The 72,089-nt window shown below is 28.6% G+C and overlaps 6 protein-coding genes across 6 annotated transcripts; 4 read left to right on the forward strand and 2 right to left on the reverse strand.

Moving 5' to 3' along the window:
* Positions 1-428: 428 nt before the first annotated feature.
* Positions 429-4,582, forward strand: LOC113864868 (SUN domain-containing protein 1). The gene is made up of 2 exons (XM_027499060.1): positions 429-1,755; positions 4,073-4,582. Exons 1-2 carry the CDS (start codon positions 646-648, stop codon positions 4,376-4,378), a joined length of 1,416 nt encoding a protein of 471 aa, XP_027354861.1. The 5' UTR covers positions 429-645; the 3' UTR covers positions 4,379-4,582.
* Positions 4,583-12,960: 8,378 nt separating this feature from the next.
* LOC113864869 (type I inositol polyphosphate 5-phosphatase 10) lies at positions 12,961-17,625 on the forward strand. The gene is made up of 8 exons (XM_027499061.1): positions 12,961-12,992; positions 13,099-13,203; positions 13,955-14,474; positions 14,731-14,924; positions 15,042-15,150; positions 15,870-16,021; positions 16,327-16,540; positions 17,488-17,625. The coding sequence occupies exons 1-7, from the start codon at positions 12,961-12,963 to the stop codon at positions 16,532-16,534; spliced, it is 1,320 nt and encodes a 439-aa protein (XP_027354862.1). The 3' UTR covers positions 16,535-16,540; positions 17,488-17,625.
* Positions 17,626-30,285: 12,660 nt separating this feature from the next.
* Positions 30,286-34,936, forward strand: LOC113866138 (probable pectinesterase/pectinesterase inhibitor 47). Its single transcript, XM_027501027.1, has 3 exons — positions 30,286-30,945; positions 33,044-33,398; positions 34,248-34,936. Exons 1-3 carry the CDS (start codon positions 30,286-30,288, stop codon positions 34,934-34,936), a joined length of 1,704 nt encoding a protein of 567 aa, XP_027356828.1.
* Positions 34,937-45,353: 10,417 nt separating this feature from the next.
* Positions 45,354-49,062, reverse strand: LOC113865981 (putative pectinesterase/pectinesterase inhibitor 24). Its single transcript, XM_027500827.1, has 3 exons — positions 48,525-49,062; positions 46,405-46,908; positions 45,354-46,030 (listed from the first exon to the last, which is right to left on the reverse strand). Exons 1-3 carry the CDS (start codon positions 49,060-49,062, stop codon positions 45,354-45,356), a joined length of 1,719 nt encoding a protein of 572 aa, XP_027356628.1.
* Positions 49,063-63,967: 14,905 nt separating this feature from the next.
* Positions 63,968-65,266, forward strand: LOC113866139 (aspartic proteinase CDR1-like). The gene has a single exon (XM_027501029.1). The coding sequence runs from the start codon at positions 63,968-63,970 to the stop codon at positions 65,264-65,266; it is 1,299 nt and encodes a 432-aa protein (XP_027356830.1).
* Positions 65,267-67,820: 2,554 nt separating this feature from the next.
* On the reverse strand, positions 67,821-70,437 carry LOC113864959 (putative 12-oxophytodienoate reductase 11). The gene is made up of 5 exons (XM_027499229.1): positions 70,287-70,437; positions 69,243-69,383; positions 69,016-69,146; positions 68,753-68,905; positions 67,821-68,452 (listed from the first exon to the last, which is right to left on the reverse strand). Exons 1-5 carry the CDS (start codon positions 70,355-70,357, stop codon positions 67,860-67,862), a joined length of 1,089 nt encoding a protein of 362 aa, XP_027355030.1. The 5' UTR covers positions 70,358-70,437; the 3' UTR covers positions 67,821-67,859.
* Positions 70,438-72,089: the final 1,652 nt, after the last annotated feature.

A 72,089-nucleotide genomic window follows, 5' to 3' on the forward strand; every position in this document is an offset into this window, starting at 1 on the left:
AATTAGTTTGATAATTTAGTTTTTAAAACTGTTTTTAGTTATACTTTTATTAGTTCTAGAAATAAAAACAAAAAAATAAAAATAAAAATATTTGAATAGTAATTCTGTTTTTCATTTTTAAAAACTGAAAATAAAAAATTGTTTTTATATTTTTTGTTTTTAAAAATAAAAAACTAAATTTAAAGAGAGAAAAAACAAGTCCTACGAAACTTGTTTTTGTCAACAGTGGAGATGAATTTTAGTTAAAAATTTGTAAGGATGAGTTAACAGAGAGAAGCTTTAAGCCCAGTGAAAGTGAAAGCCCAAAAAGCCCATTCCACGCTCTGTGAAGGCACGTCGTTTATCCCGCTTCAAATTTCTCCCTCCCCAGCAAATGTAAAAAAGGAAAAAAAAAAAAAATTCAAATAATTCAAATCCCTTCATCTTCATTTGGTTTCTCTTCAGATCTCATAAAACCACGAATCACTGAAAAACACACACACACACTCTCTCTCTATTTTTGCTCTTTTATTCTTCATTCACCGCCAAACATTATTAGGGTTTTCGACAATTTCATCATTTTCTTTTCACTTAATTTTTCTTTTTTCATTTTTTTTAATTTCTAAATTCGGTGTTTGAATTGAGAAGCGGTTTTCGACGATTCCGATGTCGGCTTCCATGGTGTCCATCACGGCGGCGAACCCGGGGGCGCGTCGGAGACCTGTCATCGCCGCCGAGAAAAAAACCGCCACCAACATCGAGCTCCTCGCCAACGACGTTGCTCTTTCTCCGGCTGTCGCAACCTCTGGCGCCGGCGACCCCGGCGCACCATCCGCCGGAAACGCCCGAGATCTCAGCCACCATTCAATCCGCGGCGAGGCACTCCTCGAGAGAACCTCTCGAGAATTGGTTCCGGCAAAGAAGATCACCGGTGCCGGTGGAAACTCGGCGTCGATTCCGCCACGGCGATCGCGGAAGCCAGTTCCGAAGGCTGAGAAGCCACGGTGGGTCACGGTGCTGAGCATTTTGGGGAAGAATTTGGTGCTCTTGGTGGTGCTCGCTGGGTTGGTTCATCTGATTCGGAGGCTGGCGTTGAAATCCGGCGACGCCGCGGCAGGGGGATTTGCTGGGTTGTCCGAATTTGAGGGCCGGATTTCAGACGTGGAGGGTCTGTTGAAGAAGACGGCGAAGATGATTCAGGTGCAAGTTGATGTGGTGGATAAGAAGATTGAGGGTGAGGTTAGAGGGTTGAGGAAGGAACTGAACGAAAGAATTGATGAGAAAGGTGCAATCTTGGAAAATGAGTTGAAGAAATTGGAGGCAAGGAATGAGGAATTGGAGAGGTATATGGATGAGTTGAAGGGAGAGGATTGGTTGACAAAGGAAGAGTTTGAGAAGTTCGTTGAGAAATTGAGGAATGTGAAGGGGAGTGGGTTTGAGGGTGGTGGATTGGATGAGATAAGGGAATTTGCGAGAGGGGTGATTGAGAAGGAGATTGAGAAGCATGCTGCTGATGGGCTTGGGAGGGTGGATTATGCTCTTGGCAGTGGCGGTGCCACGGTTGTGAAGCATTCAGAGGTTTATGATGTGGGGAGGGGCAATTGGTTCTTGAAGTCTGCTAGAAATGGTGTCCACCCCAGTGCTGATAAGATGTTGAAACCGAGTTTTGGTGAGCCGGGGCAGTGTTTCCCCTTGAAGGATACTAGCGGGTTTGTTCAGATTAGGTTGCGCACTGCCATCATTCCTGAGGCTGTCACCTTGGAGCATGTAGCAAAGGTGATGAATTTTCATTTTGACCCTAAATATTGTTGTGCTCACTGCTCATGCCAATCAGTTAGTATGTTGTACTGATGTGTTCTTTACTTCCATAAGTGGTTGAGATTTTGTTGTTGGCCATTTGATTGTGCATATTTGTGATAATCTTCCTTGAATTAAGTTTATACTACCTCTGGTCCTATTTATATGAAACAAATACCTAATTCACCAAGACAAATAAAAATTAGTTAAATGTCATAAAATTATGTTCTGTTCCATGTATGTCATATATTAAATGAATGAATGTATCCACTTTCATAGATAAAGGTGGAAACCTTGTTAACACAAATTTGACAATATATAAAGATATAAAAAAGAACTTATGATTAATATATTTGATAAAGGGTCTTTGTTTTTTGTATTTACGACCAAAAAAATATTGGTGTCATTTCTTATAAATAGGACTGGAGGAAGTATTATGTAGGATCCTAATATATCAAATAGATACTAATGGTTTATTGATATGTTTTGGCTTTTGAGTGGCTAACAATGTTGTTTGTATAAGATACAGTTTTTTGTTTTCAATATTGGGCTACTAAATTTGATGAATTCTGATTCTTAGTGGTTGATGTTCATATGCTGGAATTTCAAATCACACATATGACGAGAAACAATTAAAGTGCCATTTCTTTTCATGAGAGCATGAAGTCTATTGTTTTTATCTCTCAGTTGAAAGAATTATGCATGTCAAGGGATAGATCATGATTAATTTTACTTGTGTAGTTTTTCCTTTGATAGTATAGTGTGGTGGTTGTTTGGTCTTCTTGCTATATTTTGCTGTATGTTCATGATATTGAGCCACTATATGTTGTATGTCAGTCCTGTATATTTTTGCGTAGAAGGTATTCACTTTATGATGTATTTTTTTAATTGTTTGTGGTCAAGTGGATTCAACTGTCTAAATTTAATTTTGTGGCTCATATCTCCTATATAGTGTTGTAAATATACGTTGTACTTGATATGCCATCTTGACCTTTTCTTTGATTGGATTTATCAAATGAGACTTTTTTAATCACTCAGTGATACATATAACAGAGTTTGGAGTCCATTGAATCTAATTCATATTGACATGTGTCACTAGAAATTAAAATAATTTGAAGATCAAACTATAATATTTCCTATGTTTATATGAACAATAATTTTTTCTTATGAAATACAAAGATAAGAGAGGACTCCTCACTTATTAGAGATGTGTGACTTGTTTTCAAACCTTTTCTCTGATTATCTGGAGAGGGTGGCTTATGTTGATAAATATGTGAACTTTTGTCTTCTAAGATAAATATAAATGCTTCCATGTAGCGTGATTAACGAAATCCATTGATACCTATATGTATCAGCGAGGTCATGGTTAAGTTTAGTAGTATTTGCTCATGCTTTCAAATGTTCGTAAGTTTACTAGAATCATATTGTGTAATGCATATATAATATATTTCCTTGGTGAATTAGTCAGTGTTGGATGTTAAGTTATTATATTTTCAAAGAGGCTTAGATGAGCAATTATTGTGTTAAATTGCTAGAGGGGTTTTTGTCTTGAATGGGGTCCATAGGGATGAATTTCATTATCATAGAATTATTATGGAAGCTATGACTTGATGCCCTGATATGCTGAGATGGCTCTATATCTAATGTATGTTTAACTGATAGTGGTATTTGTATGATATGGTTGCTTATGTATTTTGGCATATTTTCTCATTGCTTCAATACAAGTGTTCTCTACAGTTTTTCTGTGTATATATTGTTTTTATTTAATCATTTCATAATTATCTTTATGCTTTGTTTACAGTTTCCTTTATGCTTTTGTAGATATATGATTGAGCTACTTTTTTTGTCTTTTTTAATTACTTTGAGAAGTTGATTAAAGAAATATTTGTGTATTATGATTCTTATTTTTGATCTTTTGCTTTTATTTGGCCTATTAATATTTTAAGATTGATCAATAGATGGTAGTGTAGCATACCTTGTCATTTCTTAACTGTACTAATTGGATCAAGGGGGGAATAGAATTACACATAAAAGTTGAGAAACTTCGCCGCTTTCAAGGTGGATAATATAACACAGCATTTGAGAAACTTCCCATTATTAAATGATTTGAACTTGTCATTTCTTGCCGAATTCCACTTTGTACTTTCTTTGCGATGGACTTCTTTTTACATATAAGCATGATTTTATCGTGATGCCTCTGGTCCAAGTGTTTTCTGTCACGTTCTCTTTATTCATTCTTTCACCATTTCTTTTAAGATTGTTAGTTTTTAGTACTGATATTTTTCCTTGTCAACAGAGTGTTGCATATGATAGATCAAGTGCTCCCAAAGACTGCAGGATCTCTGGTTGGCTACAGGGGCGTAATACTGATTCTCTAATTGATACTGAGAAGATGTATCTTCTAACAGAATTTACGTATGACCTTGAGAAGAGCAATGCTCAAACATTCAACGTGATGAATTCGGCGGCTGCTGGTGTTATCGACACAGTAAGGTTCGATTTTACATCCAACCATGGAAGCCCTTCACACACATGTATATATCGCTTGAGAGTTCATGGTCATGAGCCTGACTCAGTGTCTATGATGGCAGTGGAGTCATAGTGCATGTATTATTTGCTTTGGAATTTTGTCAATGTCTGTAATTGTTCAGTATATTTTGTTTAGTCCTAGGATAGGAAGTCATGGACAACGTTGTTACAAGATGCAGTCACTAATGTTCATTGTTAGAGTATTTAACTTCTTGCTGCTTCAAATGGATTTTGTATCTAGTGTATGATTCTGTGTTAGGCAGTTGATAGATCTTGGGTATTGCACGTGTTGAGTTCCTCTGGTTAGGAGGGTTCTAGCAAGTGGATATTAATTAAAGTTATTTCTCTTAAAACTTTTAAATGGTTAATATATTAAAATTCCAACCATAGACATAAACTTGTTATATTTTCTACAACCTTATTTTTGCCTTCTAGATTAAATTATATCATTTGAACATCAAAAGATTTATAGATGACATTATATATAATTATCTTTATTTTATTTCTTTTGGTACATATACAAAATAGAATCATGGAAATTTTAGCTTTTAGAATTGAGTTTTAGTAACTCATAATAGTAATATTTTATTAAAAATATTTGATATGTTTCTAGTGGAATAACTATTTTAAATTTTTGTATTTAAATTTTTTTTAATTAAGTACTAGAATCAGTCCCTTATATTTCTCATAAAAAACAAAAAAAATTGCTCAAATCAAAATATCTATGACTATATCTCGTAAAAGAATTACATGAATGTCTTTGGCGGGAAAATACAATCACATGGCAACTACGTGTGGCAAAGCTGGACATTTTATGTAGATAAATACATTACCTTTTAGAGTAATGATATCATAGTGTTTCATTTTAACAAATTTAATGCTTTAGTTAAAGTGTCATGCGTTAAGTAATATAAGGTCAAAAATTTTTCTTTAAAAGTACCTTAAATAAATCGAGTTGTCAATTCTTTTATTTTTAAAAATTCTAATAATTTTTTTCAACCTATCAAGTGTTATAATTTAGTTTATTATAGTGTAAATAAATTTCTTAAAGATAGTGAAATTAAAATTAATTTTTTAAGTTTAATTCGAGAGTTAATTTTTGGAAGAAAAATAAATAAATAAATAAAAATACTTATTTGATAATAATATTTGTTCAAAAATATTTAAATGAGAAAAAATTGTTTATAAATTTTCTAAAATTTTCATAAGTTCATATTTTTAATTTTGTTTAAATTGAGAGTTTTTTTTAACCATGTTCTTTTTTTTTTTTCTATCTTTCCTCGTCTTTTAAACATTTTTTTTCCTCTTTCCTTCTCATCTTTTCTCTTACCTTTTTAACATTTTTGTTCTCGTGTCTTTTTCTAAATTTACAAACAATGCCTTAAAATATTTCTTTTACTTGATAACTTATGTGTATATTTAATAAACATGAGTGATAGCTTGTAATTTGTACGAATTTATAAATTATATTTTAAATTTAATTATATTATTTTTTATCATTTTGATATATATTATTTATAATTATAAAGTTAGGTTAAAACATTTTTTAAAATTTATTGTTTAAAATGATTTTTTTATATATAATTAATTTTCAAAATATAAATTTTGTTATGTAATTATTAGATTATATGTATATTTATTTTAAAATAGAACATCTATGTATTGTACAAGTTACTAAACAAATTTTGAATAAAATTTTTGCTGGTTAGTATCCTAAATCCATTTGTTAACAGATTAAAAGTAGAAGGCTTTTATAAAAATCACAGTAAGATACGTTAAAAATCATGCAGATATGCATATTAATAAGATTTTATGACAAAAGTTTTTAATTTTTGAAAGTGTAAAATCTTAATTTTAAAAATAAATTTATGAAAGTATGAAAAACTAATTTTGGAAACTAATTTTCAGACGTGTAAAATATTAATTTCGGAAACTTTATTCCAAAAATATTTAACAATTCCATATTAATTTTTGGAAATATGAAACATTAATTTTGGAAACAATTTTCAGAAGTGTAAAATCTTAATTCTGGAAAGTTTTTTTGAAAATATAAAACCTTAATTCCAGAAACTTATTTCTAAAAATAGTTAATAAATCCAAAAATTAATTTCCAAAATTATAATTTTTAATTAATTTAAATTTTTTAAAAGTGTGAAAATATAATTTTTAAAACCAATTTAATTTTAAAAATATTTTTTCAGAATTTTCATTAAAAATAAATTTAAAAAATTGTAAGAAAAATTATAGTGATGTAAAAATGAAAAAAAAAAAAACAAAAATCAACTTCCATTTGGCTTAACCTATAACAAAGTACAAATAGGTTAATTAGTCTCAATTGTCATCCCTAAATAATGATAATTTGGATTTTACCTGACACACTTTCTAAACTAGTCAATATTTTGGCCGCAGTATATGTGTGGTGACATGTTGAGTTTGGTCCTAAAAGGTAAAGATGTTGATGAAAGCCAATGTTATAAAAATTAACTACTGTGATCATATTTTATAGAATAATATTTTGACCATTATCATAATCAACATGCTAACCAGCTTTGTTACTCTTCGGCTGAAAAAGGAAAATCTGTTCTGAAACATGAAGATTCAGCAAAGTTGGCAGAGGGAGAAAAATAATGGGAATTGAAATAATGAATTTACAGTGGCACATATTACTGAAACCTGTAGGGTACATGAGATTTTGACAAATGACAACTTTATATTATTTGAATAATGAGATGGTGGTGTGGCAAGCATATGGCAAATGAATGGATAGTGCTGAGAATCTTGAGAGAGTGCTGCACACCAACCACACAGTGGCTAAGAAAATAGCAGTTTATAATATGATAATTGAGATGTAATGCTGAAACATATGCCACTGTTACTGTTCTATGTTTCAATTAATCTTCATAACATGATCCGCATGTCAAGCCAAAACCCACACAACTTGTCTATAGTTTCGTCATTATCATCAAACTAGTTTTGTTAACTCATCATTCTCTCAATTTTTAAATGCTTCTAATTATTTATAAACCTTAATATTATATGTCATTTGTATTTTTTTATAAAACTTGACATAGTATTTTATACTTTTTTTAGTTTAATGGTTGAGATTTTTCTAATATCTTTTAAACTAAACTACTAATTTTATTATCTATTAATCTAATACTTTACAAAGACTATAAAACTTTTTCAATTATAAAGAGTATCATAAATTTTATCTAATAATAATTTATGACGAATACTATTAATTAAAATCATAATTATAATTAAAAGAATTACATATTTTTTTAAATGGTAAAATCAATTTTTAGAATAGTTTTAAGCATTTAAAAGTGCTAAGTTTTTGTTAGAAAAGTAAATATTCATTATATTAGAAAATAAAAATCAACATAATATAAAATTTTTATATTTCAAATTATTCTTAGAAACTGACCTTAAAAAAAATCAATATTTTCTGGGTCTTGTGAAATCATTATATTTATTAAAAGTTACTTTGAAAGTATATTAAAAATTACGGTAAGAGTATACTAAAATTATTAAATCACTAAACTTTTGTCTTATTTCTTCGATAAATATTCGATTTGACATTTGCCTTTTCTTCTTTAATGAATAGGTACTCAAATCTTCGTATCCATACTGTTACCTGTGGATTGTTAACTGAAATATATATTTTTTTATCAACTAATAAAATAAAAATATTGTTATAATAATAAAAAATTATATCTGTGTGCGCGCACTAAAAAATATGCTTTTCATAAAAAAGATATTTTTTTAAATAAGAACTATAATTTACTTTCTTCAATCTTATTTATAAAAAATAACTATTAATATTTTGTTTGTTCTAATTATAAGATTTATAGATCCATTTTTGTGTACATTGCTTATTAAAAAATTTTATACTTTTATTTATATTGAGATTTATTTTAATGAAATATTCACTTTTTATCTAATATAAATAGATGTATTCATTCATCTTATGTAAAATATTAATTTGACCATTTAATGTTAAGAGCATATGTTAATGAACAGAAAAGTGGAATATTTTTTACCAAAATAAATATATAATTAATACACCTTCCCTGTTATTCTAATGCCATTAAACACAATTTTTAATAAAAAAATTTACTTCTTATTCTTTAATTAATATTCTTAGAGTAATAAAGCATAAATTTAAGACACATAACTATAATTCAATTGTTGATAATACAAAACTATATTACTTTTAAACTTGTTGTAATAGCATTTGTTTATTTTACTCTTAGGTCTCTTAATAATTAGTAGTAATTGAAAATTATTGAGAATGAGGTAGCATTAAAAAGATGGGACAGAGGATCATTGAGCAGTGGAGCATTGATTGTCCTCATTCCTTAGAGGAAGGTAGATGACTTGAAAATTGGTGATGATAACTTGAAATTGGGGTGGAATGGTTTGGGTTAAGAAGCATGAAAGCAGGGATACCAAGGAGTGTGTCTGTGGAGTGGGAGTGAAGCAGCCCCACAATGCCATTTCAAAAGCAAATGGTCATCCTTCATTTTGGGGAGAATGATCTCCTTTTTCAAAGACCAAACTGCCGCCATTTTGGTGTTTTTCTAGGCTCCCTTAGTACCACAAAAGTTTGAGACTTTGTAATTCAATAATTTATCACCAAAATCATCTTTTGGGACCATTCTACTCTACCCTTCACCTTTATAACTTGTTTCAATTTTCAGTCTTTCCTTTAGATTCCATTATCATGGCTCAGATTCAGCTACCTTGAGATTGGCCCATTTCATGACCAGGGCCTTGACTTTGACTGCCCATTCATCCATTTGGAAGAGCCTCTTTGTTTGCCTATGCTTTTGAGCTTATTAACAATTTCTTAATTAAATCATCTATTTCATTCATTTCGTGGAATTAGATTATAGGACCACTTTTCCACTCTTTTCCTAACTAGTTTTTATTTTCTCTGATTTTGTTTACAAGACTCTTTTGATCAATTAAATCATAAAGATTAAAACACATTGTTAAAATTAGTTAATTTTTTAATTATAGCATTTTAAGTTTAGTTTTATTTAAAGTCAATCTCTATTATTATATTAATTTTCAAGAAATTGGAAAATTTTAATATTTATGAAGATCAAACATACAAAAATAATAAATTTTTTAATAATCTTTCATCAAAATATCATAAAAAACTTTGAACAAGTTTAGTAAAATTATGTGATTAAGTATTGCATTCCTAGTTAATCAAATTTAAACTGTTAAATTCTAATTAAAAACAAACCTTTTCATAAATATTCAAATGGATATCTGAATCCATGCACGATGGTGCGCTTGATTATCTTCTTAGAAATCATTATTGGTTTCACGAAGGTTATGATGAAGTTTCCCGAAAATGACCATTTCTCTTTCTTAAAGAATAATGCATTTTTCTATTCTCATGATTGTTGAGAGTAAAAAGAATGCTTTTCAGGCAAAATCTATCCACTACGTAAACATAATTACTTTATCTTTTTCCCCCTTTGGAAAATACACTTCATCATCGTTTAGGAATGAAAATGGTGACGCATTTGATCAGACTAGACAAAAAATAAAGTGAAATAGAAGTTAAATCAACGCATAGAATATGTTCAGATGTATGCAAGCCTTCCATTTGATTTTAAAATAATTATTCTAAAGACCAAATCAATGTTTTTCTTAATATCAAGAATTGAATTGACCAATAATAACAAATTCAAAGACAATTTGATGTTTACTAAAAAATTATTGCACAAAATTTGAAAACAAAACAACCAAAAAAACTGGTACAATGTCTTATAATTATAAAAGCATTGCATGATTGTTCAGACAAGCTTGTAAGGAAAAATATACAGAAAAGAAATAGGTGAAGTATTTCTTATCTTTTGATATCATGTATCAAAAATTTGATTGCGTTATTAAAAATTTATTACATGCAAAACTTTTTAGAATCATTGGAAATATAATTGTTATGCTTTATGTGATTATCTTATTATAAAACAATTATTTAAAGAAAAATACACACACACAAGAAAATAATAACATCAACAAACACATTTTCTAGGAAATTATTATGAAAAAGCTTACATTTTGTATAATAAATTGTAATATAATAGAAAATCCATGGAAATGGGTAAAGGGCATTCCATAGCACAAGGCAGAGGATACCTTTTGGTGTCACATTCATAGGAAACAGAGAACAGGAAACTATTGTGATTTTATTTGCAGGCACACACGTGGGGTTGGTTACTTTCTCTCTCTATAGACTAAGATCACACAAGAAAGTAACCTCTTTTCTTTCCACCCTTAACGTTCAAACTAGTACAAAGGACGAGGTTCAAACTTCAAAGACAATTCTCAGCATTGAAGCTCGAAGAAATGCTTTTTCTTGTTGGCTCTTGAAAAGGACCCTTTTTTGTTTTCCAATAGAGTAAAAACAAAGAACAAACGGACGAATCAAAGCCTTTGCCACACACCTCAAATATATTATATATATATATATATATATATATATATATATATGAATGAAGGGGCACATGAGATTCTATTCCATTCTCCCTTTTGACTGTTTCCCTTTTATCTCCTTTTCTATTTCTTTTTTTTCTTCTGAATTTTCATTCCAATTTATTGAGTAAGGAGGACCCTACCCCCTACATGCACCTATTCCTATTTCTCTGTCTCCTCTTCTATCCTTTTGGAAATCATCAAATACTTGTTTGGTATATATGTTGAGTTTTGTGACTCTTTGCAAGAGAAAGTTCGGACCCTTCTGTTTTTGCACACCAAAGTGAGAGTTCTCAGTTCTATAACAAGGATTATTCAGGTTCCTTTCTTTTTTCCTTTATCAGTTTATACTCTGAAATTACCCTGTATGATAATTGATGCTGGAAGGGCATTGCATGGGGAGTTGACTTTTGTAAGAATCACATTTGGGATTTAAACCCATTTTCAACGGTAGCAATGCTGTTTTTAAACGACTGAGATTTGCACCTTCATGAATGCCATTTTTGTGTTGAAATTGTTGTGATTTTGAAACATTGGATTTGGATTCATAGCTAAGAATTGATATTTGGTGCATTGTTTAGCACTTATTAACAGTTTTTGGGCATTTGTGAATTCTTCCTTTTCCAATTTGGGTCATTTTCAAGTAATCTGAATATGTGAAGTTTTCTTTGGGTTTGAATGCTTTAAGATGCTTATTTTCTAAATTCGATTAATGTACATTAATTAATTTCCTGCGATCTAATATTTTGAATGCACTAATGTATAAACAAGTCTTCTCTCCCCTACCCTTTTATTGGGAATTTAGATGGACAACGAATTTGAGGATATACAAGTAGAACCAGTTTCAGATATGATACCAAGCAATCAGCAGAGAAAAAAGCAGGTTTTTTCCTCATTAAATATGTTGTTTAGCTTGTCTTCATTTTAACACTGTGTGACTTATTTTATTTTATTTTATTGTGTTTGTGTGTGTCTTTTATTCACTGTCAATGAACTCTGAAATCTCTGAAAGTCATGTGTCTGACTTTGTACTGGTTGTGTCATGTTTATTGCACAAACTTGATTAAAGGCTGATTTTTCTATCTTTTTGTAATTATTCTTCTGAATATGATTTCAGTCTTTTCTGTGGAAAGTTTTGGCCATGGGAGAGAGAAATGGAAGGGCAATGGAAAGAGGTTGTGTTGATTCCCTTGGTGAGTTCCTTGAAATTCATACTGGTTCAACAAAGTAGAGGTAGAGGTTAGACAATATTCTGACTATGTATCTAAAAAGAAGTGTAATGTTAGAATAATCTTTTTCCATCATGGGTGATCAGCATGTGTGACATTGTTAATTTCTTTTGGTTATTATTTTTTTGATATCAATCACCATTTCAATATGCTTTCCTGAAAAGGTGGAATCACTACTATCCTACTGAAGAGAGAATATTTATTAGAATCACTACTTTTTTTAATGGAATATTTATTCTTTGTTTTCCTCTGACTTAACCTTTTTTCCTTCTATCTTCTGTATAAGCACGACGTTTTTAAAATCCCATTTGAACTGTAAAGATAAGGAGATGAGCTGGCCAAACTGATAACTGGAAGTTCAGATTGGTTGGGTTGAACATCCAATGTTTTTTTTTTAATGTAATTCATAAGAATATATTCATGCTTGTGTTTTCAGCTTGTGAAATAAATGAAGCAAGTATATACCTTTAGTTCGTAGTGATAAGTTCCTATGTGTTACCAGTGGTAGGGAAAAATTTATCTTTCTTTTTTCCCTTTTGGCAAGAATTTTTTGAGAATTGGTAAAAACTAGAGATTAGATGTTGATATGGCTTCATTGGCTTGTAAACAGTGAGATAAGGTGGAGCATCTAGTGGTTTGTTCCAAAGTTATGAGAATATATTCAAGTTTAATCTTTTAGCTGATGCGAAGTAATGAATTGTATCTCTCTTCTATTTATTATCCACAGTGTACCCTTAACTTTTACTGTGTATGCAAGTTGCCTCATTACCAGAGAATGTTAAGAACAAAAGAAACTCACATAAAATGTTTCAGCTACACCTTCATTCTGAAACAAAGTTCCTATTGGCATGATCACTTTGATCAATCTCTCATTTTACTTGTAGATGCACTTTCTGAATCATCCATTGAAAACCGAGGTTCAGAACCTTCCATGTCTTCTAGTGAAGAAATCCAAAATTTCAGGTATTTATTGGAATAATTGATGGTTTTCTTAAAAGATAACTTCATGCTATACTATGTTTATGGCCAGATTAATAGATCATAGTTATTTGCTTGTTTCTGTTGATAGAGTTTTTGCAGCAACATGGAATGTAGGAGGGCAATGCCCCACTGGGAACCTTGATCTGAATGATTTTCTTCAGGTTCGAAATGAGCCAGATATGTATGTTTTGGGGTATACACACACTCTCTTTCTCTCTCTTATGCTTCTGATTTTAATCCATGGATAAGTTTAGTCAAGAATATCCTTCTTTTAATGGGAGTTTTACCAACTGTCCTTCCTTACCTCATTTTGTCAAGGAGATGGCCCTTTATCATTTTGGATTCACAAAACTTTGACTTTTCTGACCTGTCACTTGAAATAAATTTACTCGCTGACTTTGTCAATGTAGTCTGGTGCATGTGCTGTTGTCTGCTTGAATCATTAAAGAACTTTGAATCTGGTTTGTTAAAAAAGAAAGCAGAGAAAACAGTCTATTTGGAGATTTTTTCTTTAATTTTGGGCCTATTTGTTTAAGCTATAAAAAATGTGATTTTGTTCATAAGCTGTTCATTCTAACTTTTTGAAAAAATGATTTGAAATCTGATATTTCTGTTTCAGGTTCTAATTTTTAAAAAGTTTATATAAAGATGTTAACATATTTCAAAAAAGATATTTTTAATGAAAAGTTTTTTTTATTTTTTTTTTAAACTTGAACAATCACACTCTAATTCTCAATGGAGATATCATATTCATACAACAAAACTATACGACACATTTTTTCTCTTTTTCTCTTTTCATCACTTCACCTATGACTCCTGTCCTATCTCACATCTCTCTTTGTTTTCTTCCTCCTATTTCTCTCTTATCTGGATGGATTGTTGTATTTTTCTTTTTTATAAATATAGTTTCTCTTCTCAACATTAATCTTTCACCACTTTTTCAGATTTCAAGAGATTGTCCCTTTAAATGCTGGGAATGTGCTGGTATTAGAGGATAATGAGCCTGCTGCAAAATGGCTTGCCTTAATCAACCAATCACTTAATGGTCCTTCAGATTTGGCTCCTAAAGAACTAAAACCGACTGCATCCTTTGGCGGCTCACTGTTCTTCCAAAAGCCTTCTTTAAAGAAGATTAAGAAAACTTTCAAGAAAGTAAATGGAAAGAGGCTAAAAAGTTGTAACTGTGTTCTTGAAATGGAAAGAAAAGCTGCTAATAAAGATTTTTGTTTTCGCTGCCAAGAATCGAACTTCAATTCAGATGATTCTTCCACTGAAGAGGAGGATGACAGTTTCCCAATTCCTGTTGCATTGGCTACTAACCAGATGAAATACAGTCTTGTTGCAAGTAAGCAAATGGTTGGAATTTTTGTATGTGTCTGGATGAGAAAGGAGCTTGTTCAGTATGTAGGCCATTTGAGAATTTGTTGCACTAGCCGCGGGATCATGGGTTGCCTAGGGAACAAGGTATCCTTAACAAGCTTCATTTTATTTCATTTATATCATGTTTGGTTCAGCTCAAATTTTAAAACTAATCGCTTTTTTTTTAAAAACCTCCTCAGAAAGCAGAATGAAATGAGCGATTATTTCTCCAATATATATTGAACCAAACATGCACTAAATGGACGTGCATAGATATACAAAGTATAAATGGCAAACGATTTTTCATTTGAAGAAGTTTTTAGTTACTATCTACATCATCATGTTTGTTTTGTGGCTGCAGGGATGCATATCTGTGAGCATGTCATTTCATCAGACAAGCTTTTGCTTTATCTGCAGTCATTTGGCATCTGGAGAGAAAGAGGGTGACGAGCTGCGCAGGAATCTTGATGTCATAGAGATTCTAAAGAACACTCAGTTTCCAAGGATTTGCAAGACATCATATAGTAGGATGCCTGACAAAATTTTAGACCACGAGTGAGCATCATTTGAAACTACTTATAATGCAGAGATTTCTCAATTGCTTATAACTTTTTGTAGAATTTAATATCTATGATCCCAAAATTCTGATTATGTAAGAAAAATTTTCTCCAGCCGAATCATATGGTTTGGGGACTTGAATTACAGAATTTCTTTGAGCTATGATGATGCAAAAAGGCTAGTTGAAAAGAAGGACTGGCCTGCTCTATTTAACAAGGATCAGGTTGGTATCTTTGCCAAAGAATGTTACATTTATGTTGAGTATCCTAGTTTTCATAATGGTCAACCAAGAGACAATATGCATCTATAATGTTTTGCTAATTTTGGTGTTTAATTTTCTTAGTTTCAAGTTAAACCAAGAAAATTATGAACCATGAAATGGAAGATATTCATATTTATACTGCTATGTTCATAATTGATAACAATCGTGGGAAACCACATCATAAAAGCCCAGCCGTTGTAATTGAAGAGTCCAAGGCCTCATAAACCTCATACTAGAATCCCATACTTCCAATGTGGAACTCAAGTCCCATACCTTGCAATTGGGATCATAACATCCCACCACACTTTGCAGCCCTAGTGCCAATGCAGTCTTGCTGTGCACTAGTCACTTTGACTAGTCGTAGGGGAATACTGCAATGCGGGTTTCACATCTTGTATTGCTCATTTTTAGGTGGGAGACATGGTAGAAGACTTTTATACCAATAGATAAGAATCTTAGAAGAACCACAACACAAAAGCTAGCTATCGTAGTTGGAGCTAGAGCTTAAGGCCTTATTACCACAATAGAATCTCATACTTCTAATGTTGGACTCAAGTCTCATACCTTACAATTGGGATCCTAACAATAATCATATGATAGTTTAACGGTTGCTCAACTGAGTTGTTCTGAATTTTTGTTGCTTTTCTGATTATTCATTGTGTATTTTCTTATTTTCATAGCTTAAAATGGAGAGGGAAGCAGGTCGTGTATTTAAGGGGTGGAAAGAGGGGAAGATCTCCTTTGCACCTACTTATAAATATGCCTTCAACTCAGACACTTACTATGTTGAAGGTGTCAAAGTTTCAAAGAACAAAAGGAGAACTCCAGCTTGGTATGCATCGGTTTGAAGAATTTAAGACATTTTCCCCGAGTAAAAATATATAATTTGGTCCCTGAACAATGTTACTTCAATTTCTTTGGTCTTTCCATCAAATTCAAATTGTTCTTTGAAGTTATTAACTTGCTAACAAGTCATCCTACCAAAATTGTTAACTTGCTAACAAGTTCATTTCTTTATAGACAAATTTATATAAAACAGAAACTTTTGGGAACTAAAGCAACGCAAGTAACATCTTTTTGGGACCAAATTTTGTACTTACATTCTTTCATTAAAGTCTGAATGATTAAGGATTGTAGGTGTGATAGAATCTTGTGGCATGGAAGAGGAATAAATCAAATTTCATACGTCCGTAAAGAATTTAAGTTTTCCGACCATCGACCTGTGTGTGCAACATTTATGGTAGATGTTGAGGTTCTGTGCAGGGGACAAAAGAAGAAGGTTTCCAATTACAACTTTCAGAATATTGATGATCTTGTATCCACAAGAAGTTCATATTTTTCTTGAAAATTCGTAAGTAATCACAGCCAAATTTTTATTATGATATCATAACAAAGAAGCATGAATCTTGGCAATATTACATGGTATAGCAAGAGAAATTGTTTGACCATTGTAAAGTGCTTCTTTTCAGCTTAGATAATTAAATTGCTAAGGAATTCAAATCAACAATGATATTCATGTGCTTGCACAATATTTTCACCTTTCTTCCATCTAATCCTTTTTCTTGTCTCTCTCTCTTTTTTTTTATTTGAATGCGTGTCAAGGGTACACAATAAGAACTCGTGTTAGTAAGTTCTTACTGGAAATAGCAAGATAATGCAAAATAAATGCGTAGTGATAAGAACCTTGAGAGAACCACATCACAAAAGTTAGTCCTTGTAGTTGAAGAGCCCAGGGCCTTCTTATAAACCCCACAATAGAATCTCATATTTCCAATGTGAGCTCGTCCCATGCCATGCAATTAGTATTCTAATACATTGATAATAATATTAAATGCTACAATTTCTAATAAAAACTTTTTGTTTATTGATTTTTTATTATGTCCTTGTGCGAATGGTAGAAAAACTTACATTACATCACTTATCAGATCTCTTTCTGTTGTTTTCTTTCATTTTATTTTTTTTCCCTCTACCTTCCACCTTCTACACCCCAAAATGGAGGAGAACAATGTTTTTCTATTCAAATTCTGATTTTTATGAAATATAAGACATTGGATAATGATTCATAAATCAAGGCAAATTCACATTACTAACTTAATTTAATCAAGTTTATCATGGTACATATATCTCTTAACTGCTTATGAGAAATGAGGTCTAAATTAAAAGAATGTAGGCAAGTTCCCCCCCTCTTAATATATATTAGCTTCTAATTTCATCTGTTTATGGGTTTCTTTTCCTTTTCTCGTTAATCAAAGCAAAAAGAGAAGAGCAATACTAACTGCTCTTTTAATGCACAAACAGGTCATGCACTAACCAGTAACCAGAAAGTCCACATATTGCAAGAGTGAAAAAATTTAGAAATTTTGCAATTGAGGTGAAGAAAAGTGTGAAGTTTTTGGACAGTGTCAATCTACAAAATGTTGCATTCAGAATTGAGGAAGCTATGAAGATGTAATATAAGAAAATGTGATTAGAATTAACTTAAAAAAAAACTCTACCAGCATTCACTAAGAACTGTATCTCGGTGCTTTATTTTTTGGCCTAAAGGAGCTAGGCAATGCTGGCTTGAGGGAAGGGAAGGGAAAATAGCACCATTTCTTCATGTAAGTGAAGAGCCTGGGTTATATGAGATGAGTCCATATATTTTCTTAATGTTGATTACAGTGCCGTTAAGTGTTAACCAAAATATGTTAAAAGTATTTTTTTTTCTCTTAAGAAAAAGATATATCAAAGTTTTTTGTTCTTCTATTTTGCTTGATATCTCTATTCCCTTTGTATTAGAGATTAATTCTCAATAAGGATACTGGTCCCTTCCTACTAGTTAACACTATTGGGAATGCTTATGTGCTATAATAAGTAGCACATAAGGTGCCACTAAATATAGAAATGGGGTAGGCTAGGTTATGTTTTATAGGACATGACCCTGATAACAAAATAATTGAAGGTTCAAGTTTATCATTTTTATTATGATATAGATCTTTAGCTTGTAACAGCCTAATTTTATTTATTCTGAAAGCCTATATTGTATAATGTCCACTTTATAATAAGAACTATTAAAGAAGATTAAAAACAAAAGGCCTTTAAAGAAATTAATAATATAATAATAATATTACAATTATCATTATACTACTATCTATATATATTGAAATAACATAATTTACTACGTTTAAAAGACTTTTCTCTTAATGTTGACCAAAATCATGTTTAAATGTATAATCTGTTCAAATCATATGGTCTCATCCACAACCATCATCAAGAATTCCTATCTTATAAACATGTCATTGATAAATACGAAGAAGATAATAACCAAAAAAATGATCAAGACTCTATGAATGAATACATAACAAAAAATTGAAATCAATCAGATTACTTTTTTTTTTCTGTAGATATTACAGGTGATATATCAATAGCATTCACTAATGACAGAGACCTTTACCAGGAGAACAAATAAGGGGTAGATTTTCAAATCCTAAGACCTACAACCAGTGAATCTGTAAGAAAAATAATAGTTGAGTCATCGAGTGAGGACATAATAACTTAAGTGAACAAGAAAAAATAGATGACTGTGTGGAGTTAATTCATTGTTGGGGTCCTTTCACCTCATAAGCACATACAAATTTTAAGGGCTCCTTTTTATCCAATAGCACAGTTATATTTCTTTGCAAACAGTGACAGTGTTCTATCATAAAAATCATCATGGATATTTAAAATATAAATTGAATAAAAACAATAATTGAAATTCAATTTCATCAAAATTTATAAATACTCTTTTTTAAATTTCATCAATATATCATCCAAGATATCATAAACAAATTTCTCACAATTTTTCTATTTGAACTATAAATTTATGATATAATTAATTTATTGTAGCAAATATTTTCAGCCCTTTATAAATAAATAGGAATCATGAAGAATTTGGATTCATAAGCAAATATAAAACAATATTATTAATAATGAATTTTTTACGTTAACAATTATTTACCTTTTGTGCTATTTTGTAGTTCTATTTTTATTAGTGCTCCTCGTTAAATTTTATAAATTTGAGAGAATTTTATTTTATTGTTTGTTGCTTTCCTATTGTGTTTGTAGCTCCGTGGTAACATTTCTCCATCAATCAAATCTCGAAATATCTTATCGTAAATATTTTTTTTATCCTAAACCCCAAAAATTAATACTTATATAAATTTTGTTTCTCTCATAAAAATAATTAAATTAATAAATTATCCTCTTACATCAATGGAGGAAAAAACTTAATTAAGGGCATTTGGTGGTAGACAGGTTAATCTATAGGGGCTTTGAACAATATCAATCAGTAATAAAGTTATTAAATAAAATTTCCAAGTAGAAGATTTAGGGCTTTTCAAGAAACTCATGAGATAATTAGCTTGATTTATTTTACCTTTTATTTTTGAGATTGCTTGGTATTCGATTCAGAGGGAATAATGATAAAAGAATAGAAAGTTACCTTGATATTCTATTACTTTAATATTATTTTAATCTCCGTAGATATGGTTAAATTTAGTTTTATTTATTTTATTAGTTTTGATGATTATAAATTTTATTTTTCTAACATAATCCCCGTTAATTATCCCTTTATGATGAGGTACTATTAAAGCAATATTCTGATTATTTTCTCAACTTGCACAGAACCACAAAAACATTGGCTTACCATTTCTAGACTCTTCTTAAACAGAAACATGGAAGGAACAAGATTAAGATACATAAAACTTCACTAAATAATTGGTTCTAGTCACGTGTTCACTAAAAGCATACACACAAAGCACACACCTTCCTGTCCCCTCTTTTGTTATCTTTTATTATTATTATCATTATTATTAGTGACTTAATTTAAGCTTTTTACTATAATATCAAAAATGTATGTCACAAATAATTTATTATCAATATCAATGATAAATGTTAATTTTTTATTTTAAGTTTTGTCACTGATATTAATTTTATTAAACATTTAAAGTATAGTTTAAATAAAAAGTTAAGGTTTGCACAATTAAGTTAATTAACTCCTAATTTATATGAGTTTTAACAGTAAAACTCAAAATAATTAAAGTATGTGAATGTAAGGGATATACATATTATATGTTTACTATAAGAAATGTGAATTCGTTATTTATAAGAAATTATTACAATTGAAAATAATTATAAGCGAAAAAACTATTAAACTACTCTAATTAGTTTCACATATGTAGTTTTTATGGAGCATTTCTTCTTTTGTTGTGTTCAATCCTGTTAATTTGTAAATCTTTAATTTATCAATAGATTATTTCTTTAATGTAGCATAGATGCTAATATTACATTGTTTTATATTGAATCATGTTAAATTCCTGTATTGTTTCTTTTTCTTTTTTGTTCTCTTATTACTCTCAACGAATAATTTTAAAATCACTTATTCTTTATTACATTATAAATAGAAATATATTTTGTTAGACAGTTAGTTTTTAATCAAGATTCCTGGTTCACTATAGTTTTTTTTTTTTTTTTTCTGTTTCTGTAGTTATATGTTTTTTTTAAGTCTTTGATAATATACTGTGTGTTAGAAATTTCTCTGTTATTTAAAAGTTTTACGGCTTTCTGTTTTAAGTTGTATTGTGCTTTTGATTTAGAAATTTTCTTTCTTTTGTAAGTTGTACTTGACTTCATATTAAGAAATTTATAAGTCAAACTTATACTTACATCTTTTCATAGAGATTAATCAATTTAAATATTAATTTGAAAAAACTTATTAAATAAATTACTTTTCATATAAAAACAAAACTAATAAATATTTTATTGTTGTTGCTTTATTTTAACATGTATGATATTTTTAAAATATGATTAAATAAATTTTTTACAACATATTTATAAATATTTAAATCATGTGAAAATTTAATATACATAATTACAAAGATAATATAAGATAATTTAATTAGATATTTTAATTTTATATTTTATGAAAAATTCTTTAAAAAAATGTAAATGTCCAATAGGTCTTCTTGTCCTTCATTTGTTATTAGCTTACTTTTCTATATAATTTTGTATTCACTTTAGCTAGTATTGACTGAAACTTGAGTTGAATTGGTGTCTATTAAATGAATTGATTTTTTTTTCACAAAACATTTAGAACAAGTGTGACAAGAATAAAGAGTACGATTTAGTTGATTCAGCCAACAACAATCACTTTTTTATAATCAGAACAACTTAAAAATGATAAATATTACCTAAGAATGAGACATTAAATTATATTTGGGGTACTATGATATGTTTTCTAAATATAATCTTTGAAGTATATATATAAACTCCTGAGAAGTCACGAATCCACTTTATAATTCAAATTTGTAGTGGTTTAACTAATTTGTCCTACTAATCTCTTGAGCTTAACGACTATAAATTTAATCAAGCGCAATCAATTTTTTTTAACTAAGACATTAGTTTCGCTCTTCAAATTAGTATTATCAATTATATTACAGATACGAAAATCTAGTCATTGACAATCATTGATAAATTTATTGTTAAAATTCACATTACTAGATCAATTGATTTAGTTTCTAAATGTGACAAATATTAGTCCATTGTTAACTACCAAAATATTTTTCTTATAGTTTCAGATACTGAAATAATAGCTAATTACTTAATTATAATGTTAAGAACTAGTTTTACATTTTATTACTTTACTTTTACATGATCAATATTATTTAATACTTATTTATTTATTATACATATTTTCTTCCTTTACGTACATATTTTAATTGGATAGAATAATATGTAAGTTAAAATCTGAATTTGTGCCTTGGCTGTGATAAGAGACGAAAAAATCGATATAAGTAAGCCCTTGGTGGTTAACCATATGCATGTTCTTCTAGAGACAAGTGTTAGAAGTTCTTACAAAGTATGCATTTTCTTATCATTCCATTTTACGAGGCAAATATTTTAAGAGCTTTTAATCAGTCTTTTAAAACCAAAGTCATTTGCATCACCTTGGTTTGAGCAACAATGATCAGTTGAATGCAATTGTAAACCTCTGAAATAGTAGAATCCAAAGCTGCCAACCCACCAACTGTAAATAAATCACGTTCCAAATCACGTGACATACCAGAAAGATAAAATCAATGTAAACCTAATCTTATGCTGATTTAGCTTTGGGACTTGTTTGTTGAATTAGTCAAAGATTTGTCACATGACACGCCTGCATACCCTATTGAATTTTCAAATTTAGTCTAAGCTTACAATAAAATCATATATAAAAAATAACCAACAAGATATTTACAACATGAACATTTAAAATGCATATTCCAAAAGTTGATATACACGTATAAATGTCCATAACTCATCATTGCAAGAAGCATAGGGCAAGTGAAAGACATCCTCCAAGTAAGCACAAAGACCATGAAATCCTTCTACAGTACAATGATTGTTGTTGTCTTTGCCATAGCATTGATCCTTTCACTTGGGGTGAATATGTCCCAAGCTAGGACTTACCCATCTTCATCCTTAGATTCAAAAATCTCACAATCCTCCCAATCTCATTCACATTCACTTTTGCACAAAGAAGGGAAAAAATCAATTCAAGAGCCTGTGGTAGCTGCTAGCCTTAGAAGGATACCACCTAGCAGACCAAATCCTACACAGAACAAGTAACACTCTCCTTTTCCTTCATGAGTGTCTGTATGATCATTGTGTTTTCCATACTATCAAGAAATTTATAGGGTATGCATGTGTACCAGGTTAAAGCCTAAGATAAGGGGCTAAGCGGAGGAACCGGTGGCATGGAACTATGAAGATTCAAATCAAAGTATAAGCTGCAGCATGAACTCTGTTGCTTTAGTTTTGGTTTGTTTTGTTTTTTTCTGTCTCCCAGCTTCAAATCTTAGGTATATTGGTGAGAGTGGTATAGTTCATGAATTTAGATCGCTCTTTATTTTATCTTACCTTTGATGTTTTTTTTAGATTATAGAGAATATAGGAATGTAAAGGAGGAAAATCATAGCCATCAAAATATGAAGACTTTTTTTTGTCACAGGATTGAAACTGTTTGGTTTTTTTGTTTTTCTTTTATTTTTTTTAAGAATATAATTTGCCTGCACTAATCGGTTGTGTATTCTCATCTTCAGTGTAGTATCTTGAACTTGCTTCTTCTGTTTTCCCTGTAAAGGTGTTTGATAAATTATTTACATTTTTTTCTTTATGAAATGAAATATACATTGGATACTTTTAAAGTGTGATTAATGCTAACTAGTGTTCTTAGAATACCAATTAAACAAATAAATAAGTAATAATTTTTATTAAAAAGTACAATTATATTTTCTAATAAAAAAATCATTTTTAATATTTTAACTAGTGCTTGGGACATTGGTTAATATTTGTCTAAAGCATATGTATATATAATATGGGTTATGCCCTATGCAGTGTAGTTCTTGGGACATTGGTTAATATTTGTCTAAAGCATATGTATATATAATATGGGTTATGCCCTATGCAGTGTAGTTCTTGGGTGGCGAATTTCGATCTTGCAGCTCACAGAACTGCAGTGTGCCAAAAGTTCCCTTGATAGTTTTTGTTCCCTTGATTGGTCGAAACCACCGTGATTCTGAACTATACAAAAATTCTTTCATGTTGAGGCTTAAGTTCGTAGCTTAAAATTTATGTTCATCTCACACGCATTGTTTCATAAACTGTACACAATAGTACTCCAAAGCTAAAGGAATTTTTCTTTTTATGATAAAACGAGACTACTAAAAGTTGTTTTTATTTAATTATATATATATATATATATATATGTATATATATATGAAAAGACAAAAATAAAAGTAATTATATTCAATATATTACACTTGCTGCAAGTTATAATTAACGTGAGATAACAATAAAGATTATTTTATTTTTCTTTTTTGCGTTTATAAACTTGTTTATAACTGTTTTAATATAAGAACTAAATTTAAAAAGTCGCACAAGAAACAAAAAATATTTAAGCCGTTAATTAAAAATATCAATCTTAACTAAATCACAACTTTGGTTTGGCTTACCAAAACAAGGAATTTATTTTATTTGATCATTTGAAGATAATTTATTCGATTATAGATTAGATAAATAATAAGATACGAACAAGGTGTAAGTAAATAAAATATCTAGTCCTTGACATTTTTACATTAATGATCAATGAGTTAGAAATTATTATTGTTGTTATGAGCATTTTTAAAAACCAACATAAAAGCCCAAGAAGGATGTAATGTAATAGATCCGTTCTTGTGTCTAATATATACATAAATAAAAGACACCTTAAGAACAATATAATCTAAATGAATAGAATGTCAAGAAAAAAACAAAGGCCACATAAACATTAATTAATGTGGACCATGTAGCATGAGGGATGAGACATGAGAGATTTGGGTGACTGCGTTTGATTTTGATGTTTGGAGGAGAAAGGCAACGACTAGATTAGATTTGGGTGTGTTGAAGTTCGTTGATTACAAACGGTCGTAAGCTGAATCTTTTGATCGACAACTTCTTTAAAAACTCATGTTGGATTTAGATGGTTTGACTCTGTAAATAAGTTCTTTTACAAAAATAATATAAAAATAATAAATAAATAAATAAATAATTTTTTTATAAGCTAAAAATATTTTTTTTTTTGAGTTTTAAAGAAGTTATATGAAAAACTTAAGAAATAATTTTTTTTTAATTTAACTTATAAATTTAATTCATTTTACTAAATATATTTTACTTCTATAAGTAATTATAAAAAAATATATCTAAATTATGCCGTCGACAATAACATTTTTATATCTTAGTTCTCTTTTATTTTTTAATTGAATGTTAATTTAAAGTTACATTTTATTTTTTCATATAATAAAATATTTACTTAATGATTAAAATATTTATTTAATATAAATTTAAAAAATTTGTTAAATTTCAAAGAGAAATATCAACCTAAATTCTTAAAGTTAGGATAATCAACCTAAATAAATATTATATTTTTTTAATAAAATATGTTATTTACGAATTCTTAAACTCATCTTTAAGAACAAAATTTAACAAAATGAATTAAAATATTTATAAAATTTATTTTAAAATTTTATTTCAATTTTTGAATTTATTAATCTCTATATTTGAATGATAAAATATTTAGTGAAATTATTCTCTTTCACGATTTGTCATATATATTTTTATTTATATTTTTAATTAATATTATTATAAATTTTAGAGATACAAGTTGTTAATTTAATTACTTTATATAAATTTTTAGATTTTATGTGAATCACTATATTTATATTTATAAATTTTTTCTTATTACTTTTTATAAATTTTAAATTTTATGTAAATATTTTTATTTATATAAAATTTATAATACCTAATATATAATTTTTATTATTTAAAATAAATTATATTTGAAAATTATTATAATTTTATTAAATCTTTATATTTTGATATAAACAATTTGTTTTTATAGAATTAAATTAAAATATATTTTAGAGAAAATTAATGATTCAAATAGTTTTATTATATATTGTATATATTTATTTTGTAACAAAAATACTTGCACGTGTTACTAATTAATTATAATAATAATCATGCACAAAAATTTACTAGTTTATATAAAAATCATTTAGCAATGGATCAAATCGGTCATCTCAAATAAAGAAATAAACACAGTAGTAATTTCAAAGTTGGTAGCTAAAATTTTTCAACCTTCAAATTAGCAACCATAATTCTTATTTATTTTTTTTCGATCAAATAATTTATTATTAATCCAGCCATTAAAATATTTATTTGTCTTTATTTGATATTACTAAACTTACTTAATTTATCTTTATGCAATTACTAAATCTGGTCTAATAAAAACTTAAAAATTTTAAATTTAATAATTTAAATACAAATTATTTAACAATCAAATTAATGACTGAATTATTATTTTTGTTATTACCAAAATAAATAATAGCTAATTTAGTCATGATTTTTTTAGTTTCTTTTTGTTATAATAATCATTAGCTACTAAATCAATCGCTAATAATCAATTTTTTCCTGGTAGTGATTCCAACTATTTAAAAGAGCTTTATATCCCAAAAGTTTTTTATTACAAAACAAAAAACTTAGAACATATTTGTTTCACTTTTTAACAATAGTTTTCGGTTTTTTAAGAATAAAATAAAATATAAAATTATATTATATTTTTAAAAATAGAAAATTATTTAAAAAACATACTCTTATTCACTTGAAAAGAAATTAAACTTTTCATAATCATAATATTATTAAATAATTATAATCATAATTAATCTAAGTATTTAATATAAGTTAATTGAGTAAAATGTTTAAAATTAATATTATAAGACTAAACAAATCGATAAATAAATAAATAAAATACGAGCAACCATGCTAGTTCATGCAACTTGTAACATGCGTAAGGGTAGGCACTAAGCCAAAAAAAAAAAAAAAAAAGTTGACCAAAATAAATAAATAAAAACCTAATAATATATGAACTCGAACGATATATTCTATTGTCGGCCAACTGGCAAAGTAACGTTGACCACGTTGACTCAAACATGCCATGCTAAGTTACTAACCCCATTGATTTTAAAGCTAATAATGTTTCTTATTATTAAGTGGTGAAAAGGGCTATTTAAAATAGGAAATTTAAAAAAAATTAAAATCAATAAAAATATTAGAAAACTAAACTTAAACATAACTATATTTATAAAAATTGAAAATATATTTGATTCATTCTTCTTCTATTAGAAGACTCATCTTATCACATACTTTTGTAATCAACAATGGCGTAGAATTATGAGAGTATATATTGAAATAAACAATTTGGGAAGCAGCCAAAATATACTGAAGAAAGAAAATTTGAAAGCATGACTAATTAACAATTAGGAGTTCCCTTTTGGGATCATTGAACTTAATTAATCAATAAGCATATGAGTTATGGGCACATGGGTTTGCTAAGCCTCTTCTCAGTTTACTGCTCTAAAACCTTCCAAAACAATTTAGCCATGAAAAGCACTTTTAGCATATGACTTAGTTGGCAAACGCGGTTTGTGAAATTATAATGCTATTTATAAAATGTGTACGAATATTAAAGTAATGTAAATAGATATATGCATGCAAATTCGCGTATATGATTAGTGAAATTGTGTTAGATTTAACTACATTTACATGTATGGAGCTAATCTATTTAATATAAAGTCTTTGTACTTGAATTTTACGATGTGAAAATATTCTCGAGTAGAAAAATATAAACGAAATATGTAAGAATAAGAAAACTAAATATAAAAGAATAGAAAAACATGATTTAATAGGACTCTTTTTATAATCATAAATATTACTTTAAGCTTTGACATTGGGAAGTGATATTTCAAAATGAGCAATATTAATAGTGATCATGATTCATGCATGGAGTGAGGGCATGTGAATTTACGAAGCTTCTTTGTAATTTAGACGTGGAAGAAGATATTATTAGTGGCCAAATGCAATAAAAGAGTACATTAATAATATATATTCATTTAGAGCAATTTTATTTTGTTACTGTAATAACTTTTTCTAGTCCAATTCTTAAAATTTCAATAATTATATATATTATTTATTTATTTTTTATATCTGTTATTAAAAATTCATTTTAATTTTATTTCAAGTAATATTGTACATTGTCATCGATGTTTTTGAATGATTATTAATAATTTTAGATGTGTTAGACAAAACTAATGGACAAAGGCTGAGTTAAAACTTGAAAATTTAGTTAACTGAATTGAAAGTATTTGGTAAAATTAGTTCTTAAACTAACTGGTAAAATGATGAGTAAGGACATCATAACTAAATAGACAAAAATTTAAAATTAATAAATTTTTAATTTAACTCTTATTTATGAATATTTTATCATAAAAAATAAAATTATTGACTTTGTTAAATTCTTCTCAAGACATTAACAATTTATTATTTTTAGAAATAATAAATATTGTAACATATAATTATTATTATTTTTTATTATTTGTGAGATATTTCCTTTATTTTAAATATAATAAAAGTAAAGAAAGTATAGTTTAAAAAATTGAATGGGTAAGAAAACATTACTTAAAACTAATAACAAAATAGTAAGTTTACTTTTAGCTAGTAGTTGAAAATTGAAAATAGAAAAACACTTATGAGTAGGAAATTCCAAACGACTAAACGATTAAATTTTAATAAATAAAAACAAATTATCTGAGATGAAATGTTTGATATATCTTCTATTTTTAGCTCATAATACTTATACCTATACTTGTTGTTTGGTGTTCACAATATTGCTTTTACTAATTTTACAATGATTTTGAACATTCTCATATCTCTAATAAATATTTGTCTTCGAAGTATATCAACGTTGATAATTATTATAAAATGTTTTGTCTGCTCTAACATACATCATCTATTTAATAAAAAGAACTTATGATGATGCAAAAACATTCATTTCACTTTCTTTTCTGAATAGAAAGATATTCGCCTGAAATAGTATAAATCTTAGTTGAAGTCATGGATTAGTCATAATGTATTGTTTTAGGTTGTCTTCGGATAATAAATTTTAAAATTAATACAATTTATGTATTTAGAGAGTAAAAAAAATAATTTTAAAGTATTATAAAATTTTAATTAGACAAATTTTATGTTAAATAAAACAAATATCAAATGGTTTTGTTTTTAGAGACAATCTAAAATCTTCTCAATTATTCTTAACTTTTTATATTTATCATTCATAATTTTTTATATACTTCACTCACACTTTAAACATCTCTCATTATTATTTTCATATTTTCTAAAAATTTAAAATCTCCCATCCAAACACAAATTTAAGGATAAATCGGTATAAATTAATATTCTTTATTTGTCTTTCTAACCTTACTTTCATTATTTTTATTCAGTATCATTATAAAAGATTTTCAAATTACAAAATAAACTTTTAACCAGCTAAAATACTTTGTAGAAGGCCCTCTATCTATTATATTAGTGTTTCATTTTTGGTATTGAATGGAGAGAAGTTATATTGGTATTTATTACTATATTTTTATTTAACAACATTTAAACTACTATTATATAGGCATTGCATATTTAAATTAACATTATACATCAGAATAATAATTTTTTTAATATAAAAAATAAACATATATTATTAATATATTTCATGTTAGTATAATGTATAAAATTGAAGGTATGGACCTAGAATATTTATATTAATAATTTGTTGTTTAATAAATAAAATTAATGTTAATAATTTTTTTTAAATAGACTTAATTTATTTTATAAATGAAGATAGTTGGTTTGACCAAACTTGTTAAGTTGAACAAAACTGTAACAATTTCGAGTGATTCACAAGTGACAAAACAGTATTTAAAAAAATAAATTATTACAAAAATACCAATCCGCACGATACTCCGTAGAAATTACCTTAGATTTGGTTCGAAGCCACGTTCCCACCGTCTACAATGCATTAATTCTCGCCCTTTTTGCATGCTCAAACCGACACTCCCATGCACCCACACTCTCTTATTCTCTTCATAACATTTTTTTTTTTTTTTAGTTTTAATTTTCATAAATTTTAAAAGTATCCTTAGTCATCACACATTAATATTATAATATAAATTGATTAATAAATATGTTATACCACATATTTTTAAAATATTATTGACATTAAATAATTAGGTATATATTATTTAACAAGAATTGTTTGAAATCTTTTTAAAATTTCAATAAAATAAAAACTAAATTTATCAATATTTAAAGAAATTAAAAATACGTTTAGACACACGGCTTAGTTAAATACTCAATAATTTTTTAGAAAATAATTATGTCATAAATTTTCATTAATAAAATTTATAATTAGGATAAACTAAAAATAACTTATTTTAATAATTTTTTAAATAAAGAAAAAAATCATAAATTGTTTTTATCTTATAAGCTCTTCAAAATAAATTCTAACAACATATTTAAACTTCTTAAACACTCCCCACTTCCATTTTTGGTTGCTTTGACTCAATCTCCATGTGCCTATATATAAATCCCTGCGATTCCAAGACCAACACACAATCCAAATTAAACATCACATCGATCTCCAAGCAAAACCTGAAGCTTCATTTTTAACCCTTCAACATGGCAACCCCATCAATGTCCTTCTTTCCCTTATTCCTTCTCTCTCTCTTTCTCCTTCTACCATTACTCATAGCTCAAGCTCCATCTCCTCCTTCATCCTCTTCAGCATGCAAATCCACATTATATCCAAAACTATGCCGTTCCATTCTCTCATCCATACGTTCATCTCCTTCTGATCCCTACCACTTGGGAAAATTCTCTATCAAACAAAGCCTCAAAGAAGCCAAGAAACTAGACAAAGTGTTTGATAAATTCCTTAATAAACACCACTCTTCTTCCCCTTCTCTCAACAATGCTGAGTTTGCAGCACTAGAAGACTGCAGTGAGCTCAACAAGCTTAACGTGTACTACTTGGACACAGTTTCAGAAGAGCTGAAATCTGCTGACTCATCGAACACTGAGTTGGTGGAAAATATTGAAACCTATCTGAGTGCTGTGGCCACTAACCACTACACTTGTTATGATGGATTGGTGTTGACAAAGAGCAACATTGCCAATGCTCTTGCGGTGCCTCTAAACAATGTCACACAACTTTACAGTGTGTCACTTGGTTTGGTCACGCAGGCTTTGAATAAAAACCTTGAGAAACATAAGACCCGCAAACATGGTCTTCCCACCAAGGATTACAAGGTCAGGCAGCCACTTGAAAAACTCATTAAGGTAACTAATTTCTTTGTCTCTGAGCTTCAGCTCAAATTTTTGTGTTGTGAGAATGTGTGTTGGTTTATTTCAATTTTAGTTTTTTTTTTTTTTTATCATCCTTCTTTCTTTTTTACCTTTTTACATTTATTTTTTGTTTCATGTTGATTACTATTATGCTTTGCTGACAACTTTCATCGTGATCATCATTCACAAAAAAAGGTTGTCACTCGTTGATAGATGCAAAATATAATTGTTTAAAACTGTGTCTGTTAATATAACTTATTTACAAATAAAAATGTAAATGTAAGTATAATATTATAGAGTTATATTAATAGTATAGTAATACTTAATATTTTAATAATATTTATCAAATTTTATACCAATAAATTTGTCTAATAATATAACATGTATCAGGTTAGGTTAATTAATTATATAGGTTTGTAACTAACGTTTAAATTAACAATTTTATGTTTTATAAACAAATAATTTATTATTAATATATGATAATTTTAGTAAATTTAATTTATTATTTTTTAGCGACTTAAAATTCATATACTAATATTGCTGACTCTGAATTTTCCCACCCTTAGTTGTTACACATCATATACTAATATGTCAACTGTCACGTTTATTATTATTTTTATCTTTTTTTTCTCTATTTTCGAAAAGTAAAAGTGTAACCTCATAAGGTGTGAAAAAAATAAACGTTTTCGTATATTGTGATGTATGTGACTGTAAAGATTTGATTAATGCAATAACTATACAAATTTGTTTATAATGATGATACCACATGATTAAAATAGAACTTAAAAAAAAATACAATGCTTTAAATTAAGCTCTTCCCATAATTTGTCTCATGTACATCTTAATTTCGTTTTTTTTTTTTGGTATCTAACTATATATACTTGAGGGAGAACAGTTCTATGACTTGATATATATTGTATAGCTATATTATACAAATTCATTATGTTTACATGCGAATGGAACTTTTAATTTATTTCAAAATATCCAGAGATAATGTTACACGTGTTTAAATTTAATCAAGGATAAAACCCTCTCTTTATCTATGTTATAATGACCTATACTTTTTATTATACATAAATTTATGTGTGTGCTTATGACTAGCAAGTAAAATTTTAAGAACAGAAACAATTTTTACTCAAATACAATAAAATTCCATTTGAACATGCTTCACGTGGCGGTTGTGTCGAAAGATGAATTCAAGGTCAGACAATAAATTTAATTTTAAATATATTTTGTTTGTATATTTTAGTTTTATATTTATATTTTTGTGAGTATTTAATTTTTGTTTCATTCATTCACGTAACTCAACAAAAAAAAATGGTAATTAATTTCTTTGTCAGTCATATCATTATTTAAGAATTACTTAGAATTAAAAGTGTTAAATTTAAACAAAGTAAAAAGTAAAATAAAAAAAGCTTAAAAAAATAAAAATTCACACAAATATAATAATTAAAAACATGTATGTAATTTAAGCTTCGAAGATCATTTAGTGTGATTCAAAATGTAACAATAAGACAAGCCAACCAGATCCAAGGATGGTCGGTTGCAGGTCAACCAGGTTGTTTTTGAACCGTGAGATATTAATCTGACAACCTGATGATAAGTCACGTGCTGGGTTCTTTGCATTGCTTAATTATTCTGCGATTAGAATGAAAAAAAGAAAAAAGAAAAACAAAAAACCATCATATTACCTTGTAGTATTCAAGTCTTTGCTATTTCTTATTGACCAAGAATTTTAATTTGCACATGTTTGATACATTAGTAAAACCATGTTGGTAAGAAGTTTATCCAATTTGTTTAAATAAAATATTTATACTGTTTGGATAGTTTGAGTAAAACATTGTTGATAAAAGATAAATTAATAAATTAAAAAAAAATATTTAGAAGAAAGTATTCTTACACTATTATAAATCTACACTTAATTTAATTTTTTTATTTAATTTATATTTAACGAATTATAATTTATTACTGTTGGCTATATTAAATTTTTTTATCCACAAATTCTTTTCCCTCGAGACATATAATTAAAAAATAGAGGCATGCACTGTATAACTGAGAGGCTGAAAATAATTGAAACATTATTTTGCTACAGCTTCTTCGCACAAAGTATAGTTGCAACAAATCATCAAATTGTACAAGAAGTGAAAGGATTCTTAAAGAAAGCCATAGCGAAGGAATTCTAGTGAAGGGGTTTGTGACTGTGAGCATTGATGGCACAGACAACTTCACTTCCATTGTAGAGGCAATTACAGCTGCACCCGATAATCTAAAGCCAGAAGATGGCTATTTTCTTATCTATGCCAGAGAAGGATACTATGAGGAATATGTCACTGTTCCCAATCAAAAGAAGAATATATTGCTTGTTGGTGATGGTATCAACAAAACTTGCATCACAGGAAATCATAGTGTCATGGATGGTTGGACCACTTTCAATTCTTCAACCTTTGGTAAGTTAATATGTATTCCTATTTTTTGTTTGAATTTGAGTATTCAATGCAATGCTATCTTCCAAAGCATATGAACACATATTTTTAATAGAGAAATGATAATTTAACAGAATGTTATCTCACCTAACCCTCACATTAAGAGGGATATATTGTATGAAATTTTCTTGCATACATATTTATCAGTTGTCTATTCCCTATGCATTATACGTATTAATAGAAATTAAACTCTTCTTCAAGCTCTTTTCATTGGCAAAAAAGTCTACATACAAAAATAATAATACACTTTTTTAAAAAATTGTACTGCTAGCATTATTCAATATTTTATATTATGATTTTTTTAATGTTTTTCTAAAGACATATGTTAAGAAATTAAAAATAACATTACTTCTAAAATTAAAATATTTATCATCTCAAAATCATTAAAAAATTCATTGCATAATTTTTTATAATACTCTAAAGTATTTGACATGTTGCATTTAATATTTCTTAGTACATGCAATAAGACATGCCTTAGAAAAACATTTACATTGTTGCATATATTGACAAACAATTATATGCAATTGACTAAGTCAATACATCGACAAATTTTCATGTTACATCAAGAGTCACCAAAATTAAACCTTTTCTCTTAACTATATTAGAAAATTTTCAACCAAAATTTTCTTATCTGCTATAAATAAAACAAAATCAATTCTTTGCGTCCACTCCTTGACAGACTTTATTTACCTGTTTGTTAAAATAACGTAAGACCTTCATTATATCACTATGTTAATCATTGATTTATCTTTCACAGTGATTATTCTCCATGAATCAAATCATGAGGTGCTATAATTTATATGTTTAATGCAGCTGTCTCTGGAGAAAGATTCATTGCAGTGGATGTTACATTCAGAAACACAGCTGGCCCACAGAAGCACCAAGCAGTTGCTGTGAGGAACAATGCAGATCTCTCCACATTCTACCGTTGCAGCTTTGAAGGATACCAAGACACTCTCTATGTTCACTCACTCAGGCAATTCTACAGGGAATGTGACATTTATGGCACTGTGGATTTCATTTTTGGCAATGCTGCAGTGGTGTTCCAGAATTGCAACATATATGCTAGAAAACCATTGCCAAACCAAAAGAATGCTGTGACAGCACAAGGGAGAACTGATCCAAATCAAAACACTGGAATTTCAATACAAAATTGTAGGATTGATGCTGCACCTGACTTGGGTGAAGACTTGACTTCCATTCAAAATTACTTAGGTAGGCCTTGGAAAGTTTATTCAAGGACTGTGTATATGCAGTCATATATTGGAGGGCTAATTCAATCTGATGGATGGTTAGAGTGGAATGGCACAGTAGGATTAGACACCCTTTTTTATGGTGAGTTCAATAACTATGGACCTGGTGCTGATACCAGCAAGAGGGTACAATGGCATGGTTATAATCTGTTGAATGCTACTCAAGCTTGGAACTTTACTGTGCTTAATTTTACCTTGGGGAATACTTGGCTTCCGGAGACAGATATACCCTACTCTGAAGGACTCTAGAAGATTAGATAACTATATTTAATTATACAGAAGTAATAATAAATTTGATTCTCTATATGTTAGATGCAATGTGACAAAATCATTTTTTGATTTTAGAGATAGCTTTCAAAAGGGGTAAGTGTCGTGTCGTGAATCATTGGATGAAATTCAAAACTCTATATGTCAGGATAAAATTATCATTGTTGATTGTGTAGAGGCATTTGAATAAATTGTTCTATGCAAAGGCTATTATTATATCTGGTTAATGTGGCATGATTTCTGTTAACATGGATCAGCAAATTCTAGACTCTATTGATTCGTTAAATGCTTGGTGGTTAAAATTTAAGGCCTAAGTTCTGTTTCATTCTATTTCCATGCTTTTATCATCAAATTCAAAACAAATATAATATACTGAAGTTATAGAAATAATCTATTTTAATGTACTCAATATTCAACCTACCTACTTTAATACGTGCATATGGAAACACATTAAAAAAAAATAGGTCATGTTTGAGGGAACTAATAAATAAGTCTATATAAAAAAAATAATATAAAAGATTATACTTTTCATTATTTAAAAATTATTCTCATTTAATTTATCTAAAACTTGAAAAAACAAATTATTTTTAATTTATGAAAGAAATTTTATTTATTTTTTATATTATTTTTTCTCTCTTATAAAGACTTATTTATAAGTTTATCCAAACAACATCATAATATACTTTAATGTACTAAATATTGGTTATCTCAATACAACTTAGCTACTTTAATACATTTATATATAAAAAAAGGAGACTAAACATATTAACTAGGGGATTCAAGGAAGAACATGAAGAAAAATCTCAAGTTCCAAAGGAAAACATTTATAAAATATGCAGAAGAAAACATCTTGTTTAGAAACACGTGAAAAAGTCTATAAACATGGATTCAATGCACAAACTATAACTACTAGAGTTAAAATAAACATGGATTCATCTACTTTCTAACGTGATACCAACATGCTACTAAAATGTAGTCAATCTACATTGATGGATTACATGTTGATATTGATTAGAGAAAAGGAAGAGAAATTTTTTAGCTAGGTACATTAAAAATAATAGTAAAAAATTGAGTGGTACATGAGTTACAAAATTGAAAAGTTATGAGTAAATGTGCATTAGTGTGAGTTAAAGATTATATTTTTTTTAATAAGGACAATGACATTTTGGTTTGTAATCACAAGAGCAATGACTTTTAGTTTGTAATGACTTGACATTTAGTAACATGATGAGACAATTATTTGATATAAAGAAATGGTCATTATACCATTGTTATAAATAGTAGAAAATACTTACATATTTTGTGTGACAAATAATAAAATTCTCTTATTATTTTCATTATTCTCTTCCCAATTCTAATAAAGTGTACCAAGAACTTGAGTTTAATTTTGAGAGTTGAGAAAAACACATTGAGAGTTCAGAGATAAAAAATAATGGCTTAAATATATTTCAACTTTCACGTCTCACTAAAAAATACTGATAATTTATGTTAATGCATGAAAGCCTTAATAGGGTCTTAAGATGCTTGAAAGATTATGAAAAAAAATCTATGTTAAACTTTAAAATGAGTCTATTTTGTAACAAAATGAGAAAGAAGCTTTGATGAAGTAAAAGAACAAAGATCAACAAACGACGCCTTTATCTATCTAGGCTTAAATGAAGCTTTGACGTAGTGTTTAATGCAACTACCTCTAAAAAAGCTTGAGAGATTGTAAGGACCAACCTTAAAGGGGTTGATAAGGTAAAAAAAATGTAGGTCTACAAACTTTACCAAGGAAGTTTAAATCTTTGACTACAAAAAAATCTGAACCTATTTCAAATTTTAGATAATAAAATAATGATTGTTGTAAACCAAATGAAATGATATGAAGAAAAGGTGGAAGATGTTTGCATAGTATAAAAGACCATTCATTTTTTAACCACAAAAGTTGGCTATGTTGTCTGAAAAATCAAAAGCTTTAGGTGTAACATCCTTAATTTCTCAATCAATATAGATAATAATTTATAATAAAAAGTGAAAATAAAGTGTGTTTCTTTATATTTATAGCTTAAAGAATTAAATAAAAAGTAAAACTTACATTTTATTTTATTCAATTTATGAAAAAATCAAAGGTATTAAAAAATATTACAAGAAATAGTTTCAAAATTTAAAATTTATAAATATGGTAAAAACAAAAATTTGCATCTTGATAATTTACTTACTCCATATCACATACATATAAGTTTAAAACATAGACAACACTGCCTTTTAACAGAGTACATTTCTATCAAAAACTGAATGTAAACTACAATTAAAATAACTAACTACCAAATATTACATATACACTTCAAATTATTAATTACAATAAAACTTATCAAATTATTATACATTCAGAATAAATAATATGAAAATGATTACATATCTTTATCAACTTTAAATGAAAAATTTAATCAAAATTATTACAATCTTCAAAATCAATTTAAATCCTAACAGAATAATTCTTCCTTACAATCTCATTGTGAATATGATTCTAGATCGAATCAACTTTCTTTTATTTCTTTAATTTCACTTTCTGAAAAATAATTTATAAGAATGAGTATTCACTGCCTAACTAAATCCTTTATTTTATAAATGAAACAAGTCATACAGAAACATCATTAGATACAATATACACCAAAGTAATGCTAGCTCATATACTATACTAAAGAACTTTCAGCAGATTAAATATCATAATAATCACATCATTAATATTTTAAAAGTATACTAAGATCATGTCATTTCATATATTTTTACATAAATCAGCATGTCATAATACGTGCGTTATGATCATATTAATCGATGTATTACATTACATATATTATATCTACAACCGTCGATATACTACAATACTTGTACTATAATTACATCAATCAATATACTCACATATTATAATTATACATCTCACAAATTCACAATGATTATCCTTGAGATCCCTTGAAGTCTTCTATAAGTATAAATAGTCACTGATTAGCCCTTGCACACGAATGTCATTTACCACCCTACATATTTTCTAGATTTTCCTAATCGTCTCCATTATTTATACTTCCGTTGTATTTCTGTAACTGTCCATATATATTTTAGTCAATTTTTCATGACACATATTTGCTTAATACTTCTCAAATATTCATGTCCATTTCCTTTCATCATTTTTCACTAATAATGCATTTTTCTTCATTTCTTTTTCATCATTTGATTAAATAAAATATGTCTAAGATTTTACACGTCAAGACTTAGTCTAATTCACATATACATAATAAAATACATTTTATCCTTCAAAGAAAGTCAAACATTCTTCATCAATCATTTACATCAATTCTCTTTCTATATTTTTCTTTTATCATAACATGAATTCAGCCTTTTAAAACAAGCATCAATTTTTAAATAAGGATCCAAAATCACTATAGTATATCATTTAATACTACACATTTTGATATCTCTCATACTAGTCTCTCAAAATATAAAATGTCGTGCAATTAATTTCACACCATACAAATCAATATAATGTGCCGAATCTCAGACACTTTCAGACTCAGACCAATCATATAGTTCAGAAATATATTATTAGAGATTACATTCTCGGTCTTAGTAAAATCATGTAACCTAAAGTTTAACATCTTCTAGCACATATTATTTGAAACACCTTAATTTAATTTTTTAAATAAATAATTTTACAATAAGAGAGAATAGTAAAATTTCGTTCAAATAATTTCCAATACATAGTTTTGATAAAGTATTTCAAAATAAGGGAGAGTTACAAGTTTACTTCAAAATAAACGCTACAACACTCATTTAAATACATAAAAAATTTTAAAAATAATTTCATAGTCCTATAGTAGTTTCATCCCCCCTGTTCACTGAGTTTGGTGCTGATCGTTTTGATCACCTAAAAAATAAACGTAAGGGTGAGTACTCTACATTATCACACATAAGTACAAAGACTCACCTCACACATTACACACTTTTCCAACACTATTCAAATCACGCATGAAACAGGCATAAAATAATACATTTCAATTCACATAAAGGTGCGCTCACTGCACCATTAAACAATTCACATATAACACATATGTGCACTCACCGCACGTTGGCCACGCTCACTATAGCACTGTGATTACAGATTTTTGATGCCTTCAACCTCAGCGACTTACTCAGTTTCACACTATGGATGGTCATCGGATAGCCCCTCACTCTACGAACAGCGTGTGCAGTATTAGACCCTTTAGCAAAGGTAATAGTCAGAGACCGAGTCAGGAGGAGAGTGTGTGGCCTGTGATGCACCTGATGTTCCATCAATTTATTGAGATTTTCAGAGTATAAATACATCCAAAACCCTTTGAAAAGTTATTTTGAGTAGTCTTTTTCTTTGTCTTCATTAGTTGTTTATGTTATTGCATTTTCTAAATGTTTTGCTGGAATTATGAGCGCTCAGGCGCTAATCTCTACTGCCCAGGCAGAATTAACTGGTTTTATTTTGCTGTCAGGCAACCTGCAGCCTAGGCGCCCAAATCGCAACGCCTAAGCGCCCATGGCGTGCTGTGCTCTCTGGTGACCTGTAGCCTAAGCGCCCAAATCGCAACGCCTAGGCGCCCACAGATGCTGTCAAGTAAATTTTCATATAAATAGAAGGAAAGAAAAGGATTAGAAAGGGGGGAAGCAAGGGCGAACTCAAGAGAAAACGGAGGAAAAGAGCTGGGAGCTACGAGACAACTTAGGAACAAGAGGAAGAGGAGAGATTGAAGAGTCATCTTTCCAATTCTTGGTTCTTTATGGAATTTCCTACAATTTTCTTCTTTGTTCTTCATAGAATGAGTTGCTAAACTCCATAGCTAGGGGAAAGGATTAGGTCTGAGATGGTGTATTGAGATTGGATTTCTAAGGTTTTGATATTGGATTTCTTGGATTAATTGTTCGTCTTTCGATTATATATGCAAAAATCATGAGTTTTTGTTCATGAGTGGATTAGGGTTCTTATATGATTTGGAAAAATTGTGTATGAATTAGCTCAAAAGATGAACTACATGAATTTCAAGGTTTAGGAATATTTCTTGAATTTTGTGTGATATGTGGATTGATTTAGTGCTTCAACTATATTTGTGTTGAGATATAGTCAAGGAATTGTCATATTTTTTTCATAAGTAAAGAATGGATTCACCAAGGAATTGGGGTTCATTCACTTGAAATCCTTTCATTAATCTACGATTTTCAATTCAAGTGTTTAGAAATTCAACACAGATTAAGAAAAACTCAAACCATCCTAACCTCTAGTGTTTTAAATCTTGAGATCACTCTTTACTTGTTGAAGGCAATATTTATTCTATTATAAATCTTTATTTTGTTTTAATTTCAATTGTAGAGCTCTTTTCGATCCAAATAGTTGATATTGTCTAACTAGAAATTTGAGTAGTGAAGTATTGTTTGATAAGTCAATCCTTGTGGGACGATACCCACTTACTGTGGTATTTACTTAAAACGATTCGGTGCACTTGCCGAGTAGTTATCAGCACCCACGTTCACTGTTGGTATCACCATCACTCTCTCTTCTCTAAGGTATTTCTACTGCCTCATCTTCTGCAAAAAAAAAAAATCTTTATTATTCTAATTAAAACTCTTTAACAAAAAAATATTGATGTTTGCACAAAGTTTCATAGGTTGAGAAATTTAGAGATTTAAGAATTAAAATTGGCTACGATATAAAAATATTAAGGTTTGAACTAAGATTGAATTTCATTATTCATCTTCATCCATATTTTGATGAATAAATATATAGAAATTATTTTATAGAAGTAGATGCACTTTCTTAATGTTTCCTTATATCAATTCCTCACATACAAAGTTCCTAAGAGTATTGAATAAATAATAATTTCTCATATATTTAATAAATCCTCTAGTATTAAAAACAAGAGTTAAAAAAATAATTGACATATTGAAACTTATTCCTAACATCACAACACATTGAGTGTTTTTCATTCAATTTGGTTCTAAGATTTGCTTTTCAGCTAAACCTTGAATCCTAAAATCAAAATTATATTATTTAAAATAAAATCAAGTATTAAAAACAAAATGAATTCACCAACATTCATGGAAATGGATAACTATATTTAAATCATCTAAATATTTTAGAGTTGAATATTATATCTAATCTCATGACATTTAACTGCTCATGACATCTATTACAACAAACGAAAGAAGAGAAAATGATTTATAAATGGTGTCTCAATGCTGATTCACCAAATGCGCTAGTTCTTCCTTGCTTGATTCTCTTTTTCCTACTCTTTGTATCCCTTTTTTCTTGATTCTTCTTTTTTAAAAGTGGACTTAATGAATTTTTGCTCAAGCAAGGAAGTCTTGCTCAAGCTAAAAAGACATTCTCGCTTAAGCGAGAAAGCTTTGCTTGAATGAAAATGGGTCAAAGTCATTGCTTGTAGTCTCCTTTGCCTTCTATCTTTATTAAGTTCCTGTAAATCAAGGAATTTAACAAAAAGGGATCAAGAAAAATATTCATCTCAATCTCGAAGCCAAAATAGTTGTTTAAATTCAAATTCTTCTAAATTAAAAGAAAATTGAAATCCAAATTAAATTTATTAAAGTAAATAAGTGTCCAAATTTATATTACAATTTACTAAAATTTGGCACTTATTAGTGTTATGTCAAGAAATAAAATGTTTGTTTTAAATTGAAACCTTTGAAGCAAAATACTTGAAGACATTAAAAATGAATAATGATAATGGTATATGAGATTTGAGCACTTAAGCTTTAGTACACTCAAGACTTTAGAAGATAAGAAGATGGTGAGAAACATGTCTTATAATAATCATGTCAATCAATTGTGTGAAGCATGTCTCATTGGTAAGTATATGAGAACAAACTTTCCTAAAGAAGCTGAATTAAGAGCAAAAAAGTTTTTCTAACTTATACATATTGACGGATATGGTCTAATTGATCCTACTTCATTTGGTGGGAAGACTTGTATTAATTTTATAAAGTAAAAATTTGAGACATTTGTAGCTTTTAAAAGAGTAATTACATAATCAAAGTTCTAAAATTTGATAGAAGTGACGAGTTTACACCAAAAGAATTTAGTGATTTTTGTGAAAGTAAGAAATTTGTTGTCTTCTAACGATTTATAGAATTCTCCATCAAAATGAGGTAGTAGAGAGAAAATTAGAATTATTTTTAATATGACAAAATGTATGTTAAAAACTAAAAATATGTCAAGGAATTTTGAGATGAAATTATTACTTGTAAACTTTGTTTGTCCAATCACTCTCTTATAAGGAATGTCAAAGATCAAACATGATAAAAAGTATGGAGCAGAGTTAAGTCAAGAGTTAATAATCTTAGATTCTTTGGGATCATTGTATATACTCATGTATCTGATCAAGGAAGATCCAAACTTGATGACCATAGTGTAAATTATGTGTTCATTGATTATGATGAAAGCTTAAAAGGCTACAAGTTGTATAACTCAGGCAATGACAACATAGTAGTGAGTGAATATATTGAATTTGATGAAGAAGAAACATGTAATTGGGAGATGGAAGGAGACACTTGTGACTTTTTCCTATACTTTGAAGAATGATATCAAGCACTAAATGAGTTTTCTATTCCACTTCTTTCACTAAGTCATGAAACCTCATCATCTTCTAAAGATGGTTCAAGTGAAAGGTCAAGAAAAATGAGAAGTTTTAAAAACTTGTATGATGAAACTAAAATGATAAATGACTTGTTTTGTTTGTTTGTGGGCAATGAACCTTTTAATTTTGGTGAAGATATGAATGACTAAAAGTGGAGAAAAACCATGGAGAAAGAAATCAAAGTTAGTGAGAAGAATGATAATTCGAAACTCCCAAATCTTCCTAAGGATCATGAATCAATTGGAGTAAAAAGAGTGTTTAAGAGTAAAAGGAATGCCAATATTGAGACAGAAAGATACAAAGTAGGCTCATTGTTAAAGGTTATAGGCAATAACTTGAGTTAATTATGATGAAGTGTTTGTAAGAGAAGGTCCTCAAGTTAAGGAAGATGTCATATGGCTCAAAACAAGCACCCATGACATGAAATATCTATATTGATAAATACTTTCAAGACAATAGATTTCTCTATTATCAACATGAGTATGACCTTTATCTTAAAGAATTTTATAATGATGATATTTTATATGGATGTCTTTATATAGGTGACCTTATCTTTACTTGTAATAATCCAATTTTATTTGAATAGTTCAATGAATCTGATATGACATATATGAGACTTTTGTCCTATTACTTAGGAGGAGAATAGTATCTTTGTCTCATAAAAGAGATATGCAAAAGAAGTATTAAAAAAGTTTAAAATATTTAATTTCAATCTTGTGAGCACACCTATGGTAGGTGAGTTAAAATTGTTAGAGTTCAATGACAGAGAAAATATAGATCACACGTTCTTCAAGAACCTAATAGAAAGATTGGAGTACTTAACAAGTACAATGCCTAATATTTTGTATGCAATTAGGTTGAGTCACTTCATAAAAACTTCTACATCTACTTATTGAAAAGCTATAAAGAGATTTCTTTGTTAATTAAAATGTAGAATTAATTTTTTATTATTTTATTATATTTGTAATGACTTCAAACCAGTAAAATTCTGTCATAGTGATTTTGTGGGTGACATTGATGATAGAAAGAACATTACTAGATTTGTGTTTTTCATGTGCGATTGTACTTTTGCTTAAAATTTAAGAAAATAACCTATTATCACACTTTCTACTTATAATGATGAGTATGTTATTGCAACATCTTACACATGTCATCCTGTTTAACTTAGAAGATTGTTGAAATAAATTTGCTTAAATCAAAATAACCAAAATTTACATTGATATAAATATAAACAAGAGTTTGCCAAGAACCCAATGTTTCATAGGCAAAGTAAGTATATAGATATTAAATATCTTTTCTTTAGTGAAGAATACAATAAAATTCCTCCACATCAAAATATGCAACTTCCTCGTGAAAGAATGAAATGTTTCAAAAGATTTTTTGTTGATGTAAATATAAGGAGACAAGTGAATATAGAGTTTGCAAACTTTTCTTATGGTAGAGAAGACTTTAATGATATTGATTCTTTCAATGATAAAGATAAAATGGATGCAAAATCTTGTTAGTTAGTTCATAGTTCTCATGCACCAATACTTCAAAAGGTTGTCCTTAAGCTACTTCGGCACATATGTTCATCTTTATGTTGTGAAAGAAATCAGGATAAATACTCTTTTATTATTTCTATAAAAGAAATAAGATGGCACTCCATGGAGGAGAAGATCTATATTTATTCATAGTAATTGTTATTTTCTTTCAAGAAGTTTCCCACAATATTACAAGAAGAAAATTAAATTATGGGACACAGTGAGTGATGAGTTCGAATCACTTGATGACTATAGAATTCTAGAAGTTACTAATTTATCTCTTAATGAACCAAGTTAAAGACTATGTTTTTCAATAAAGATGATTAGGAAAGAGAAAAATGGCCTTAGAGCTCATAGATATCTTTTTTTTTTGTGTGTAATACCTCTTAGTATTTATTTTTTATGAAGTGCGTTGTAATTTACTAAATCATTTTCTTATATTCTTTTTAAAAAAAAGATAATTTGTGAGATTTATTATCATATAAACATTATAAAGTTAAATAACTTGTTTAAACATAGTGTTATTAATTTTTAATTTAAACGTGGTCATGTTGATAGTATTTGATTTTTAGTATATATATAATAATTATATAAAATATGCCTACAATGTCGGGTTGTCTGTGTCTGGTATCCACGTTGGAGTTGGTGCTTCACATATTATTAGTAAAAAATCTACTTTGTGAATCAACACCTAAAAAAAAGAAAGAATATGGCAAAACCTTAGGTACGACTTTTGAAGGTGGGGACGAAAAGGCATTGAATTAATAACGACGCAGCTGGTTCTCATGTACTTTTTTTTCTTCTTTTTTTGGTCGTAGAAAAAAGTATTTACTAGTTTGTTGGTTTCTTCTTTGGATTATGTTACAATCTTAATGGCCGGTTGGGTGCATTCTCATGTTTCCTATGATTTTATGTTATGGGTTGTGGGTGCAGTTTGAATTGCATTACTTGGACACTTACTCAGAGATCTTGTTCTCAAGTTTTATTTTTTATCAAATTATTTTGCTTTAACGAAAAAGGAGACTAATTAAAGAGATAAAAATACACAGTAATTGGTATAATAGTCTTAAAATGAAGAAACCTCAAATTAAATCAATCAATATATAGTATCAAATTAATAACGAAAAACAAGAAGATCGTGAGAAAGGAGAAAATAACATCATTACAGACAAATTTGACAAAACAAGGTTTGGATCATATATCTTGTTATATGTATCAAAGTTGTCACAGAGAAGATTTATGGGGGACACCCGAAGCTGGAATCCACTTGTTCCCTGAAAGAAAAGCCTTCACTGTAAACTTGGTAGCTTGTTTAGCTGTAATGGTTTTCACACCCTTCCACTTCACCCTATTCTTTGTTGAAGCACCAGGTCCAACATTCTGAAACTCAGCATAAAATATGGTATCTGGTGCTGAGTTTCCTACCCATGGTAACCACCCATTTGAGTCAATAAAGCTTCCCAATGTGGATTGTATAAAGACTGTGGTTGAGTAATTCTTCCAGGGTCTTCCAAGGTATGTATGGACAGAACTCAAGTTCCCAAAGGGTGAAATGCTGCAATTTTGAATTGAAATTCCTGTGTTCATGTTGGGGTCAGTTTTGCCTTGTGCTGTGATTGTGTTCTGCTGGCCTTGCATAGGCACTTTGGGCAAAATGTTGCAGTTCTGGAAGACCACTGCTGAATTGCCAAAAATGAAATCAACTGTGCCATAAATGTTGCATTCTCTGTAGAATTGGCGGTTGGAATGAGCATAGAGACTGTCCTGAAATGCATCAATTTGACACCTATAGTAAACTGCTTGATCAGCACTTGTCATTAGTGCCACTGCCTGGTGCTTCTGTGGACCAGCTGTGTTGCGAAATCCCATGTCCCTTGCAATGAAATTCTTCCCAAACACAGCTTTGCACCAAACAAAAGAAACAAATGATGTTATGTTAAGATTCTAATTGCAAGGTATCAGACTTCAATTTCATGTTGAAAGTATGGAATTCTACTTTAGAGATTATTAGACCTTACACTCTGGCCACGATAGTTATCTTTTGGGCTGTGAATATTCTCCCAAGGATTTTATCATGTTACCACATATCTAAATGTGTTTAGCTATAGATTACAATTAAAAGGCTCACATAAAGTAAAATATGCATTTTTAATCCCTTGTCAATAATTAAGTACATAATTTTTATAATTTTTAAACATTAAAAGATAGGTAATTTAAAAAATATCATTTTTAGGGACTACAAATATGTTTAAACTTAACGAAAAGTGTTACATACCAAATGTTGCAGATGAAAATGTTGGGGTGCCATCTACAAAGTTAAGGCTTCCAGATACAATTGTAACATTCATTCCATCGCCAATGATCATGACATTCCATTTGGTCTTGTCCACTGTAACAGTTTCATAATAGACCCCCTTCTTCACATAAATCACAGTCCTCTTGTCACTTTTTTTGGGGACATGTTTAAGTGCAGCAGAAATTGTTTTATACTTTCCACTTCCATCTTTCGCTACAACAATGTCTGCTTTAGTCCTCAAATCTTTTGTTTGAAACAGCTTCCGGTCTTTAGAATCAAGCCACTTTGGTTCTTCATTGTGATGTGGTAAAGCACTCAACAAGCGCCTGAAGGTCACTGTGCTTGCAGCCTTGTCAAGCCATGTAACAATGGCAAGAGTGTTACTGGTGAACTCTGTAGAATTTTTCAGATTGTTTGCAACACTGGTCTTCAGTGCTGCTTCTGCCTCCTCAAAGCCGTCAATGCAAGTTTGCTGATAAGTGCCTGTTTTTTGAGCACATAGATAAACATGATCATCATAAAAGCTTTTGTAGGGAACATTTGAGGTAAAAAATTTATTTAAATTCTTAAAAATTATATGTTTAGAATTATATATTTTAGAAATTAAAGTTGTAGTGTAGTTTATGAAGGAAGATATCAAAATGGGTATATCCTTCTTTTTTATATTTTATTACGTGCTCAAATTCCACTAAGAAGAAGAATTTTGGTAATATAGCTATTAAAATGATAAAATTAAAACAGAATTTGTTTATTTTTAAAAAATAAATTTTATTTATTATATTTTAAAATTTTATAAAAAAATTTACCATGTTTGTACTTTATTTTGAGTTTGTAAATATTTATATAAGAAATAATAAAATAAAAATTTTCAAATTTTTATATAAATCTTTGAAGAAAAAATAAAAATATTTTAATTATTTTTAAAATTATGAAATGAAGAAAAAAAACAAAGTTTTGAAATTAATTAAATAAAGGATTGAATATGAGATGACAAATAAACTAAATAACAGAGAGAAAGAAAATGGGTTACAAATAAAAATGGCACTTAATTTAATGGTACATTTTCATACAAAAAAGTGTACAATTAAAAGAAAACAGAAAAAAGTAATATAGAGTAGAGCTGGCAAAATGGGCTGATCTGATGGATTGAGCCAGAAAACTTGTTAAATGGGCGGGTTTGAGCTCTAAAAAATAAGGTCCGAAATTACCTTGAGCCATTTTGGCCCGATCTGAATAAGTTCGGTACCCGATAGGGCTTTAACTGGGTTGGCCCATGCGGGTTCGGGCAGCCCGTATATTGAGATTAAATCCTGAGTTTTAAAGAGTTTAAAAGGGAATATATTTTAGTTTCAAAACTCTAAAATTACAAGTCTAAATTATATACTTTTACACCGCTACAAAAACAATAAAAAAAAGAAATCAGTAGCTTTTTACAACTTAAAAAATAAATAAAAAAATAGTATAATACAAAAATTGAACATAAAAAACGAGTGATCTATTAAGTTCTTGCAAAAATAGCTTAACATAATATGTTACAAACACTAAAAATAGCAATAAAAATAATAATTGGTTTTTATAAAAAAAATGACGTTACAAAAATAAGAAAAAAAAATAGTTGAGTTGTCAGACCAGCCCGCAGAAGCTTGTAGCCCGCATAGGGTAAGGCTTGAGCAGTAAAAATATAAGCCCATTTTTACTTTGGACAAATTAAGTCCGACCTGTTTGAACCCGCTACCCGTATCAGGTCGGGCCGAGCTGGGCCGCCCGTTTTGACAGCTCTAATATAGAGAGTATGAGATAAAATGATTGATTTAATAGAAATAAATAAGGAGTAAAAATATATATAATTAAGAGGTAGAAAGAAGAAACAGAAAGTATATGGATAAAATTGATCATATAATATAAATAAATAAAGAGTAAAAATAATGTTATAAAACACGTGTGAATTTGTTATACGAATAAGTAATTTTTATATAAAAAAATGTCTCAATTTTATATAAAAAGTAAATAAATCAAGTTTTAGTGGAGCAAAACATAAGTTGTATTCACGATATCATATAAGCTTGAATAAATATAAATGCTTATTATGAAAACAATACCTGCAGCACTCAACCAAGTTTTAAGATCGTCCAAAACATCAAGCAAGGAAGAGTTTTCCCCAGAAGACAAAGTGCTATTAAGATGATCAATTGCAAGACCCAAAAGCTCCTTGCAATTTTGAAAACTTTGCTTAGTCCTATTATCAACATTCAAGCCATTGAAAACTCCCTTGTCAGAGAAATACTGAACAGCTCTTGCAACCTCAGATAAGGCCACCTCAATTGACAACAAAAACAACTTTTCAGGTTGAACCTGACCCGAGTGCGCAAGAGAACCAAGGCTGCTATAACATGCATCCTTGTACAATGTCACGTCACAAATAGCCTTCACCGAATTGGAAAGAGCTTGAGCACTTGCATCATTGTTGTTGTCACTTGCATTGTTGTTGGTGTGTGCAACGGTTCCAAAAACAGCAGCACACACAACACCAATGAGAACTATTGTGGACAAGGTTATGATTGTGATTCGCTTTCGGTTTTTGCGGCGAAGTTCGAGCATGGCTTGGTCGGCTTCATCGACTTTTCCATAAGGAGACATGGTTGAGCCAAGCTTTCTTATCGTGACTTGTATAGTGAAGCTTGTTAATTTGTGGCAGTGTAACACTAAGTTCTGTGTCAAAATGTGCGTATATATAAAAAGGAAGAGTTGAAGTTTGGTAGAGCATAACGCGGTTTTACGTGCAAGCCACTAACCCTTATATGTGTTGCATGTTGAATGGAGTGGCTAACATGTTACACACACACGTGTATATATATATATATATATATATATGAATTGTTTAATGTTTCACTCTTTTATGATTATTATGTGTGTGTACGTTCAATACTTCCAGGGTTAAGAAACAAGCTACTCATTCGATTTAAGCAAACTCAATTCAATTTAGACTCTGAGCTCTACAGGCTATGTCAAAATAAAAAAAAAATTATTCGGTTCTTAAATTAATGTTTAGCCCATACGCGTATTTTATATTTTAAATATTTCTATGATATATACTAATCCAATTAAGAAAAGAGCTTGATATTTTTATAAAAAAGTAAGCATTTTGCAGATGAATATTACTATTTCTGGAAAAAAAAAATTATTACCAAACACTGCCCACTAATTCTTTCAAGCATATGATGAGCAGATTGTCACTCCGAGCAGCCAAATTGACCACACAAAAGCAAATAAAAGAGAGCACCAAGCTTTTCTTGTTTTTCTACTAAAGACCAAACCATTTTGTCGTATAAAATAATGAGCCCTACACTCTGTTGAAATCAGAAAATAATATTGGTTTGGGATGCGAAATTTTATAGGATCGCGTTACCTTATCCCCGGGAGGGGGAGAGGTTAAACAATCATTGTTAATCGAAATCATACTTCGGAGTATTTTTTTTTTATTTTTCAGTTTTGACTAATTTTTCTAAAACTTTAAATTAGATTTTAATTTTAATTTTTTAGTTTAGTTTAGTTTTTAAATTTTAATATTTAACTTAAATTATAAAAATTACTCATTATTAATGTCAATTTATTTATTGGCAACGAGAACTGCAAATTTAATATTATCATCCTCAAATAATATCATTTGTGCAAATTAATCTCTTATTTCTTTAAATTATTTCATTAGTCCTTCGTATAGTATAGTAATTTGTCTGACAGTTTAGTCCCTCACATTAATTGAAGGGTAAAAATTGTTAAATTTTATTGACTCATTATATTAAGTGACATATGTGATGCTACCACATTGTCTTTAAACTAAATAGAAGACAATTTAATTTTTGTCCTAATCAATTTTTTTTTAAATTTCACCTTTGTTGTGGATTTCATGTCAAACTATATTCTTCAACGTGGCAAGCAACAATCATACAAATAGGAATTTGAATTCTAATTCAAGCTTGTATGATTTTCAAAATAAGGGTTCAAATGGCAAGGCTTATTCACTTAGGTACTATGAATGTGATGGTAAAGGTATGTATAAGAGTTTTACAGACAAGCAAATCCTAGGAAACATTTCTAGATATATCCCAACTACAGGGTATGTTTTTCATTAATTATATATAAATATAATGTTATTTTGTTTGGTGGGTGAAATTAATGAAGGTTTGCAACGTGTATGCAAGAGGGAAATATTTGCTATTTTTTTTTTTTGCATGGTTTGATAATGGTGTAGATGGAGAAGAGAATGGAAGTGGATTGGAGGCAACATCTAGCACTCCAAATGTATCTTGCAAGGAAGAAAAATGAAAAAGAACCCTTACCATTAAGATCATATACATGGAAGCTAGGATGAGGAAATTGAATTTGGTCATACATTTGCTATGGTGTTTTAATTATGTTTGTAATTTGGTTAAAAAATTAAGATAATATGTTTAGAGAAAGGAAGTGTTATTTTGGATAAATTGATGACTTGATTCTTAAGTTGGAGGTGATTTTACTGTAATGTCTTTTGCTTATTGACAATGTAATATATTCCAATAATTCAAAATAAATGTCTCTTATTATTATTATTATTATTATTATTATTATTATTATTATTATTATTATTATTATCAAATATGTCAATATCATAATTTGAGTAAGTTGATGATTCTTATTATTATTCATGTAATAGTTTACTCGTAAAACATAATAATAAAAATAAACATAACTATTAATTTCGACAATACAAAATGGCCAAATATAACATATATATTGATACAAACCCTTTATGAGTATTTCAAAAAAATTGACTTAAAGTAATATCTACAATATAATAAAAATATTGTAAAACAAATATGTAAATATTTGAAGAATAAACTTTAGAGTACTAGAATTCAATTTATATTTTATTCAAATTTGAATCGAGGGATGCAATATAGATATTCTGATTTTATAGATAAATAATAATAGAGAAATAAGGAAACAAAGTCTTAATAGAGAAATAAGAAAACAGACTCCTAAATTAGTGCTTGAGTTTAAATGACAGATATTTTCCTAATATGTTATAACGACAACAACTTATTTTAATTGCATAAATGAAGAAAATGTTGATTTCTTTCAAACAGATAAATCAATTGTGTAACTTTTCTATCATGCACTATTTGTGACACTCCCCTTTAGTGCATGCTCCATTTCCATGAGTCCAAGCCCTTCTTTGAACTTCTCAAATAATGATTTCTCTAATGCCTTTATGAAGACATCAGCTGGCTGCTCTTTAGTATGAATCTTCTTCGGTTCAATTTCATTGTTTAACACCTTTTCTCTGACAAAGTGGTAATGCACTTCTATGTGTTTGGTACGCCTGTGAAATATTGGATTTGATGACAATTTAATAGCACTTTCATTATCACAAAAAAGTTCAACTTTATAATCCACCTTATGCAACATATCTCCAACTAAGCATTTTAGCCAAATGCTTTCCTGGGCTACAAGAGTAGCTGCCATGTATTCTGCCTCCGTACTTGAAAGAGCAATAGTGGCTTGTTTTCTGCTACACCAAGTAATAGCTGCTAACCCAAAGAGGAAGCAATAGCCTGAGGTTGATCTCCTATCATTTGCATCACTAGCCCGCTCTGCATCTGTAAAGTCAATCAGCTTAAGTTCTTTATTTCTTTCATACTTCAGCCCAAATTCTTTAGTCTTCTTCACATATCTCAAAATTTGTTTTATAGCTATCCAATGAGGCACCCGGGGTTCCTGCATAAATTGAGAAATGACACTAACAGAGTATGCCAAATCAGGTCTAGTAATGGTTTAGTAAATTAAATTTCTAGACAATCTTCTATAAGAGTTTGGATTCTCTAATAATGAATTTCCATGGGAGTTGCAGCCTCTTTTACTTCATTCATCCGGTACTGATTCAACAAATTTTTAGCATACCTAGACTGAGAAATAAAGTATCCATCCACAAGTTTCTCAATCTCCAATCCCAAGAAATATTTGGCTTCCCCTAAATTCTTCATTTCAAACCGAATAGCAAGCTCCCTTCTCAGTTGTATAATATGTTCTTCATCACTTCCAATTATGATCATATCATCAACATATAGAAGGATAATGATGAGTGCACCTGAGTTCTTCTTGATGAAGAGACTGGAATCTGCATATGAAATTTTGAAACTACAAAACACAAAGTATGGTGAAATCATTCCATACCAAGCTCTTGGAGTTTGCTTAAGGCCATGGAGAGCCTTTTTTAATTTACACACATAGCTGGGATAATAATTTGAGACGAAGCCTTCAGGCTGCATCATGAAAATATCTTTATCCAACTCACCATATAGAAATGCATTTCTAACATCAAGTTGCCATAAACTCCAATTCATCTTGGCAGCCAGCCAGTGAAATCAGAGTTCTAACTGTAGTCACCTTTGCTACTAGACTAAATGTTTCTTCTTAATCTAGTACTCGATGTTGAGAGAATCCTATTGCCACCAATCTGGCTTTAAATTTGTCTATGGAGCCATTAGATTTCCTTTTTAATCTATACACCCACTTACATGTAATAGGTTGACATCCAATTGGCTTGGGAACAAGATCTCAAGTTTCATTCTTCAAAAGTGCATCAATCTCCTCTCTTATTACTAGCTGCCAATTGCCATTATCTTTAGCCTCTTCATAGCTTGTTGGTTCCTCTTCTTCTTCAAGTCCAGCAAAGAAAACATGAGTGACAGAACATTGATTCGCTCCTATGTCATAGTCTTCTAAATATGTTGGAGGTTGTTTTCTTCTATTGGACCTTCTTACTTCCTCATTTGTTCCGGTTGGCTCAATGGTTTCCTTTCCTTGCCTATCAATATTGGTGTCTGGATCCATACACTTCCACCCTTTTCTACAAGAGTCATAGCCAACAAAAATACACTTCTTGGCTTTTGGATCTAACTTGCTCCTTACCATCTTTGGAATATGCACATAACATATGAATCCAAAAACTCTAAAGTAGTCAACTGCTGGTTTTTCTTCATAGAGCAACTCAAATGGAGCTTTCTCTTTGCCTGGCCATGGAGGTAACTTATTAATTACATGACAAGCACATTGAATTGCTTCTGCCCATAACTCATGAGGCAAGTTGTTGTCATGTATCCAAGACAAGCTCATTGAAGTTAAATGAGCTAGCTTCCTTTCAGCCACTGCATTCTGTTCTGGTGTATTTGGACAAGTGTATTGTCTCTTAATCCTTTTTTCATGACAAAAGGTAAAGAAATCAATGGAGTTGAATTTGCCTCCATTTTCACTTCTTAAACACTTGATTTTTGTATCAAACTCCTTCTCTATCATGTTAGTAAGTAGAACAAATTTTTGTGTAGCCTCTCTTTTCTCCTTTAGAAAATACACCCAAGTATATCAAGTGTAATCATCCACTAGCACCATAGCATATTGACACTCACTGTAACTAGGTGTTTTTGTGGGTCCTATGAGATCTGTGTGTATAAGTTCACAAGGAGTGGTCTCTCATTGCTCTTGAATGGCAATTTGTGAGCTTTCCCAAACTGACATCCTTGACAAACAGCTATCTCTTTTACCTGTTTCAATTCTGGCAACCCATCAACATACTTATTTGATGCTATAATTTGTAACATTTGATAGCCTACATGCCCAAGTCTAGCATGCCACACAATAGGACTATCAACTTTTCTTGTTCTTTTGACATATGCTTCTCCTACAGATAAAACAAACAACGAATCCTTTCTCTTTCCCTCCAAAATGGTACCAGCATCAATATTTCTCACACCATTCAAAATTTTGACATTATTTGGGCCAAAGAGAACATACTTTCCTGAGTTAGTGATTTGTGAGACAGAAATAAGATTCTTTTTCAACCCAGGAACATGACAGACATCACTTAGTTTGACCTCCCCGCTACTGGCATTGATCTTAATTGTTCCCTCCTTCACCACAGGATGTGTTGTGTTGTCAGCAATGACTATGACTCTATCTCCATTATGAGGATGCACTTCAGAGAAAATTTGACTATTCCTTGTCACATGATGTGAGCATCCGGAGTCTAGAATCCACTCCGTTCGGTAATTTATGTAGTTTAGCAGTATCTCCTTCTATCCAACCTGCCTATCTTCAATAGTGAAGCATTGATCCCACCAAAATGACTCGAATGACTCTTCCTCATCTTCTTCATATGCTGTATTTTTCTCATATAGTTTAGTTATGTAATTTCTTCGAATATGGCCCAGTTTGCCACATCTATAGCATTTGATAGTCTTTCTCCCTGCTCCTTCTATTTAATTGTCTTGGCTTGATGTCTTTCCTTTGAATAGAAGAACAGATTCAGCCTCCTGTGCGGATGAGGATGAAGATTGCTAGAGAAGAGCTTCTTGATTTGTAAGCAAATTTTGTAACTCCTCCAATGATGGTTGATTAGTCCATCCTTGAATGGATATGATAAATGGAGAGTGCTCCTTCTTCAATCATCTAATGATGAATCTCCTACGTCAAGACTCACTGATTTTCTCGCTTGGATCTAGATCAGAAATTTCTGCACAAAGATTTTTAATCTTTAAGAAATATTTAGCGATTGAAGAATTACCTTGCACAGTTGATACAAGTTCATTTTCCGATTGATACAAGTTCATTTTCCAGCAACTGCAATCGAGCAACATTTTTTTCTTAGAGAAGAGTTTTTCAAGCATCTCCCATACAGCCTTCGGTGTGTCAAGGTCTCTAATGTGATCAATTAATTCCTTGTTAGCAGCCATTCTCAACATGAAGAGATCCTTCCCGCATTTTATCTTCCATTTTCGTTGAGCCTCTGCCGTCTTTGAAGTATATGGTGGCATTATAGTATCATCTCCTACCACGAGCTTCCACAGGTCTTACCCTAGCAAACTACGTGTTTGATTTGTTTCCTCCAACTTGTTGCTCCATGATAACCAGTTCAGTTTGCCTTCAATTCTTAGAACCAAGAATTGAACAAAAGAATGCCCAGATCAAAGTCCAAGCTTTGATGACCATAAAACAAATATGTAAATACTTGAAGAATAAACTAAAGAGTATTAGAAGTCAATCTGTATTTTATTCAAATCTAAACTGAGAGACGCAATATAGATATTCTGATTTTATAGAGAAATAATAATAGAGGAATAAGGAAACAAAGTCCTAATAGAAAAATAAGAAAACAAACTCTTGAATCAGTGTTTGGGTTTAAATGACAGATATTCTCCTAATATGTTGTAACGACAACAACTTATTTTAATTGTCTAAATCAAGAAAATGCTGATTTCTTTCAATCAGACAAATCAATTGCATAACTTTTCTGTCATACACTATTTGTGATATATTATTGATTTTATTTTTGTATTCTTAATCTTAAATCAAAATACACTAAAAAAATTTCAATTTATTACATGCCTCGTATAACTGCTTTTATCCAAATCAATCTCAATAATTTGAAATAATATAAAATGAAAATACCTTTACAATATCAGCAATAAACCCTCTTCTATATAAATATTATGCATATAAAAAACTAACATAAACACGTGATTTAAATTTAAACAATCATCACCAATGTGCACAACCTAAAAGTACTTGCATAGATATAAAATATCCATTGTTGAGATAATAGAAATATAAACTTAAAATGCATAAAGATTGAATTCGTATCTTAGGTAAAACATAGTTATAAAGATCAATTAAATGAGAGGCCAAATAAAAATGGATGATGGAATTTGTATCATAGCTAAAGCATAGAATAAAGGTCCCCTAAATATTAAAGAAAACTTGCATTTCACATATTTCCAAAGGAAAGAAAAATAATAATAAAAAGCATAAGAAAATATTAAACCAAGTTTAGTATAAGATTCACGAGATAAATAAATCAAAAATTTAAGAAAGATATAAAGATGGGGCAAAGGAAAAGAAAAAGAAACACAAACTTTGATAAATTTCTCACAAATAATTTTAGGAGTTATATTTTTTTTTATCATTATGACAAGTCAAATTTTCTATCTTAAGAATTTATTTTAATTTACTATTGATATATTTTTTTTTGCAATTATTAATATAAATTTTTTCTTTCTTATAATTTATTTTATAACATAAAATTTATCTTTTTATTTATTTTTATTTAATATAATAAATATTTTTCAACTTTTATGTATAATTTATGAATATAAATTTGTGAACGATAACAATTTTTAAGATTTTTATCAAATATCCTATTTAATATAATAAAATATTATTAGTTATAAAAAAGTATTTATTCTCTTTTGACATTTATAAATTTTAAAGGTCATATAACATAAGTTTATTTCTTATTTAAAGAAAATTATTTAATAATATTTGTATAAATAACAAAAAAAACATTTACATTAATTATTTATATTTATAATAAATAAAATTAAAATAAAAGATAGTTGCTTAGATGCATTTCGAAACCATGAAAACTAAAGTAGTTAAAATTTCAATTTGAATCGTAAAATCTTATGAATCTTAAATCTTATGATTTTACAATTTTGAAAGTTTTACCGATTTAAATCGTGAATAAAATTCTAGTTAAGTAAAATTGTTGTAACCATGTTGATGAAAATTTAAAGTAAAATTTCAATTTTAACTACGTTTGACTCAACAAAAAAAGTTTCGTTACATTTTTTTAGATCAAAAAGTGTAAGAAGATACAATCCAAGAAATAACGATAACGTGTATATATATTATTTTATAATATATAAAAATATATTTTTTGACGCAGAGATTAGTAAAAATAATTTTATTTATAATAATAAATAATATAAATTAACTAATCTTATCTTTTTCAATTAAAATTATTATGTTTAAATGCTTATGATTAACCTAAAAGAGAAAAAATTAATATAATCATATAATAAAAATGTATTTTATATATATATATATAATATTTTTTTTAAATATCAATATTTTATTAAAGACAAATTTATAATATAAAAATACTCTAATTCGCTATAATATTTTTATGCTATATTACATCTAATATATTAAATATTATTATTTTCAAAAATATATTTAATGACGACATCTAAACATTTTATAATAAAAACTAGTAATGTTATTTTCTTTTCTTTGTACAGCAAACAGGAAATTAAAAGTAAAAGCACCAATTTAAAATAATTTTTGAATATATAATAACTTTGATTATTAATTTCAAAATCATTATTATATTGTAGCAAAAGATTAATTATTTTATTAGAATTAAAAAATTTATAACAATATTTTATTATTATTTTTGTTGTGTTAATATATATATATATATATATATATATATATATATATATATATATATATATTGAATGCTTATTATTATATTAAAGGTAAATATTTATAATGTTATTTTAGTATTATAATTTTATTGAAAATTATAACAAATAAATTTGTATATTTAATTTAGGGTATATAATATATATATATATATATATATATGAATAAAAAAAGTGTAACAAAAATTATACAAAATTTTAGTAAAAATTAAATATGAATTTTTAATTTCAAAATAGAGATACAATCTTGCTTTGATATGTATCTATACACATATTTTATTTTATTTTTATCTCTAAACATTAATTCTATTGACTCACTTTAATTATTAGACCAGAATAATATTTGAGTATGAAAGATAAGTAGTTGCATAATTTTAAAGACTAATTTTAAAAATAAGTCAAATAACTTGATTATTTCTATTAATATAGGTTTAAAATATATGACTTGTTATGTTCAATATATATTTTTTAGGGGTTATTTGGTAAGAAAGTTTTGGAAGGAGGACATAATTTATATTTTAAATAAATATATTTAAAATTAATAATTTTTAAAAATAAAAAATATAGATTAATATATTAATATAAATTTAATAGTTTAATAATATATTTATCATATAAATAATATATAATTTTTCAATATAAAATAAAAAAATAAGTCTTTTCCTTCCTTCTTCTTTAAAAATTTTCTCTCAAACATACTCTTACGACTTTAAAAAAATGATAACATGCATCCTATAATAAAATTTATAACTTAAGATAAAATAAGTATCATATGTACTATTGTGTTATTTTTTAATTAAAATTAAATTTTAATTTAATAATATGTACAAACATTTAATGTTGGAATATTGATATTTACTGTCAATTTTTATTAGACATATTATTAAAGTGAAGTTTTAATTTTAATTGCAAAATAACTTCAACAAAACTTGGGGTGTAAAATTTAAGTTTGACAAAAAATTTATTATATGAAAAGTTTGTTTTAATATTTTATTTTTAATATTAGATACAAAATTATAATTTATAATGTTTAACTTTGGTTACTTGATGTTAAGATTTTATATGACATTTCTTTGCTTTTATATTTTTAAATTATATTTAAAGTTTTTTACTTAATATTTTATATTAGATGATTATTATTAGTTAATAAGGGAGAAGATATTTTATTAGCTGATTGGTATTTAAACTCTAAAAATTATATTCCTCTTAACTTTATATAAGTATGTTTTTGCTTTTTATTTTTTAGAGTAAGTGTTAGACTTTTTATCTCCATATATAAGTTTTGAGTTCCTTTTAAACTTTCCAATAATATATGCTTTACTTATTAAAAAAAATTATATTAAATTGTAAAAATATGTAAATTATATTTTAATTAAGTTAAAGGAAATAAAGAATATAAAAATTTAAGTACCAGTGAATATAAAAATCAAAATCAAAATTGTCTATACGACTACCAATAATTTTTTAAATCACAAATATAAAAATTGTGAACAAATTATAACAATTCAATAATAAAATAATATTAATTTTATTTTAAGAATATTTTATATTATTTAAATTAATATTTAAATAAATTTATGATAAATTTAAATAAAATAGATAATATTAATAGAAATAGTAGTTGAGACTAAATAAAGTAATATTGTATTTAATAATTACTTAAAATAAGGATTAATTAATTAAATTAGAATCTTGAAAAGCATATTAATTCTTATAATTAAATAAATTGAAAGTTTAAAAATTAAAAAAATATGAAAAGGTTTATAAGATACACAAATTTAATATCCATTAATAATAAAAAACATATTAAAAATATAATAATTAAAAGAAAAATAAATATTTATTAATTAATTGATATTAATGATATGATGAAAGTAATGAATCATATTTAAAAAATTATTATTTTTAATATTTTTAATTAAAAATTAAATTAATTTATAAAAGCAGTTGAAAAGTTGCTTGGGCAGCTATTTCTATATTATGGTAATATGAAAAGATATAATAATTAAAAGAGAAATTAAATAAATAGTTATTATTGATGACAATGTGGGAAAAATTAAGAGTATAAAAGGTAGTATTAATTTTATTAACTACTTAAAAGGGGAACTAACTAATTAATTATTATTGATGGCAATGAGAAAATGTAAGAATATTTACAATGAGAAAAAATTTACAATTATTAATAATAAATATTTTATTAAATAAAATAAAATAAATAAATTTAATTAAAAATAAATTATGAAAAATAAAAAATAATATTAAATTAGAATAATAAATACATAATATAGAAAAGAATTACTTGATCGGGAGTTTACGTGGGAAAAGTAAGAGTAGTTCAAGTAATATTAATTTTAATAACTACTCGAAAGAGGAATCATTATTTAATATTAATGAGAAAAATATTAGAATATTTAAAATAATATTACCTCTTATAATTTTAAAATTGTTGGAAGGATATGCAAACTTAATATGACTGACAATCGTAAATGAAAAGTTATAACATGTTAAAAAATTAATTAATTCATATTAATTGCACTATGATAAATTAAATATTTAAAGTGTGATAAATATCAAATTACTCAAGTAATTATTATGTCCAAAGTTCTTACTAATACTAATAAATCTTTATAAATATTAAATTTTACTAATTTAACTTTGACAATCGTAACATTTTTTATTTAATTTCTGCACTGATATTTTTTTAAGATATTAATTGATTACAAATAAGGACCTCAATTATACACAATAAACTAAATTAAATAAAATTTGAATTGATTTATCTAAATTTATGTATAAAGACTTAAAATAGACTTTATTCTGCTAGTGATGAATAGATTAAAATAAAATAAAAATTCTTATAATATATTTTTATCGTCAGCCCTTAAAGATCAAAGTGATAAATGGTTGAAAAATTTAGAAACTAACTATAAATTTTTAAAATATTTAAAATTAAAATATTTATCACTTAACAACTAACATCATAGTTTGTTGATATATTATAATTTTGTGATTCTTGTTTTGACATAATATCTCTACAGATTACTATCTCTATACTCAACGCAACCTCAAATTTAAGTTTCCACTGAGAATGATGAAACTAAAATAACTCCAGGGGTCGTAAGGGGTATACATAGGTTATCAAACCAAAATAAAAATCATAACAATAATATTTATTATTATCGTAAAAATTGTTCTCAATAAAATTATATTTTTTATTTGTGAGAAAATGTTGATTGTATTGAATGAATCATAATATAAAAGTAATTATTTTAAATATAATTTTTTGAAAATTGTACAAATCAATCAAACAAGTATATGATTTAATTTTTTGTAATGAATGAAATGTTCTTAAAAGAAATTTCTGCAATTAATCAATAAAATATTTTAATAAATCAAATTCACACTCTCGAGGTTGAATATAATTTTTTTTTTCTCTTACGTTACTTTTTTTTTCTATTTCTCTTACATTACTTTGATCTTCCTTAATTCATATAATCTTAGAAAAAAAAAACTTATGATATTTTGTGTAATCAATAAAAGTATGATGTTATATCATTACATAAATTAAGATAAATTTGTGCTAAGGTGTAATAATAATGATAAAAAAAGATTTGTTAAGTAAAATTTTGTTAAATCTTAGATAGGAGTGTAATTTATTCAATATCTATATTACAATCAATCAATTAAATATATAATTTGGTATATTTTAAATAGGTTAAATGAATCTTTTTCATTTCTTAATTTTAAGATAAAATTCGATTTCATTCTCTAATTTTTCTTTTGATTCATTTATGTTCTCAAAATTTATTTTTTTCCCTAGATTAATTTTTTCCGTTAGCTCTAAAAAAAATTTATTTAAAAAATTATTAAAAAAAAGTGAAGTATTCCATTTTCCCTCTTTCCTTCCCTTCTCCTTCTTGCTCCATTAGCCCTTCTCCTCCTTTTTCAACTCATATCCCTTTCCATAGTTTCTCCTCCCCTTTCTCACAACACCCCTTTCTTCCTCCAGCTCTACGTTCCTTCTTTTCCTTCTTGTTCCCTTTCAACTTTTTCAAGTCTTCTTTCTTTCCTATCGTTATCACTCTCGCAGTCCATTTCCCCCCTCGCAGCCCCTAATAAACCTCTAACAAGTGAGAACATTGAATACAAATAACTAAAAACTTATTCACGCCTTGTTAAAGAATTGATTTAATGTTTCTTTGTATGTTTTGTTATTTTACAAGATTGAATTCTCTTTTGAACATTGAGTTGGATCATGCACCTTATTGTATTGTAATTTATTTTTGGACTAGTTTCTACCCTCCTTTGCAATTATAACTAAAAATTAATAATGATTCTTACACTGCTTAAATTTGAAATTCTACTGGAAAGAATCAAAGGAATCTTCTCCTTAGAAGTTAAAATTATTGGATGAATGCAACTGACTAAAATTTTGGCAAGCTATTAGAAATAAACTTATAGCAAGTTACCTCCATAAGTGGTGCATGGAAGATTTGGGATAGCAGTAAACATGTGTTTTGTTTTGCAAGAAAGGGAGTTTAAGAGGGGTCTGGAAGATTTAAGATATCAAAACTTGTGAGAGAAAAAGAATGAGAGGAGAGAAGGAAGTCGTGGGAGAGTTGAAAGGGAGCAAGAAGGAAAAAAGGAAACACAATGCTATGGGAGAGGCACGGTGTTGCGAGAAAGGGGAGGAGAAACTCCAAGAAAGGAAAAAAAGAGGCTACGAGAGGCGGAGGCAAAGCTTGTAGGTTAGGGGCAAAAGGGTAGGCCAATAGGAAGGGGAAGGGGAAAGGGAAAGGAGAAGGGAAAGCTTCACTATTTTTTAATAATTTCTAAAATAAAAAAGTTCACGCTGAATTAAATAAATGATATTAAGGTTATCTTAGCACCATTTAAGATATCTATGTTATGTCATATAATAGAGTTATCAGAAATGACTAACCTGAAAAAAAAATTTAAGAATGAAAATAAATAAAAAGAAGTTAGAGAAAGAAATCAAATTTTATCCTAAAATTAAGGGATGAAAAGACTAATTTTATCTTTTAAATATGAGTTATATATTATACTAATTATTATACAATTATTTAAATTAAAAATAATTCTTAAATAAATTAAATATATAATTAGGCATATATAATATTATGAACTAAAAGTTTTTTTAATCAAATTTTATAAATATTTTTAAAATTTAATAATTAAAATATATTAAAAAGTAATAATATAATTCTCATTTATTAAATATAATTAATTTCATGTATAACACGGATAGACTAACTAGCTAACATAACAATAAAATAAAATTATATTTGTTTTTATTTGAAACATTAGTCATGAAGTCTAATTATCACTTAATTTTAATGATTCTAATACTGATTTTTCTCCATATATAATAGATTTTACCTGGTTCGCAGATTCTTTAAGCGCCATTGTATTTTCATAATTGAAATATTTTAATTTTAATGAAGATTATCTTAATAATATATCTTTTATACGTTAAAATAACTCTAAAATACTAACAAAGACACCGTAATTACACATTATAATGAAACACTCAATAATCACTACTTCTCAGCCCATTATTTCTCGAGTATGAATCTTTTACAGTTGGAGAGAGAGAGAAAAAAAAAAGAAAAATATCTATGCTTTATTTTATTTTTAAAATAATAATATTATTCTCTCTCATATTTAATAAATAAAAGATCATTTACTATATTTTACTCTCAACTCTTAAGTTTAGGATTTTGGAACATTAGAAAAATACTAGTAAAAAATTTAATTAGTCAATTTTTATTAAATATTATAATGCTATAATAACAAAATATTAATTGTATAATATCAATAATAATTAATTCTTTCTTATAAAGAAAAAATTATACATTGCGATGAGGATGAGTCAAATTTGGTTGAGTATCTTATTAAAATCACAAAACAATAGATAAAAATTAATTTGTGCATTTTATTCTATTTTAAGATGAAATAAAATAAACCATCACTATTGATATGGGAAGTTTGTAACTCAATCGATTTGATTTAAGAGTTTAACGATCGAGAGAAAATCTACATCAATTTGACTATTATTTTTACATAAAGATTCACATAATTGAAATATTTAAATTTATTTTATTATTATCTAAGGCACCACATTCACACAATTCCATAAACACCCTCACTGAATCGTGACTATAAAGAGACTAAGAGTGTGGTAGCTTGTGGCAACACATTTGAGCTTGTTTTCATCTAAGATAATGGCGCGTAGTTTGTCTCTGTCTCTGGCTCTTGTTTTGCTATTCATTTGCAACACATCGTTCTCAAAGGCTCTCAACAATGGTTTCAGTGTGGAAATCATCCATCGTGACTCATCAAAATCACCGCTTTACCGTCCCACAGAAACTCGTTTTGAAAGAGTTGCCAATGCAGTGCGTCGTTCAATCAACCAAGCGAGTCGTTTGAGCGAACGAAACGCAGCGGAGGCAACTGTAACGGCAGATCGTGGTGAATACCTTGTGAGCTATTCAGTTGGAACCCCACCGTTCCAACTCTATGGGATTGTTGATACGGGTAGTGACATCATTTGGCTGCAATGCCAACCTTGTGAAACATGTTTCAACCAAACAACTCCCAAGTTTGATCCTTCGAAATCCACCTCGTACAAGACCCTTTCTTGTTCTTCTACTACTTGTCTATCCGTGCGAGACACCTCTTGCTCCTCTGATGATGCCAAAATTTGTCAATATGCTATCAACTATGGGGATGGGTCTCACTCACAAGGAGATCTTAGTGTGGACACCCTCTCATTAGGCTCCACCAATGGCTCTCCCGTTAAATTTCCTAAAACGGTGATAGGTTGTGGACACAGCAATACTGTGTCGTTTCAGGGGAGAAGCTCCGGCATAGTCGGTTTTGGGGGTGGACCTGTGTCGCTCATATCGCAGTTAAGTTCTTCAATAGGTGGCAAATTCTCGTATTGCTTGGCACCGATGTTTTCACAATCCAACTCCACTAGCACACTTAATTTTGGAGATGCTGCGGTGGTTTCTGGTGAAGGGAGTGTCTCGACCCCCATTGTTTCAGGTGACTCGAAAGTGTTTTACTACCTAAACTTGGAAGCGTTTAGCGTGGGAAAGAAGAGAATAGAGTTTGGAGGGTCGTCCTCTGAATCTGGTGGAGAGGGGAATATCATAATTGACTCGGGTACTACACTCACTCTTTTGCCAGATGATGATTACCAGAAACTAGAATCAGCAGTGGCTGATGCTATCAAGTTCGAGCGTGTTGAAGACCCAAGTCAACAATTGAGCCTTTGTTACAAAACAGCATCAGATCAATTGGATGTACCAATAATCACAGCACATTTTAGTGGTGCAGATGTCAAATTGAATGCTGTCAACACCTTTGTTCAAGTTGAAGATGGGGTTGTTTGCTTGGCATTCCATTCAAGTCGAATTGGCGCCATCTTTGGCAACTTGGCTCAGCAGAACCTCTTGGTTGGCTATGACCTCCAAAAGAAAACGGTCTCTTTTAAGCCCACAGATTGTACCAAGTAGTCATCAATTATTGTTGTCTGTTTTTAGTCTATACATGTTATATCAATATCGATTGCTGCAAATAAACAAAATGAAAGATACTGCGTTAGCATTATTCATTTTGTTATGTTAACAAAGGATTGTATTTGTCTGTCTTAATGTGAATTATCACTTTATATATTTTGTAAAAATTTATGGTATATTTGTCAATTCTTATTCATAACTCGGAGTATGTATGAAAAGAAAATAAAATGCTTTAGTTCGTTGCATTATTGTTGATCATTCATGATAATAAGAGACAGACTCTATTTAGTGCAGTGTGACTATTCTTATGAATTTTGAATGAATTCTATTTTTTATATTATAAACAATTTTCACTGTAGTTTTACATCATTCTTAACAAGTATTTCGTGTATTCTGTGGCATAAATGCACATGAAATATTAAAAAATGTACATTTTTTAAAAATAAAAAAAGTATTGTATTCATAATCAAAATTTATATTGAAAAGCTTAATTATTAGAGAATAATGATTTTAAAATTAATCTAATTATCAAATATAATATAATCTTCAGGATGACTCACAAATATCCCAAAATACTGAGCGTTGAATAAACTTTTTAACATCGATTAAATAATTAAGAAAAATAAAAATTACTTTTAGTTGGATATATAGTTAGTTAAATAGTCTAATATCATTATTTTCTAGAGATAATATTTGTGCACTATATACACTAAGTAACATGATAAGATTAGACAGACTAAATAAAAAATGGATAAGAAAATGCAAACAAATTTCACTAACAAGTGTATATGATAAGAATTAAATTCAAATTTGAGCTACCACTCTTACATATGGTCTGTTGAGATGGCGAAGCGATACACTGAAGTGGATCACATGCAAAGTTTATGAGAAAAGGGGTTGAATTGTGAACTTCAAAGATTTTGCCAAACTAAAATTTTATAGAAAAGGAAATAGGAAATCAATTATTTGCAGAAAATTTCATAAAAAAGTACATTGGTAGTAAAATCTATAGGAAACGATCAATTTGCAGGTAATTTTGAAAGAAAGTGTATTTGTAGCCAAATCTGCAGAATATGCATTTGTAAGAAAATTTGCGAAAAATCAACAATTTTCCAAAAATTGTGTAAAAAATGTAATTTGAAATAGGAAAAAATATTGCATGAAAATTTGTAGAAAAGCTATCCTGCATGAACATGTGTAGAACACAATCAATTTATTGAAAAAGAAATTTTGAACCAAAATTTGCAAGACAATATCTACATGAAAATCTGTAAGAAATAAAAAAACTTCAAAATTTGCAACAAATAGTTGTAGAAAAATCTGCAAAAAAAGTTTACCGGCAAATTTTTTTTTTGCATTTAAAACAAAAAAAAATTCTTTCAAATTCTTATACAAATTTCAATATTGTCAAATTTTTTTAAAAAGATTGTAGGTAACTTTGTGAATCTTATAAATTTTTTAAGATGGTTGTGTGTGTGGATTGCCATGGTAATGCATAGAAATTGCAACGAGTTCTACATCATCGTTCTCTTACCCATTTGTTCATCCCTTCCTTGTCTCCTCATTCTCCTAGTTGGCATAGCAAAAGAGTGTTAACATGCACCTTTGTTTTTGTGATCCTTAGAATAATAAGGATTAAATACCTCGAGTAATTAATATTCAACTTTTCTAATATTGCATGTCGTAGTTCCTGACAATTACATCAAAATCCTGTTGCAGGGACCGAGTAAGATTTTCCTTTAACTGAACATTCTAACATGATCTAACTCTAAATGATTAATTAGAAGAAAAAATAATAAGATACGAGACTTATCTTTTAGAAGAAAAATATATATATTACTCTTAATGTGGCATTTGCGTTATTTAGTATCTTTCTCTTTTTCAAAAGAAAACTAGTAGTAAGTAATAATTTTGTTTTAAAGCCTAAAATAAAGGCTTTACATGATTTATGTAAAGACTGGTCTTGGATCGATTTTAATCTTGTTCCATTTTCACCTGTAGTTTGGAATAAGATAAAATTCATCAATAAGAGATAATTACATTTTGTACTATCTATTTTTAATAATTCCACCTCTCTTCCAACATTACCACTATGAAAACAAGCTATACAGCTGATTCCTCAAAATCTTTAACTTCTTTGTACATTTGAAAACATTTCATATATAAATTCTTGAAAGATCGAGTATTTGATATATTCCAAAGCCACACACACTGACTAAAATTATATTTTAATCTAAAAAAATAGTTTTGGATAAAACTAATTGTTTTTCTAAATAAATGTTCAACCAATTAGCAAGCTTACTATTACATGAACAATATCGAATTTGTTAATTCAGAAGTCAAACATGTTAGAGCTCCACAAAATACTTGATCAACAAAAATTAAGACAACCATTGGCATCCCTTTTCTTTATTGACAACAATACTTTTTTCAGAAACCAATGCAAACATTTTATTATTAATAGTGACAATGCTATTATGTTACATTATCTTATTGAGTGAAAAATGAAAATTTCAATTATGCAGCAACTTTTCTAACTCAAATTCTGTACGAGAAATTGACTAAGGAACACTCCTCAATCATGTGATTCTTAAACAATGCTTTCAAGAAAGGGGTAGTCAGTATAACCTATAACTGGATCAGAAGTGTAGAAAGTGTCCCTATTGTGCTTGTTTAGTGGTGCATCAAGCTCAAATCTCTTAGGCAAATCTGGATTAGCCAAAAACAAACGACCATATGCAACAAGATTTGTCCTGTTCTCAATCACAGCCCTGTTGCCTTCTTCTCTATCATAACCCCCAGCAACAATAAAAGTGCCACTAAAAGCCTTCTTCATTGGTACAAGGCTATAAGGGCTTTCTTTATTTTCTCCAGATATGTCCCATCTTGGCTCAACCATGTGGCAATAAAGAACACCATGTTTGTTAAGAGATTTGACCATGTAGAGGCCCAAAGCTTCAGGGTTAGAATCAACACATTCATTGTAGTCTGAAAAAGGTGATAGTCTCATTCCAACTCTATCTGCCCCTATTTCTTGAACAACAGCTTCAACAACTTCTAGTGCAAAGCGGCAACGATTCTCTAGAGACCCACCATATTTGTCTGTTCTGTTGTTAACTTGATCTTTCAAAAATTGGTCAATTAGAAAACCATGTGCCCCATGGATCTCAACTCCATCAAAGCCTACAACCACAATTTAATATCATGACCATCACAATGAGGTGTAACACTATACATATATACATGAACACAGAAATTTATTGAAAAAATTTATTAATTAAGGTGTAGTACATTTGTGCTACTTAGTTATGTTTCAATTCATTTCCCTTTGTTAAATTGTATGAACCATGTTGAGTAACAAACCTATGGCATATATATTCCTTTCCACAATAATAGCCTATCATGTAGCCTTCAGTGTTACCAATAACTAATATGAAGATACATTAAAATTCCTATATTTGTCTATTGTAGTTGGTGATTTACCTGCTTCCATAGCATTCCTTGCAGCAAGTCTGAAGTCATTGACAATATGAGGAATTTCATCTGTTCTTAGCTGCCTTGGTTTCAGGTCATTACCATCTTGTGCCAGTGGCTTGTTAGTTGATGATATTGGAGCTTGCCCATTTGGCTTAAAATCTGCAGAGAAAATTGAACAAAATATGATCAATTATATTCTACAAAATTGACTAAGAAATAGTTATTTAAAATAGAATATTATCAGGAAATTGTCATCAAATTTTATATACCTGGATCTGAAACCCTTCCAACATGACAAATCTGACAGAAGAATATACCACCTTTGGCATGAACAGCATCCACAACAGGTTTCCATGCTTCGATTTGCTCTCTTGACCATATCCCAGGTGTGTTTGGATGGCTTTATACACATCAAAAGACAAAAATTTATATCCATATAAATTTGTGTTCTAAAGCTTAGAATTGATATGATATAGTTAATTGAGTTGGAAATTACTTTTGAGAAGTGGGTGAAATAGAATTAGCTTCAGCTATCAAAAGACCTCCCTTGCTAGCTCTTTGAGAGTAATATATGGCAGCATGGGGCTGAGGAACATTATTGTAAGATCTTGCTCTAAACAGTGGTGCCAAAACGATTCTGAAAATGCAAGGACAAAACAATTGCATAAACCGAACGATTCTTAACAAAAGTAGTTGTTCAAACATTGTGTTAATATCATTTATGCCACTAGAGTTTATGCATGTGCAACTTGTCCTACATCTTAGCTTATTGACATACCCTTCTTCACTGACCTAAGGTGAATGGAAATTAAAGAAACTAAATATAGAACATCGCAATAATTAAATAAATTATATATATAGACTGTGCATTGTGGATGTACCTGAAGTTTTTTAATATAAAGTTTGATAATGGTAAGAGATCTTAAAATGTAGAAAATACAAGTAGATAGTTATCTTTTAATTCACTTAAAATTTTATGGTATAATTGAATTTGATTTGGCGATAAAATGAATATTATTTAAGATCTTGACTGTGTTAGTTTTCTTTTCATATGTGGAAATAACATTTTCAACAATATGTTAAGTCCACATGAAACTTATCTATTTCATTTTTTTTAATCATTTATTTATCAGTTTCCTAACCTTATGAACAACAAATTTTCAAAGCCACATGACTAACCACTAATTACAAATCTTGTCAAAACTTTCGATTTTTAATCAGTTTTGGATTTCTCTCTGTGAAATATGTTAAATGGATTTTATTGAATATATACAATTATACCCATTTAAACTCTCTGATCTAAATCAATGTTAGGTGTAAATGTATCTAAAGTAGAATTTGTTAATGTCACTTCACATTTATGTGAGACACACAAAAGGCATAAAATAAAGAAATTGAAATGTTGAAAACTAAGATTGATTTATATGCACATAACTCTTATAGGAGCTATTTGAAATCCTCCAATATGCTAACTGGGTAGCTGAGATATCAATATTAAGGAGCTACTTGAAATAGGAAAAAAAGAAAAACACAAAAATACCTATGGGAAAGACTGAAGTTTCCCATCGTGTAAGGAGTAAGAAGAGGAATGGCATGATTTTGTTCAGGCATTTTTGGGTCGAATTATTTGTCTTCTTTTCCTTTTTGTTTTTTTTCTTCCTAATTGGTCTTTCTTCCCTTTTATTTCGATTGTGTAAATGCAGATTCAGTCATGTATTTATACATATCTGGGTGTTTACTTTGGTCAAACAAGGTTATCACAGTCAACATGTGATGATATGATGTATGAGAGTGCGTCAATTTAGTTGCATAGTTCATATTGTATGTCTCATGCTGTTTATTTTTCTTTTTAAGCAAATTCGTTTGTCAACATTGACTTTTATGTTTTCGATAATGTTGGTTCGTTGAATACTATTTATTTTTCCTTTTTACTTAAAAAACATCAAAGATGAAGAGTTTATCCCACTTTTTATTTAAAATATTTATTAATTTTGATTATTAATTTATATGTGTCTTCTATCTTTATCGTTCTGTTCATTTTGTTAAGAATGTTTGTTGGGCTGGTCTCGCTCGACATGGGCTTTCAGAAAGAAAAAGAAAACTTCATATACACTCACATATATAGTAATAGTACGTAGGTTTGTGTTTTACGATATATATATCTTTCATTAAATTATAGAACACAGGTATTATTGATATATAGCTTCATTAAGCCCTTAACTAACCTCCATCAAATTAAACAAACGTGTTAGATGTGACAAATTAAAAGTTAACGTGATAATTGTATAACTACTCATATTCATGATAGGTACTTATAAGTTAAAGAGTTAAAATAATTATTTTTTGAGAGGCAAAAAATTATTTCATAATTTTAAAAATTTAATTAAGATTAAATTAAATTATGAAATTGATCATTTAACTTCTAAAATTATGAAAAAAATTTGCAATAGTTAAGATTTTAAAATAATATTAATTAATCTTAATATGCTTAACTAACTTGCATAGAATTCATTGAATGTGTTAGATGTAATAAATTAAAAATTTATTTGTGGGGAGATAAAAGAATTATTTCATAATTTTAAGGTTAAAACTGAGACTAAGTGGCATATGGCATCATCCCCAGACTGGTAACAAACTTGGTAAGTACCATAGCCTTGAGTAAAATTTGAAGAAGGTTGAAAGGAACAATCAAAACTAGAAGAATTCCAAGTTGAAGAGAAATTAGCAATGTTGTTGTTAGGAATAGGATTTGGACCAGTATCAGTGTGTGCCACATTTACAGAGAATGCATAATAAAATAATTAAAAATAGTGAGTAATAAATTATGCTTACTGAGAAACAAATAAGTAATGAAGAACAATATGGGTCGAATAAATGACGTAATATCAGTTGCTATCTCTGTCATTTTACTTCCGTGTTCAAATTGGATTTTTCTGTCTCTCAGAATTATTAATGATAATTTGATAACTAAGTCAAATTCACAATCAATTTGTGTTCAATCAGTACTCAGCATCTTATTAAAGGAGAACAACTTTTATTTTTTTTCACATAAGAACGTGTACTAATAATGAGTCAATGAAAAGAAAGATGATGATAAATGGACCATGCACTTTGCCAAGACACTGCTTTTTTGTTGCACCGACACACTCGTCCATAAGAAAACATCGTGTTTGGATAAAGAGAAAATCATCACATATGCGTGTCATATCTATATCGTATATGCATAGATATATACAAGCGAACGTATTTGTATTCGTATTCGTATTCGCTACGTACTGCATTTTCTAACAAATTGCTTGGTTTTAGCTCATGTGAGGCAGAGACAAGCATATGGAGAATCTTA

This window comes from Abrus precatorius, unplaced genomic scaffold, assembly GCF_003935025.1.
Source record: "Abrus precatorius isolate BTA unplaced genomic scaffold, Abrus_2018 Scaffold4, whole genome shotgun sequence".
NCBI lineage: Eukaryota > Viridiplantae > Streptophyta > Magnoliopsida > Fabales > Fabaceae > Abrus > Abrus precatorius.

Bases quoted from the DNA above. Each gene is read 5' to 3' on its own strand.
- LOC113865981 (XM_027500827.1), bottom strand. From the start codon at position 49,062: ATGTCTCCTTATGGAAAAGTCGATGAAGCCGACCAAGCCATGCTCGAA. The intron at 46,909-48,524 runs GTATTGTTTTCA...CTCAAAAAACAG, and splicing joins AACTTGGTTGAGTGCTGCAG to GCACTTATCAGCAAACTTGC. The intron at 46,031-46,404 runs GTATGTAACACT...TTTGGTGCAAAG, and splicing joins ATTTTCATCTGCAACATTTG to CTGTGTTTGGGAAGAATTTC.
- LOC113866138 (XM_027501027.1), top strand. From the start codon at position 30,286: ATGGCAACCCCATCAATGTCCTTCTTTCCCTTATTCCTTCTCTCTCTC. The intron at 30,946-33,043 runs GTAACTAATTTC...ATTTTGCTACAG, and splicing joins CACTTGAAAAACTCATTAAG to CTTCTTCGCACAAAGTATAG. The intron at 33,399-34,247 runs GTAAGTTAATAT...TGTTTAATGCAG, and splicing joins TTTCAATTCTTCAACCTTTG to CTGTCTCTGGAGAAAGATTC.
- LOC113864869 (XM_027499061.1), top strand. From the start codon at position 12,961: ATGTCTTCTAGTGAAGAAATCCAAAATTTCAG. The intron at 14,925-15,041 runs GTGAGCATCATT...AATTTTCTCCAG, and splicing joins GACAAAATTTTAGACCACGA to CCGAATCATATGGTTTGGGG. The intron at 16,022-16,326 runs GTATGCATCGGT...TAAGGATTGTAG, and splicing joins AAAAGGAGAACTCCAGCTTG to GTGTGATAGAATCTTGTGGC.
- LOC113866139 (XM_027501029.1), top strand. From the start codon at position 63,968: ATGGCGCGTAGTTTGTCTCTGTCTCTGGCTCTTGTTTTGCTATTCATT.
- LOC113864868 (XM_027499060.1), top strand. From the start codon at position 646: ATGTCGGCTTCCATGGTGTCCATCACGGCGGCGAACCCGGGGGCGCGT. The intron at 1,756-4,072 runs GTGATGAATTTT...CCTTGTCAACAG, and splicing joins CCTTGGAGCATGTAGCAAAG to AGTGTTGCATATGATAGATC.
- LOC113864959 (XM_027499229.1), bottom strand. From the start codon at position 70,357: ATGCCTGAACAAAATCATGCCATTCCTCTTCTTACTCCTTACACGATG. The intron at 69,147-69,242 runs GTAATTTCCAAC...ATGTGTATAAAG, and splicing joins ATTTCACCCACTTCTCAAAA to CCATCCAAACACACCTGGGA. The intron at 68,906-69,015 runs GTATATAAAATT...TTTTCTCTGCAG, and splicing joins TGGAAGGGTTTCAGATCCAG to ATTTTAAGCCAAATGGGCAA.